General features: G+C 38.8%; 1 protein-coding gene, 1 non-coding gene and 2 pseudogenes across 2 annotated transcripts; 2 read left to right on the top strand and 2 right to left on the bottom strand.

The window, feature by feature from the left end:
- The first annotated feature begins 13,069 nt into the window (after nucleotides 1–13,069).
- On the top strand, nucleotides 13,070–14,086 carry LOC117713370 (vomeronasal type-1 receptor 4-like). The gene has a single exon (XM_034509590.2). It carries the CDS (start codon nucleotides 13,085–13,087, stop codon nucleotides 14,084–14,086), a length of 1,002 nt encoding a protein of 333 aa, XP_034365481.2. The 5' UTR covers nucleotides 13,070–13,084.
- Nucleotides 14,087–14,496: 410 nt separating this feature from the next.
- LOC117713371 (putative vomeronasal receptor-like protein 4) lies at nucleotides 14,497–18,638 on the top strand (annotated as a pseudogene).
- Nucleotides 18,639–40,639: 22,001 nt separating this feature from the next.
- On the bottom strand, nucleotides 40,640–40,766 carry LOC117714455 (small nucleolar RNA SNORA17). The gene has a single exon (XR_004607537.1). It is a non-coding gene; the product is annotated as a small nucleolar RNA SNORA17 (small nucleolar RNA).
- A 3,907-nt stretch (nucleotides 40,767–44,673) lies between these two features.
- LOC117713372 (vomeronasal type-1 receptor 4-like) lies at nucleotides 44,674–45,836 on the bottom strand (annotated as a pseudogene).
- Nucleotides 45,837–72,089: the final 26,253 nt, after the last annotated feature.

Here is a 72,089-nt window from a genome sequence, read left to right on the forward strand (position 1 = left end):
AATCTTCTGCTGTTTTAAAATGAAATGCTAAACAGTATCTCTCCTTATAGAATCTCTGAAGGCAGGTCATAGTGCCTCAGCATATGTGACTCAGAATTGAGGTAGGAAAATGTTTTATTATTTATACAGCAACCCTAAATTTCAAATAAGACTAAGTCTTACCACTGCCAACAATCACCCCGCTCTGCTGCCTCAAGGAGAACCAAGCAAAAAAGAAGACCCACCTGGGCTGGCCTCTGACAGAGAGCACGCATGCTCCAGAAAAGGACCTCACCAGCACACTGATGCTTAAAGACCTCACTAATAGATTGTTAATACTAGAACTTCTACCTCTCAGGATTTGTCACTCACAATGGCTGATACTGAACATCTGGTGTTTGTTAAGACACTTGGCTTGAAATTCCAGGCTCTATCTTTTCTGCTTAGCTGTGGACTAGGAGACCTGGGTACTGAGGATGCACAGAAGATCATCTTGGTGAAATCCAAGGAGTGAGGCCTTGCCAATTGGAAGGATATTGGTGTTGTTGAGAACTCACAGACTTGGGCACAGGAGGACAAAGACAGTCCAGAAAGAGCTATGACCTTGTTTCTTTCAGGATCACTGTGCTCCAGCCTTCCCCTGGAGCCTCTGTCAATATAGTATATGCATTGCATTGGACAATACTGTCCATCAACTCATTACAGCTCCTACTAGAAGAGAAGTGAAAACACCTGAATAGTTCTTGAGGGAACTCCCTGCAGCTGAATAACGAACAAGAAACTGGCAGGAAAGGACAGTCCTTTCCAGGTCTCTTTCAGGTCTAGGAGTTGATATTCTCCAGAGCAAAGCAAGAGAAAGGCCGGGCTGTGTGTCTCTGAAATACTGCTCTTAGCTAAGGTTTTAAATATTCTCTAACTAGGTTAAAGACCACCTTCAGAGTATAACCAAGTAGATGTATGGCTAAAATGGATAGTTATTTTTCCAAAGAATTTTTATGTATAGGATGTATCTATAGTCTTTCTTATGAGTGAACAGTATGAACCAGAATAAGCAATCTCTTCTTCACCTAGCATCTCTATCCAGATCTGTACATTTTTGCACGGGATTCTTTTTTGTGTTAACATGACACAAGCTAGAGTCATCAGAAAGAAAGAAGCCTCAGTTGAGGAAATGCCTTCATGAGATCTAGCTGTAGAACATTTTCTCTATTGGTGATTAATGGAGAAGGGCCAAGCCCACTGAGTGGTGCCATCCTGGTGTAGTGGTCCTGAATTTTATAAGAAAGCAGGCTGAGCAAGCCAGCAGAAGCAAGCCAGTAAGCAGCACCCCTCCATAGCCTCTGTATCAGCACCTGTCTCCAGGTTCCTGTTCTACTTGAGTTCCTGTTCTTATTTCTTCCAATCATGGATTATGGTCTGGAAATATAAGCCAAATAAACCCTTTTCTCTCCAACTTGCTTTTTTGGTCATGGCACTTTGTTGCAACAATAGAAACCCCAACTAAGATCACTGTCTAAATTTTCACATGCATTTTAAAAAGTAAAATTGATACATTTCTAATCTTCAATAAATATACCTTAAACACACATTGTGTAACAGTTCTCATAAGATAAAAAATTAGCATATTCATTTATTCCTGAGGTATCATTTTGTGATTATTATTATGGGGTTTGCTTAAATCCAGTAGAAATACAACAGAACTCTAATACCAGCTCAATGCAGATTAACCAGGGATATAGAACAGACTCAGAGACTGAACTACAACTCTGAAAAAACACTGCCCAGCATATGTAAAGGATTAAACCATGAAACAAGAAGGAGTTAGGTGGGTTGTAGCACTGTCTAATCATATTTTGACATACAGTATTGAACAAGGAAGTTTCCATCAATCAGGATAGGAGTAGGTTCCTGGGCCTGGGAACATAATCTAAGTTTGACCGTAGTGGCAAGGTAAATAAGTTGTCCTTTAGATGTCTGGACTCAGATAACTGTTTCCTTATAATAGAAGCTATTCAGCTATTGAGAAGTTTTCAGCTTCTCTAGGGTCTGGGACTGTGAATTTAGTTTCTCCTCATGATTAAATGGAGCCTGAAAATGAAGTGGTTGGTAGTATTTAAAATGAATTTATTTTTCCAACAGGTATTGTAAGAGCACTTGAATATTCTCTTAGCAAATTCTAGTGTACACTACTGTAGAAACAGTTTTCCCCTTGCTCTGCACTAGGTCTTTTAAAATAAAGAACATGGTTGTCTATGTTTTGATCTCCACAATAGGCTTCAATAATTATGTTAAGTAAGTTACTGGAATACTTCCTACTTGGCCATAGGTTCTCCTAGGAGTCATGAGCATGAGACCAACAGGGAAAGAAGTGTTGGGAGAGCAAATATTTTAAAGAGAAATATGTGTCCCCTCTATTTAACTATCAGAGTACTGATACAAGAAATTCAAGGAATTAACATTTACCTAGGAGTCAGTCCCACACCTTGGGAGGAGAAAGGCTGAAGCCCTGGCACTGTCACAGGAGGAAATCACCTCCCCACAGAAGCATAATGCAGCTCTAATGACATGGACACACCTTTCATGCATTTTCTTTCTTTGTTATAAAACTGTGACATTGCTACAGAGAAGAGGGGAAGGAAGGAGGAGTCTTTCATTCCCTGGTTTAGCCAAACAATAAATAAATCTGTTTTGTCAATTTGCTTCCTAATTTCCTCAAAGAAGTAAAGGAAATTATTTTTTGTTTCAATTTTCATGTGTCTCTATGTTTTGAATCTGTGTGTATCTGCTTGCATGTGGGTAGGCACATGTATATGTGAGGTGGTACACATGCACATTAGTACACATCAGCATGCATAGAAGTAGACGTTAGGAAAAGGCCAAACCTAAGAATAATAGGAATAGAAGAGGAAGATTCTCACATCAAAGGCCCAGAAAACATCTTCAACAACATCCTAAAAGAAAACTTCCCTAACATAAAGAAACAGACACCTATAAATATACAAGAAACTTCAAAAACACAAAACAGATTGGACCAGAAAAGAAAGCTCCTCCACCCACATAATAATCAAAACACTAAATGTACAGAACAAAGAAATATTAAAAGCTTCAAGGAAAAAGGCCAAGTAACACATAAAGGCAGACATATAAGAACTACACTTGACTTCTCAACAAAGATTCTAATAGCTAGAAAGGCCTGGGCAGAGGTCTTGCAGACCCTAAGAGCACACATATATCAGTACAGACTACTAACTATACCCAGTATAGCTTTCAATTACTATAGATGGAGAAACCAAGATATTTCATGACTAAACCAAATTTAAACAATAACTTTCCATTAACTTAGCCCTCCAGAGGATACTGGAAGGCAAATTCCAACACAATGAGACTAACTACACTCAAGAAAACAGAAAAAAATATTTCCACACCATTCAGATCAATAGAAGAGAAACACACACACACACACACACACATACACACACACACACACACACACACACACACACTATTAATTTCAAAATAACAGGAAGTAGCAATGGTTGGTCCTTAATATTTTTCAGTATCAATGGACTCAATTCCTCAATTAAAAGTCACTGGCTAACAGAATGGATAACATAAACAGAATCCATCATTATACAGTATACAAGAAACACATATCAACAACAAACATAAATATTACCTCAGAGTAAAGGACTGGAAAATGGTTTCTAAGCAAACAGACCCAAGAAACAAGTTGAAGTAGCCATTCTAACATCTAAAAACCTAGACTTTCAACCAAAAATCATCAAAAAACATGGATGGGTAAGGACACTTCATACTCTTCAAAGGAAAGTTTCAAGAGGACATCTAAAATCTGAACATCTATCTCCAAATTTAATGGCATCCCCAATCATAAAAGAAACATCACTAAATACTAAATCACATACTAAACACCACACATTAATAGTGTGAGACTTCAACACCTTACTCTCAGCAATGGACAGGTCAACAAGACAAAACTAAACAGGAATAATAAACCTTACATAGGCTATGATTCAAATGGACTTAATATGTATCTACCAAACATTTCACTCAAACACAAAAGAATATACCTTCTTCTCAGAGTCTTACAGAACCTTCTCCAAAACTGACCATATAATTGGTCACAATGCAAACCTCAACAGACAAAAGATGATTGAAATTACTCCTTGCATCTTCTCAGATCACCATAGATTAAAGAGAGACTTCAACAACAGAAAGCCTACATACTCATGGAAAGTGAGCAACTCACTACTCAATGATCATTATGTCAGAGAAGAAATAAAGATAGAAATTAGATACTTTCTAGAATTCAATGAAAATGAGAGGACAACATGCCCAAACTTATGGGACACAATGAAAGCAGTGCTAAGAGGAAGGTTTATAACACTAAGTGCCTCCATAAAGAAATTAAAGGGTTCTCATATAATTTGAAACTGCACCTGAAAGCTCTAGAAAATAAAAGAAGCAACAACTTCCAAGAGGAGTAGATGTCAGGAGATATTCAAACTTCAAGCTGAAATCAATCGGTTAGACACAGAGAACAATACAAAGGAAACCAGGAGCTCATTCTTTGAGAAAACAAATAAACAGACAAACCCTTAACCAAGCTAACTAAAAGGCAGAGAGACACAGTATCCAAATTAACAAAATTAGAAATGGAAAAAAAGAGATAACAAAAGATCAGGAGAAAATTAAAATAACCATTTGGTCTTACTTCAAAAGCCTGCACTACACAAAATTGGAAAATCAAAATGAAACTAATGATTTTCTAGATAGATGCCAATTACCAAAGTTAAATCAAGATCACATAAACTATATAGATGTCCTATAACCCCTAAGGAAATAGAAACACTCATTAAAGTCTCACAACCCCCAAAAAGCCTAGGGCCAGATGGTTTTAGGGCAGAAATATACCAGACTTTCAAAGAAGAGCAAAGATTCCTCAGACTAGTCCACAAAAATAGAAACAGAAGGAATATTGCCAAACTGATTCTATGAGTTTACAGTTACCCTGATACCTAAACCGCACAAAGTCTCAACAGAAAAAGAGGATTTCAGGCCAATTTCCTTATGAACAGTGACGCAAAAATAATAAAGTGCCTGAAAACCAAATCCAAGACCACATCAAAGACATAATCCATCCTGATCAAGTTGGCTTCATTCCAGGGTAGTTCAATATATAATAACCCATCTATGTAATCACAATATAAACAATCTGAAAGAAAAAAAAGATAACACAGGAACATTAGATACTGAAAAAAACATTGACCAAATCCAACACCCCTTTATGTTAAAAGTCTTGGACAGATCAAGGATAAAAAGCACATGCCTAAACACAATATAGGTAATATACAGCAAGTCAATAGCCAACATCAAATTAAATGTAGAGAAACTTAAAGCAATTTCACTAAAACCAGGCACAAGACAAGGCTGCACACTGTCACCCTATGTATTCAATATAGTATTTTAAGTTCTAGGCAGAACAATAAGACATCTAAAGGAGATTGAGAGGATACAAATTGGAACAATTTGGAAAGAAGTCAAAGTATCACTATTTGCAGATGATATGACAGTATACATGAGTGACCCCAAAATTTCTACCAGAAAATTTCTATGACTGATAAACACATTCAGCAAAGTGGCTGCACACAAAATTAACTCAGAAGATCAGTAGTCCTTCTTTATACAAACAATAATTAGGCTGACAAAGAATTTAGGAAGACAACACCCTTCAAAATAGCCATAAATAATATAAAATATTTTGGTGTAACTCTAGCCAAGCAAGTGAAAGACCTGTATGACAAGAACGTCTTATTTCTGCAGAAAGAAACTGAGATAGATATCAGAAAGAAACATCATCCATGCTCATGGGTTGATAGGATTAACATAGTGAAAATGGCCATTTTACAAAGCAATCTACAGATTCAATGAAATTCTCATCAAAATTCCAACACAATTCTTAAAAATCTTGAAAGAATAACTTGCAGTTTCTGTGAAAAAAATGAAAAACCCAGGATAGCTAAACAACTCTGAGCAATAAAAGAACTTTGGGAGATATCAACCATTCCTGACTTCAAGCTATACTACAGAATAATAGTAATAAAAACTACATGGTGTTGGTATAGAAACCAATAGGTTGATCAATGGAATTTAACTGAAGATCCAGAAATGAAGCGCACACCTAATGATACTTGAATTTTGATAAAGAAGCCAAAAGCATACAATGGAAAAGAGAGAGCATCTTCTACAAATGGTCTTGGTGTAACTGACAGTCTGCATGTAGAAGAATTCAAATAGATTCATGTTTATCATCCTGAACAAAACTTAAGGCCAAGAGGATCAAAGACCTCAACATACCACTGGATACATTAAATCTAGTAGAGTAGAAAGTGGGAGATAAAGCCGGGCAGTAGTGGTGCACGCCTTTAACCCAGTACTTGGGAGGGAGAGGCAGGAGGATTTCTGAGTTCGAGGCCAGCCTAGTCTACAGAGTGAGTTCCAGGACAGCCAGGGCTACACAGAGAAATCCTGTCTCAAAAAGCCAAAAAAAAAAAAAAAAGAAAAGAAAGAAAAAAAAAGAAAAAAGAAAAAAAAAGAAAAAAGAAAAAAGAAAGAAAGAAAGAAAGAAAGAGAGAAAGAAAGGAAGAAGGAAAAAAGAAAGAGGGAGATACTCTTGAACTCATTGGTACAGGAGACAACTTCCTGAAGAGAACACCAATGGCTCAGGCTCTATGATAAACAATTAATAGATGGGACTTTATGCAACTGAAAAGCTTCTATAAGACAAAGGGTACTGTCAATAGGACAAAACAACTTACAGGTTGGGAAAAGATCTTCGCCAACTCTACATCTGACAGTGGGAATAATATCCAATATATATAAAGAACTCAAGAATTTAGACACCAGCAACCCCAAACAGAGGAATTTTGAATGGCTAAGAAAAACTTAAAGAAATGTTCAAAGTCCTTAGTCATCAGGGAAATGTAAATCAAAATGACTCAGATTCTATCAATACCCATAAAAATGGCTAACAGCAAGAACTTAAGGGACAGCACATTTTGACAAGGGTAACATTCCTACATTGCTGGTGGGACTGCAAACTTGTACAACTATTCTGGAAATCAATTTGGGAGTTTCTCATAAAATTAGGAATAATTTTACTTCAACTCCCAGCTACAACTTCCTGGGCATATACCCAAAAGATGTTCCATCATACCACAAAGACACTTGCTGAATCATGTTTATAGCAGCTTTATTTGTAATACCAGAAACTGGAAACCTATATGTTCCTTAACTTAAGAATGGATAAAGTAAATGTGGTTCATTCACACATTGAACACTACACAGTTATTAAAAACAATGACGCTATGATTTTTTTCAGGCAAATGGATGGAACTAGAAAACATCATCCTGAATAAGATAACCCAGATCCAAAAATATATTCATGATATGTACTCATTTGTAAGCAGGTATTAGCCTGCTTAATAAATATAGGATAACTGTGCTATATAATCAACAGACCCAATGAAGCCAATTAACAAAGAAGACTGATGGGAGGATAGTTTTTTTTCAGAAGGGGAAATAAAATAGCTATCTGGAGTGGATAGAGGGAGAGAACTGGATTGAAGAAAGGATTGTGAGGAGAGTGGGATGGGGAGACAGGATCAGATGTAGGGATTGTAGAGCAGAGAAAATGGAAATTGGTAGTGGTGGGAGTAATCTCTAGGATGCGGGGAAATGGTCCCAAGGTGTCTATGGGGTGACTCTATCCAAGACTCCGCAGTGTGGAGGATATGTCCACTTTCTTGAATCAGGCAGAATTCTCAGTGAAGGGATAAGGACAGCAACCCACCCATAAAACCTTTAACCCAAAATGTCTCCTGCCTATAAGCTGTGCAGGGATAAAGAGCAGAGATGGATGAAATGGCCAACCAATGACTAGTCCAAATTGAGACCCATCCCACAGGCAAGAACCAATCCCTGAGGCTATTAATGATACTCTGTTATGCTTGCAGGCAGGAGCCTAGCATAGCTGTCCTCTGAGAAGTTTCACCCTGTAGTCAATGGAAAGAGATGTAGAGATCCCACCCCCAGCCAAACATGTGATGAAGCTTATGGAATCTTACGGAAGAGTTGGGGTAGGGATTGAGGGGCCTGAAGAGGACAAGAATTCCATGGAAAGACCAACAGAGTCAACGAATCTGAATCTTGGGGCCTCCCAGAAAGTGAAGCACCAACCAAAGAGTGAGCATGGGGTGGACCTAGACAGTTGACACATATGTAGCAGATGTGAAGCTTAGTCTTCATGTGGGCCTTCCAACAACTGGAGTGGGGTCTACCCATGAATGTGTTGGCTGACTGCCTGTGGGTTCTGTCACCCTAACTGGGCTACCTTGTCTGGCCTAAGTGGGAGAGGAAGCACCTCATCCTGAAGTGACTTGACTGGGGTGATATTCAGAGAGGGATTTCCATTCTCAAAGGAGAAGGGGAAGGATGTATGGGGCAAGATGTGTATGAGGGGGTACTAGGAGGAAAGGGGGAGCTGATATTGAGATGTAAATGAATAAATAAATGAATTAAAATAAATCATGTGACTGCAATCATACAGGTATTTGGCAAACGACTCTATCCTTTATTCTGTGGCGCTTTTGTGGGCTATTCTGTAATCTCATATGTTTTCTAGATTACTACTACTCAAACATCTATTTTCTTTTCAATTCAAAATGTTCATTAGCTTCATGCCACCTAGAGAAATATACTTATTCAAGTCCTCATACAGATAATTGTGAGAGTCATGTCCTTGAACTACAAGCTAAATAATCTTTTTTTTCTTTATGAAATTAACTCTCCTCAAGTGTTGTCATAACAAATGTAGACTAATAAACACCAGGATTATAGACTTTTTCTCTAGCACACTCCTTTTCTTTTTTTGGATCATTGTCTATATTTGTTGATAAAGAAATTAACAAACACATGATTAAGTGAAAAATAGGAGGTTAAAAATTAAAGAGAGTTGTTAAGAGTTTTGGTTTAGAAGAAATGAATGCTCCAGCAAGACAGGGATGAATATGTTAAAAAAATACACCAGTAGTATGAATATATCAAATATTAATAAAAATGAAAATAATTGTGATTTCTATCAGAAAGCTGCATAGTAAAAAACTTTTAGCCAGCCAGTGGTGGTGCATGCCCTTAATCCCAGCCCTTGGGAGGCAGAGGCAGGCAGATTTCTGAGTTCCAGGCCAGCTTGGTCTACAGAATGAGTTCCAGGACAGCCAGGGCTATACAGAGAAACCCTGTCTCAAAAACAAACAAACAAACAAACAAACAACCCTTTATTATAGTGATTCTGAGAGATGCCTGTGGCCCTGTGGCTACATGGTATTTCTGCTCCAAGAATGCTACCAGTGTGTCCTCTGTTTACAGACAACTAATTCTGTCTACAGAACTCAGCCCAAATGGAAGCTGCATGAATGTCTCTCTTTCTGATATGTTCTTCTGTTTTACTCAATAAACCAATCAGAGTACTACAAGCTTTAAACTGTTTTATTGGTTTTTATATTTCAAAGGTAAACAAGATATTTAGAAAATTTCTAAACAAATAAAGACAACAGAGGTTAATCATTGTTACACCAGAGATAATTATTTTATTTTTCAATTTTTATCAACCCTGACATATGTAATCTATAACTTAGTTTCTCTGCACTTGGATTCCCCATTCAGTAGAGAGTATAGAAACCCCGGTTTCCTCAGAAGCTGTCCTCTTGTATACAGAAGAAGCATTTCCAGCTTTTGTCATGTGTTAGTTGCACCTGGATGTATGAAGACACCATCACACAGAGCACAGAGGGAGACAAGTGATCTTGAACTCATCTCTCAAGATAACTAATAGTGCTTTCTCTTCAAGAACAAAATGACAATTTTATCACTTCTAATCTCAGGCCTGCACACTTATTTACATCACTTTGTATCTGGGATAGGAGGAACTTCCTAGGAACCAGAATGAAAAGTACATAGGACCATTCTTTAATACACACAAGTTTTGGAAGTATACTTGATGTTATAATGAGTAAAGATTACTTTAGAAATAAGGCCAAGATGGGGTTGGGGGTGGTGAGAGGACACTGATATTTAGAGCACAAAAAGATACTTAATGTACAGGAATGAAAAATCAGATAAAGCAAAGACCTTCACTACTGATGGGCACAGGTAGAATAAGCTTATCCTGGTCCATGTTTGGGACTTGTGCAGGAAGCAGAATTCCCAGGGCTGCACATCATTTATTCTACTTCTGTCTAACAAGGAATTTAAGAAAGAGAAGGAAGAAACTTAGTCTGTCTGTAAAAAGCTGGTCCCCTGCCAGTTCAGAATCTGTCACTTTGGGAAGGTGAAAATAAGTCAGGAGATGTGAGTAGCTCAGTACACAGAACTTGGTTAGTTGTTCATTTTCTCACTTCACATCTTTCCTCTCAAAATAATTAAACCCCAATTAAGCTGTAAACAACTTCTGAGCAAAACAGATGCTGTAACTGTGGGAGAGAGGGAAGCTATACTTCGGGGACTGAGGTCCTGTAGTGGCCTTCCTTCCCCCTGACACTGTGACAATATGAAACCTGAAGTCTGCAGACAAAATGGATGCTAAGAGTCCCACAGATCCAAAAAGTACAAATATGACCTGGCAAGTGTCACCTTCCCAGAGCTGCTCCAGATCCTGTCTGCACCACAGAGGTCTAGCTGAAAACATGGAGGTAAGGTCTTAGATCCCTTCAGCTATGTCATTCATTGATGTTGAAATCTCTCTCTCTCTCTCTCTCTCTCTCTCTCTCTCTCTCTCTCTCTCTGTCTCTCCTCCCCCTCTCTCTCTGACTAAGCTAAGCCAGACATTGAGTTGAGAGGTTTTGTGAGCCTTGGGTCCTTCACTGTCCTCATCCTGATAAGTCTGGTCCCTTCCCAGAAAGATCAATAGAGTGAGTTCCTAGAGATATGGAAATGGGACAGAAATGCTGAGGCATTGCTGTCCATCCTCAGGCTGGCATAGGATACAGCTCTGGGTGGGCCTTTGCCTGAGGTTATCTCATTACCTGTTTTAAAGCAATCAGTAAGATATAGAAGATTTTTGACATCTATTAAAAATTTGAGACAAGCATAATGATATCAGCTCTAGAGAGACTGAACCAAGATAATTATTCAATGCTAGCCTGGCTTACACAGGGAGACTCTGTCTAAAAAAAAACAATACAAAAATAAACCAACAAAAATACTTATATTTTAGCCTCCATGCCTGCCAGGCTTTTGACTTCAACAGTGTCATTGGTGTTTGTAAAATTTGCAGTTTTTGCTTTTCCTACATTTTCACACTTTATATATTGACATAGGTTTTCTTTATAGTAACATTGAATTTCTAATTTAAAACTTTTCTTTCTGTATCCATCCTAATAGTCTCTGGATTCTATCACATAATATTATGCATACTATGTCAAATTCAGTTACTGCATACCTGCTGGGTATGTAGACATATAAATCACTAGAGTAACAGGTACCATTACCATATTGAGAAGTCCTGCTTTAAGGATCCAGGCTATGAAGTAGTACATCCTGAAATATCTCATCTTAATTTTATCCCACTGCTAAGCAGCAAAGAGCAATAAATTGTTTTTGTTTTTTGTCTGCTTCTTTTTAGTGAACCAGGATAGATGGATGTAACCTTTTCAAGGCTTGGGGACTAAACCCAGACATGGTATCATCCATCTATCAAAACACAAGTCCATCCTATCTTTTAAAATAATTTCCTAGCATTCCTGAAGATAATATGGGAGATGAATCACCTCTGATCCTCTGCTGACAGGCCACTTCAGTAGAAGGAATCAATTATTAAAAGAGAAGAGGCTAGTGTCATATATGATTTAAAGTTAGGAAAAAGGAAGAGGATGCCTAGGAAAGGAAGCATTAGACAAACAAAAAATTAGTATTTGTCATTGGGGTGAGTTGGTTGCAGGGATGTTTACAGATTCCAATCATTGACTGAACATTTAATTTTCATTTTAAATCTGTTAATGAATGCTGATGTGCTTGGTATTAATGTCTGGAGCATCATTCATTGTATTCAGATATTTAGAGTGGTATTGTGATTTCCAGTATCCAGTAGAGAAGCAGATGAAAGGCAGCAACTGATTTTTAGATTCATGAAGCCACCTGGACATAAACCTGGGGGAAAACACAGGTTCACAAATAACAAGTGTGAGCTTATATGGTTGCAACCTGGTGATTACAAGAATTTGTCAGTCTATCTTTTGATGATTCAGCTTTAATTTCTGGGCCATATCTGAAAGGATTATTTTATTTACTTTACACTAAGGACTACCTTAAAAATATATATAGCAAACCATTGTATGGAGTGAAATCACAGAATGATCAATATAAAAATGTTTAAAATCTTAAGATGTAGAAATTGAAGTTATAAAGCTTTGAAGCCAAATGTAATTCTAGAAATTGTTGTACTACTCAAGATTCAAATAAGAAAGGAATATTGTACAAAGGAGAGATGTGGACAGTAAAGTTACTATCTCTAAGAGAAGTTACAGGTGTTGAGCAGCAGGGTTTCCCAGTGTCTGTGTGTGATGTGGGGAAGGCAGACAGGTTCAGCATGAGCCTCAGACTTTGGAAATTGGCTGGAAAAACATGAAGAAATTTTGTTTGGGGAAACTTGGAGTTCAACTCAACTATACTGAGACAAAGGTAATGCATAAATGCAGACAGACAGACAGACAGACAGACAGACACACACACACACACACCACCACCACCACCACCACCACCAAGTTTGTTTTGCTAGTGTTCAGCTATAAAATTAAAATCTCCTTTTAAAAGTTTACATTTTCACCAGTTACCAAACACCTGTCAGCATACAATAACACAGAGTCCACAGGAAGAGGGGCGGGAGTTTCTGATACCTCTTCTGCAACATACATCCATCACTGCCTCTTGAACACCAGAAAATGCTATTATACAAAATGTGTTGCTCAGATCCATGTCTATCATTACTGATGCTTTCTTTAAAATATATTTACCTCCTGTATACAAGGAAGAAATGGTTTTGAAGTCTATTAAGAAAATAATTTTTCTCTTCATCACTGTGCTTGGCATTCTGGGGAACTTGTCAGTTTCTCCTAATTATATATTCAGTTGGTGGGAAGGCCCTGAGAAGAAACCCATAAACCTTATTCTCATCCACTTGGTTTTTACAAACATTCTAATTCTTCTTACAAAAGGATTGCCAAAGACTATTGTAGTTTTTGGTTTGAGAAACTTCCTAGATAACTTAGGCTGTAAGATAATTGTTTACCTGACAAGGGTGGCCCGTGGCCTGTCCATCTGCACCAGCAGTCTCCTCACTGTGGTCCAGGCCATCATCATCAGTCCCAGAGCAACTGGGTGGAGAAGGCTCAGGCCAAAGTCTGCATGGCACATTCTTCCATTCTTCTCATTCTTTTGGATACTCAATGGTTTAATATGTGTGAACCTAATCCATTCCTCTACAAATACAAGACTGAATGTATCACAGCTTAAAACTGATGACAACTATTGTTACTTTATGTTACCAAGTCAGAAAAGAAAATGGATTTTTCTCCCTCTCATGGTCCTAAGAGATGGAGTGTTTCAGGGTGTCATGGGAGGGGCCAGTGGCTACATGGTATTTCTTCTCCGCAAGCATCACCAGCATGTCCTCTACCTTCAGAACTCCAAGCTTCTCTACAGAACTCCCCCTGAGCTGAGAGCTGCTCAAAGTGTCCTCCTTCTGATGCTCTGTTTTGTTTTCTTCTACTGGACAGATTGTGCCTTTTCTCTGTTTCTAAGTCTCTCTTCAAGTGACAATACCATTGTGGAAAATACTCGAGAACTTTTGACCCTTGGTTATGCAACTTTTAGCCCCCTTGTGCTGATTCACAGGGATGGGCTTCAGATTGAATGTTGGCATGTTCAGATGGAGAAACTGAGAAAATATGTGTCTCATTTATATGTTCAGCATGTGAGTAAAAACTCTCTGTTCTGCAATATTGTGGGCAAGACAAAATGTCACACAGCAGTTTAGGTATGTATTTTTCTCAAACAATAATCTTGGTGACTGAAGCCTTGCACTGAGTATAATCTTAACAAATTACAATGATTTACAAATTTCATTCTCCATTGGCTACTCTTTTTACAGGATATTATTTTTAACATTTTGATTTTTGTATTAATTTACTGTATGAATAGTTTGACTACATGAATAGTTTGACTGTGTAGCAGTTGCATGCCTGAGGCCTGTAGTGGCTGGAAGATATCATCAAATTCCCTGTGACAAACTGGATTTGATAGATGGTTCTGAAGCAATATGTGTTTGCTGTGAATTGAACCTGGGTTCCCTGGATGTTCAGCAATGGCTCTTAGCACCTGAGCCATCTGTCCAGCATTGAAAAAATCATTTTAACTGGGCTTTGTAAAATGTGTTTTGCTACCAGCATGTTGGGAAGCATGCAGATGAAGTTTATAAATTTTATCAAAATTCATACCGAGGTAATCATGTTAGTCTAAATTTTTTCTTCTTTTACCTTATGTTATTCTTGCTACTTGTTAGTACCATGGGACTATCTTAGGCTACTTCAAAGTGTCTGTAAGTATCTGTAATTACCAATCCATAGATAATAGTTTTCAAGACTGTGAAAGAATGACATGTGTTTAGTCAATAGAATCTCAATTCACCAGTCACAGTGCTTAAATGCCCTGAAACATTTCATTGGTGTTATATATTTGAAGGTTATCTGTAGAAATAAAGGCTGCAGATATGGGATAAACTACATAACAAGCACACAGTAAAGTTCTATTTTATATCTCTTTGTAGTTTCTAGGTTGATTTTAAAATGTGCATTTGTCTTTTTCAAAATGAATCAATAAGTGTGACTGAAGCCGAGCAGGGCTTGTGTGCAGCTGCCCTTTGTTACTGCCAGGTGCTCTGCACAGCACCATGCAGCTCTGTGTCACCAAAGAACAGCAAAAGGATCTGCCTCTACATTCAGTTCAATGAAGAATTCAGTGCTTAGTTTCTTATATTGGATCCATTCATTGTTATTGAAATGATTCTCATAATTTGATGGACAAATGATAAAAATATTGACATAATTATTGAACATGATATTGTAGTTTAGTTAGTGATAGGGTTATGCTTTATGTTTTAAAAGTTATCTGTCATATCTGACTAGAACCCTTATAAATACTTTAACATGAATAGGCATTTATTTTTGCATGCTTGTCAATATATATACAGAACTTTTAAGTAAGTGATGTGTATTATATTGCTATTAAAATAACTTATTTTTCTAATATATTTCTTTTTATTTATGTGTATGTGTCTGTGTGAATGTATGCCACATTTGTACAGGTGCTCACACAGGCCTGAAGAGAGTTTTAGGACCCAAGGATCTAGAGCTACAAGCTTCCTTGAGTCCTATGATGTGGGTGTGGGGTAAGAAAGTAGAGTTCTCTGCAAGAGGATCAGGTCTTTTACCATCCATCCATCTTCTTGTCTTTCTGATGTAAATGTGACTTGTCTGTAGGTACCATCTATTGTTCATGTTATTCTCATAGCTCTTATGTTAAAGCCCCTTTCTAAGTGTTTGACATAAAGGACCAGATAAATCAACACCTAAGTTAGTCTATGCAATTTGATTCAAAAGAAAATGATGTAAGAACACACAAAAGGAATAAAAAAAGATGTGTTCAACTTGAGTGATGGAGAGGTTGTACAACATTAAGAATAGTCAGGGGGCTGGAGTGATGACTCAGTGAGTAAAAGCACCTGCTGACACCCAGACAGCTTGATTTGTCTCTGAAGAAGAAAACTGACTCGCACATGCTGTCCTCTGACCTCCACATGCATGCTGAGACACACATAGACACATGCAGGTATATACAAAATAAACTTTAAATTTACTGTTAAAAATTAAACAAATGGTAGATAGGAAATGTATACTTTTTAATAGAACATCAAGAAGGATGGTCTAGACTCAGAAGGGTGCATAGAGTTGTTATAGTTTATACTTCTCACTGGACGTCAGAGAAGATTGGATAAAATAAGACAAAATCCTGAGAAAGAAAAACAACAACACACTAAAATGCCACTAAGTTTCTGCAACTAATATTCAGTTTCTCCAGACCCATCCTTCTTCACCTACATTTTTTTTTTTTTTTTTTTTTTTTGGTTTTTTCAAGACAGGGTTTCTCTGTGTAGCCTTGGCTGTCCTGGAACTCACTCTGTAGACCAGGCTGGCCTCGAACTCAGAAATCCACCTGCCTCTGCCTCCCAAGTGCTGGGATTACAGGCGTGTGCCATCACTTCCTGGCTCTTCACCTACAATTTTACATTATAAACCTCCTCAGGGACCCACTTGGGCTTGGGATTCAGCATCTAAAGATGTTAAGAGAGCACTTAGGAAAAAGCGAAGAGAATTTATGAACCAGGAGAGTACTGTTTTTTTTTTTTTTTTTTTTTTTTTTGGTTTGTTTTTTTTTTTGTTTGTTTGTTTTTTTTTTTTTTGTGGTGGATCTATATTCTTCAAGAGGATAGTACAATCATAACATTCAGTGAGTTATGCATAAGCTGTTTTTAAAGCATTCCATAACAGGATGTATTCAAAGTAACTGGCACAATAAAGCATCTCTCAGATCTTCTCAGTACCAGGGTGCTGATATAAGCAGACTAACAGAGAGTACAGTACTGAGGTTTCAGGCGAATTGTAGGAGACACATGTGTGACCTGTTGTCAGTACTGAGATATGAAAGTTCATGGCTGGAATCATATCAGGAAGAGAATATCACATGTACCCTTGTCACACAGTGAGTGCCAGTGTTACACTTGCTCAGGAGAAGCTGAAAGTGATTCAGATAAATTTGGTGAGCAGCAGAGAATGCTAAAAGGTGGAAGAGAATAGACTTAGGTCCTCTGGTAAAACTATTTGTGATTTGTAAAAAGGAAGCAAAATGATTTATACTTTAGTCCTCTTTTTAACTCTAAACAGAATGAGAAGACAAAAAATGGATGGCATGTGAAACGTTACACAACCATGGGATGGTATTTGGATTCTTGTTTTTTATAGTGTGAAACATTACTGACTGATAAAATAACTGTTTGACTAACCTAAAGAATGGTAAGTTGCCTTGTTGGGAGTCTAAAGAAACAATGCCAAAGTTAAAAGTTAAGTTTCCTTGGGTAAAAGTTCTTAGTGAATAGTCAGTAAAAGCACTTAGTAGTGTGAGTGTGTGTGTGTGTGTGTGTGTGTTTTGGGGTTGGGGTACCATTAATATGATCCCATGTATGAGAATATAGGGAACAAAAATTAATCACCTTCCCACTCATGGCAAGGAGAAATGATACCCACTATACTACCTAAATAAATAATGTGTTTCTTACTACCAAGGTCAACTCAGATTGGAGACATAAATTTTCCAGGGTATTAGCCCCATTTGAGCAAGTATTATACTTCTTAGAGGAGCTACAATTTTTGCTAGGTCAATATTTACTTGAAGGATGACTGTGTACAGGATGTAATATACTGTTTTTTCTCTAAAAAATGATTCTCCACAGGTATAAACGATACTTGGTTGTGTTTCTCAAAATGTGAGTCCTAGTTGTGGGGATAAAGGTGATTTGGAATGACATCAACTGGAGAATAATTTTATGTTTTGGACTTAGAGCTTTTAGAGAACATCTTATTTGTGAGGCATGTGTAGACTTTCATCATGGGTCCTGAGAATAAGCACATAGATGTTATTCTCATCCTCTTGCCTTTTAAAAACATAATCGTTATTTATTACATAGGGGTCAGAAATATGACCACGGTTTTTTATTTCAGAAACTCCCTAATTTTAAACTATAATTCATCTAGAAAGGGTTGTCTGTGGCCTCTCCATCTGCACCACCTGTCTTTCAGAGTGGTCTAGGCTGTCACCATCAGTCCCAGGACCACTCTGGGAAGAAAGCTCTAACCACACACTGCAAGATATATTCTTGCCTTTCTCCTCTTTTGGATCTTTAATTCCCTTATAAGCTCCAACTTGCTGCACTATATCACAGCAGGCAGTAGCATGAACAGGTCTGAAGTTGGGATGTTTACTGGGTATTGCTGTATGCTGCCATCCAGACACACAGTTAAGTGGCTGTTTCTCTCTCTCATGGCTTTTCATGATGTCAGTTTCCAGGATCTGATGGTCTGGAGCAGTGGGTCCATGGCTCTCCATCTGTACAAACATCATGTCCATGTTCTCTACCTTCACAGCTCCAGATCTGCAATCAATTGCAGGCCAGAAATCTGAGCTATCCAGAGGGTTCTCACTCTCATGAACTGTTTTCTCATCTTTTATTTGGCAGATTTTATTTTCTCTTTATATATATATATATATAGGTTCCACAGTGACAAATGATTTCACAACACCAAATATTAAAGGATTGTTAGTATTTAATTTTGCTGTTATATATAGGTTCCACAGTGACAAATGATTTCACAACACCAAATATTAAAGGATTGTTAGTATTTAATTTTGCTGTTCTCAACATCCTGGTCCTGATCATAAGGGATACCTGTGTTGCTCAGCCCTGCTGTATCCCCTGAGAAATAGGATTTTTCACACCACTGTATTTATGATATAATGCTATATACAGAGAAATGGCTATGCTTTACTATTCTAATGTATCACAATGTGATGGTTTGTATACGCTTGGCCTAGCATGTCACTATTAGGGGGTGTGGCATTGTTCTAGTAGGTGTGTCATTGTGGGTATGGGCTTAAGACCCTCACCCTAGCTGCTTGGAATGTATCTTCCATTAATAGCCTTTAGATGAAGATGTAGAACTCTCAGCTCTGATTGTATCATGCCTGCCTAGTGCTGCCGTGCTCCCACCTTGATGATAATGGACTGAACCTGTAAGCCAGCCCCAATTAAATGTTGTCTTTTATAAGACTTGCCTTGCTCATGGTATCTGTTCACAGCAGTAAGATCATAAGTAAGACACATAGCAATGAATTTGATAAGATAATAGATTTAATTTTTGCAGAAAACTGGTGCTAAATAATTGAAGACAGGCTCTAGGAAGTGGTCAGGGATGCTCACACTCCCACCATTTCACCATTCCTATCATGCAGTTTAGCTTGCTGCATGCTTCATCAGGAAACACGGGAGGGCATGCAGTCACTTGAAATTAGGAATTTTTTCCATGTGCTAGAGTTTTACTCCTGTAAGAATCCCTGGAACTTTTCCTGTCTTTTTATTCCTTCTACTGTATTTTCATGATCACTGACTCCTCTTCCTATTTCAAAGCACTTACTATGTGCAACAGGCTATTCTAAGCCAATGATCAAGTGAACTAGAAGGATTGCAGGAAGCATACTTTATCTGAAGGTTGTTTACAAAGTGGAGATGAGCAGGAAGAAAAGCCAGTTCATTACAGCTAGTAAATGCTAGGCATTGCTGGGTACCAATCACTTAATAACAGGTAAGAAAACACTGTATGACAATTCCAAACACATTCAAGACATTGATTGTGGTCAGAAAATAAATAAGAAAACACAGGCAAAATGTTATCTTTCAGAGATTGCCATTTTGGTTTAGAAAACCAGCTCCAATCAGGAGTGACAGTTCTGAGCCATGTAGTCTGTAAATAGCTCAAGAACAGTGTAACACAGTACCTGGCTCCTACATCAATCAGTTCACTCATTAGCTCATACACAGAAAAGGTGGCATTTGCTAGGTCATCTTGTACCTGTGTCACTGCCATGTTCTCAGGTTTTAGGGCTCCATCCTTAAGACTGCTGTTTAAGCACATGGTATTTGATGTGTTTATAAAAAGATAAAGAGAGGGGTGATATGTTCTATGGAGGTGTGGTGAGGTATGGAGGATGGGAGTGCCTCAGTGAGCCTATGATGAGGCATCCCTTCTCCTTATAGAATAGAGTTTATTCAGGGCATGGGGAGGGGAGTCAAGAGGGTAGTAGAGGCAGACAAAGGCAGAAGGGGAAGGGGGAGAGATAGAGGGAGAGAGAGAGAGAAAAGAGAAGTAGAGGCGGGCCATGAGCATGTGGAGAGAGTGGGGAGGGGAATGCGGAGGGAGTGGGAGCAGGAAGGCAAGAGCAAGAGAGCAAGAGAGATAGGATGGGGCAAGCAGCCCTTTTTATAATGAGTCAGGCATACCTGGCTGTTGCCAGGTAACTGTGGGGCGGAGCTTAGACAAAATGCTATAAGTAACCACATGAAGACATAGAGAAAAGGAGTTAGAAGCAGGGAGGTGAGGTGTTTGCTGAAGCCCATATACTGCAGCTTTGTCATGTTATAGGGTATTGGGTCTCGAGTGCTCCACAGCCTCTGGACCCAGAGGACACAGAGAGTACAAAAAACACACTAACCACAAGTCTTCCAGTCATCTTTGCTGCAGAATTTTCAGGGAGGCTCCTGTGTTTTCTGTGTGTGCAGTTCTCTGGTAGCCAAGAGGTGGCAAAGAGCTATCCAAAGCTATCCAATAGGTCACTGCCCATCCCACCTGAGGAGAAATGCAAAGATCTCAACAGTCATTGAAGGAGTACCAAAGAGCACCTGGCAGTTGAGCCAAAACAGGAATACAAAATAGTACCCTGGTCAAGAGTTGAAACTCTCACAAAACAAAGAAACAAACAACCCTGTATCAGCCCTTTTGGGCTTTGGAGATACTCGTGTATTTGAAACATTTTAACAATGTCCAGTTCTGTTAATGGCATCCTTGTAAAGAAGGGCCATTTTTTTCCAGAGACCGCAAGAATGTTCACAGAGTTTCCAGTCTTTATGGAAAGACTGGGTAAGGGACAAGAATGAGGAATTTTAAGACTCTAGCGAGCAGAGCCTAAGTTTACCAGAGACACCCTGAGAGAACCACATGGACATGAGAGATAGCTGCAAAATGCAAGAGGAATTTTATTTCGATGCGTTGGGGTCACTTCATTCTCGCAGGAGGAAGGACCCCGAATTTCTGAAGCAAATACCTTTTATACTTTCATATAGGTAGACTTTAGCAACAGCAAAACTTGTTTAAATCTAATTGGACACTTTGCTTAGCCTTTAAACTTATTGTCCACACTCATTCAGGCAGTTATTACTGGTGGGCTATGTTTATCTAGGGCTGTAGAGGACACAGCTAGTTACTAATCAGTACATTCTGCGTTTTTTCTCTGAATTGTTTTTGTTTGTTTGTTTGTTTGTTTGTTTGTTTTTTCTCCCTGTTATTAGCCTGACCAGTGGTGTGGTTGTATCTTTAATTCATCCTTGGTCTCACAGAATCAGTTCCTCAACTGACATTTCTATTCAGAGTGTTTATTGCCTATATTTTTCTCTTGAATTTTTTAAAATAAAAGATATACATAATTAACATTAGTGTATACAGCTTTGATATAAACTATGCATTCCCACAGAAAAGCAGTGTCTGAGAGGAATTAAAGAGACTAAAATAACAAACTGATACTTACATCTCTAGACAGGGTGTGGAGAACATGAATAGGTTAATTAGATGAAGGAAATCTTATGAAACAAATAAATTCAGAGAACAAATTCTTATGGAAATTTGGGTTCAATTCAGCCATGCTGGTTATCAATATGGATGAGAAGAATAATGATTCTTGCTACTGGGGCTGGAGATATGGTTTAGCAAAGAAAAGCACTTGATAATCTGGTAGAAGACTCATGTCAGGTCCCTAGCACCTAGCACGTTTCTTAACCTCTTGTAACTCTGGTTTTAAAAGATCCTATGCTTTCTCACAGCCTCCATGCACCAGGCACCCATATGGTACATATATGGTGAATATACATGAATATATATATATATATATATATATATATATATATATATATATTCAGGAAAACATTTATAAAATGTAAAAAAAAAAAAGTAACAAAACAAAACCACCTAATTCTTTGGTCTGGAAATATGCTAATCCAGGCTTAAGAAAGAGTAACTTGGGAACCAACCCAGGTGCAAAGCCTTGACCTACAATGTACTGCCTGGAACTTACAAGGGTGGCAGGAACTTATGGGCATGGGCAAAATGTGTCTGATTTTTTTTAAAGCCAGATTTTTTTTTTTCCCGCTAGATTCACTAGAGAGTTCACAGACCTAGGGTCACACGAAATAATATTGGTCATTAAGTTGCTCTCTAATTGATTAATGTTGCCAGATTCCAGATCTGCTAAGAAACTAGTGGGGACAATGTGGGACAATTCTAACCGTGTTAGATCTTAATTTATTACCATGAGAAACTCTGGCAAACAGGCTCTCTCAAATGATGCATGACAGATCTGGAGAGTCAGGTCCAAAATAGGGCCTCATGGGCACACTGATGATTAAGTACCTCACTAACAAATTGTTAACACTGAACAGGGATGGTCCAGAAAGTGCCATGACCCAGTGTCCTCCAGGATCCCTGTGCTGAAGACTTCCTCTGGAGTCTTCTATCAGTATAGTGTGTGCATCCCATTCAGCAAAGCTGTCCATCAACTCACTATAGTTCCTACAGGAATAGAAATGGAAACACCTGAACAGTTCTTGAGGGAATTCTATGCAGCTAAGTAACAAACAAGCACCTGGCAAGAAGGAAGCACAGTACTTCCCAGGTCTCTCCCAGGTCCAGCAGTTAAAAATCTCCAGAGCAAAGCATTAAAAAGGCTGGGCTGTGGGTCTCTGAAATACTGCTCTTTGCTAAGGCAAAGTAGGCTTTTAATAAGGTCTAACTTATTAAAGACCACCTTCAGAGTATTACCAAGTAGATACATGGCTGGGTTGTTTCTCCAAAGAATTCGTATTGAAAGGGTGTATCCACAGTCTTTCTTTTGAATGGACAGCATGAACCAGAATGAGAGACCTGTTCTTCAGGAAGCATTTCTATCAATATTGTATATCATCTCTATTTTCTCATGCATCTTTAAAAGGAAAAGTGATATCTAACCTTCAAAATTTCTTTAATGCAGTGTGTACTGGTTTTTACAGAAAATAAAAGTTAACAAATCCATTTACTCCTAAGCTATCATTTGGTGTGTATTGTGAGAGTACTTGGAGTTCTCTTAGCAAACTTGCAGTGTACACTACAGTAGACACAATTTTCCCCTTGCTGTGATCTAGGTGTCTTTAAATAAAGAATGAATAGCCAATGTTTGTATCCCCACAATAGGCTTCAGTAGTTATGTCAGAGAAGTTACCAAGTACTTCCTATTTGCCATAGGCTCTTCCAGGAGCCATGAGCATGAGACCAACAAGGAAAGAGGTGCCAGGAGAGCAGTCATTTTAAAGAGAGACATTTGTCCTCTCTATTTAACTATCAGAGTATTGATACAATAAACCCAAAGAATTAACTTTTGCCCAGGAGTCAGTCTCACGTATGGAAAGGAAAGGCTGAAGCCCTGGCACTGTAAGAGGAGGAACTTGCCTCTCCAGAGGCTTCACACAGCTCTGATGACATGCACTTTCCTTAATTTTTTTGGAAGTTATAGTGAATGCAATCATGCAGATATTTGACAAATGATTCTATCCTTTATTCTGGAGTCTTGTATGTTTTCTAGATTACTACAACTCAAAATCTATTTTTTTTTCAATTCAAAACGTTCACTAGTTTCCTGTCATCAAGAGCAATGTACTTAAGTCCTTATGCAGATAATGATGAGAACCATGTCCTTGAACTACTAGCTAGATAATCTTCTTGTCTTTATGAAATCAGCACTCCTCAAGTGTTGTTATAACAAAAGTAGACTAATAAACACTAGAGTCATAGACGTATTCTCTAGCACATTGTTTTCCCTTTGTTGGCTGCGGGGAATGATAGCTCATGTGTGGGCATGGGCATGGATATCTGTTGTGCAGTGTTGTGTGGTGTTGTCATCCCCATATGTCTGTCATGGCTCAGAGTGGCAGAAGTGCTAGAATTTAACTGAGTTCCCTCCATGCTGTGGGATGTTGTGGGGCTCAGTCCAGGGCATGAGAGAATCTCAGTCTGAAGTTCCAGGGGGGTGGGCAGGGCTTGTGAGTGGGCCCAGAGGCTGGTGGTCTCTATCCAGGGCTCCCAGATGCCGCTGACAAACATAGACTGTAGGTGTGCAGGTAGAACCAGTTGCACACCGAGAGAAAAGAGGGAGAGAGGGAAGGGGTGCCCCGACTGTGCCTGGCAGGAAGTGCTCACTTGGCTAAGAGGCTCAGCTAGCTTATTTGAAAAGGCAGGCCTCTGTGGTGGAACACAGAGAAGCTCTCCATGGGAGATTAGACACAGCTTTGTAGTTGAGACCTTCTCTGCGGTTCCCCTATGGCGGGCCCCCAAAAGACACTTGGAAATCTGTGGGTTTTACAGGCTTTATTTTCATGATTGATGGTAGTTGAATCTGGATGCACCCCACTTAGGTCAGGGCAGACCTGACTTAAATAGGGAGGGAAGAGGATCTGGGACAGGAATACACAATTGGCTACACCCTCTGGCTTTTAGGTATCTCATTAATGTGGAAATCTCTCTAGGGCCTGAGGCCTATAGTCACACCCTCTACCTGTGGAGGGGTTGGTAGGGGCATTGCCCTAGGTTACTGCAAGGCACTGTTCAATGGAGGTCTTTGCCACGTGTTAGGTGCCTGGATTCTAGGAGCATGATGAAACAGATGCCCATCCCTCACAGGTATGGACACCTGTTGGGTCTCTGGGCTATTTCCAGCCAGAGCTTCTACCAAAACCCAAGCTATCTTTTCATGGCCCCACAGTTGACCATTATCTATGTTTGTTGATGAAGACATTGACAAACACATGAATAAATAAAATGTATGTTAAAAAATAATGGAGTTGGTAAGAGTCTCTGTTTAGAAGAAATGAATGCTCCAGCAATATAGGGACTTAAATGTGAAAAGAAAATACACAAGTAATATGAATACACCAGAGATTAATAAAAGTGATAATGATTATTATTTTTTGTATCAAAAACCTGCATAATAAACCTGATTTTTTAAAATTATAATGAATTTGAGAAATGCCCTGTTTTAGAATATTGTAGATGGCCCTTTGGCTGCATGGTATTTTTACTCCAAGAATGCCACCACTGTGCCCTCTGTCTACAGATGACCAAATCTCTTTACAGAAGTCCTCCCAGATGGAAGCTGCATAAAGGGCTCTCTTCCTAATATTTTCTTCTTTTCTATTGAATAAACCAGTTAGAGTGCTACAAGCTTTAAACTGTTTTTCTTTCTTTATATTTCAAAGATGAAATATATTTTGAAAATATCTAACTAGATAACAAAGACAACAGAGGTCAATAATTGTTACACAGTAGTCAATTATTTTATTTTCAACTTTTGCCTATCCTGCCATAGGTAACATACAGGTTAGTTTCTCTGTGCTTGAATTCCCCATTCAATAGAGAATATGAAAATCCTGGTTTTTCTCAAAAGATGCTTTTTCATACACAGAGAAGCATTTTTAGTTTCTGTCATGTGTCAGCTGCATGTATGGAGAGACCATCAAGCAGAACACAGAGCAAGACAAGTGACCTTGAACTCATCTCCCAAGGCAAACCAGTGTTACTTTCTATTCAAGAACAAAACAATGATTTCATAACTACGAATCTCATGCCTACAATTTTTTTTACATAGTTTTGCATTTGGCATAGGAAGGTCCTCTAGGAACTGGAATGAAAACTACATAAGACAATTCTTGGGCACACAGAAGTTTTAGAAGTATCCTTGAAATTTTACAGTGAGTAAAGATTTCTTTTGGAATAAGGCCAGAGATGGGAGAGGAACATTGATATTTCAAGTCCCATAAGATAATTAATGCACAGGAAAGAAAAAAAATCAGTGACAGCAAAGTCCTTCACTATTGATAGACACAGGTAAAATAAGGGATCACAAATATATCCTGTTTGTGACATGCGTGAGGAGCAGAATCCCAAGTGCTGAGCATCATTTATTCTACTCCTCTCTAACAAGAGGTTTAAGAAAGAGAAGAAAGAGACTGGGCCTATGAGAAGCTGCTCCCCTGCCAGTTCAGAACCTGACACGTTGGGAAGGTAAAACTCAGACTGGAGATATGGGAAGCTCAGTACACAAAAACTTGGTTAGTTGTTTATTTTCTCACCTCTCATCCTTCCTCTCAAGATAATTAAACCCTAATTAACCTGGAAATAACTTCTGAGCAAAACAAATGTAGTAACTGTAGGAGAGAAGGAAGCTGTACTTCAGGGACTGAGGCCTTGCAGTAGTCTTCCTTCCCCCTGACACTGTGACAACGTGAAACCTGAAGTGAGCTGAACCTGATGGCAGCCAAGAGTCCCACAAACCTTCCCAGAGCTGTTTCAGAGCCTGACTGCACCACAGAGGTCCAGATGAGTACAAGGACATTAGATCTTCATCCCCTCAGTGGTGCCAGAAAAGAGTCATTAAAGCTGAAGTCTCTCTCTAACCAGTGGAGTAGTTAAGAAGCCCTGTGAGCCTTGAGTCCTTCACTTTCCTTCTAACCCTGACAGGTCTGGTCCCTGGGTCCAGGAAGATGAAAGGAAATAAATTCTTAAAGACACAAAAATGAGACAGAAGTGCCGAGGAAATGCTGTCAATCCTCATGCTGGAGTCATGACAGAGCTCTTGGTAGGTCTTTGCCAAAGGTTATCATCTTGCTTTTTTTTTTTTTTTTTTTTTTTTTTTTTTTTTTTTTTTTTTTTTTTTAAAAGGTTATCAATATACAGAAAAAATTTAAGAGTGTATCAAAACTTTGAGTTAGGGTCTAGAGACTCAACTCAATGGTTAAGAGCACTTGATACTCTACCACATTCACACTATAACTCACAATCATTTAAATTTATAGTTCTACAAGATCTGATGTCTTCTTCTAGCCTTCATAGACACCAGACATGTGTGTGGTACACAGACATACATGTATACAAAATGCACATGCACATGAAATTAGTGAAGCAAGCAAAGACCTTTTGAGACAGGCAGGATAATGCATTTCTGTGATATCAGCACTAGGGAAATGGGTCAGGAAGATTTCATGTTGAAGGCCAACCTGGGTTCCATAGGCCAACCTGCAACCTTGTCCCAGAAACAGCAAGATGAAATAAAAACAAAATACTAGGTTTTCAGTCTCCAAATACATCTACGTTTGACTCTGACTAATCATTATCATTAGTGATTATAATATTTGTAATTTTCTCTTTTGGTACATTTCAAATACTGGCAAGTGTTTTCTTTAACAGCTCATTGGTGAAAGAACTGATATTGACACAAGACAAAGTTCTTAGCTCAAAGGAAATGTATTTGTCCCAGAAGGACAAAGGTTTGGTGATAAAAAACAAAACCAGGAGACAGAAGACCAGAGAAAAAGGGAAGGGAACAAAGGAGAGGAAAGTGGAAAGGGATATTTGACCTGGAGTTACAAAGATCTGCCTCTGGTTAGAGAGGAGACAGACTTCATCAATAGTCAAATGACTGTTTATAAAGATAAAAAGGGAAATCCTTTGTTGGGATGAGGTGTTTAATTTTGATTGGGAAGGTTAATTAGAGTGGCAAAGGGAGGCAATGATTGCTGGACTTCAATATTTTGATAGCTGGACCTTGGTAGTCAGCCTCAGTAGGAGGAAGTGGCCAAATAAAAGAATGGACCTTGGTGGCCAGCTTTAGAATTGTAATCTAATGTTTTGATTTGTTTTTTTTGTTTGTTTGTTTTTTTAACAAGAAAGAGAGAATAGGGAAAGGACAAAGTCATGTTTGCCATTCTCAGTCTACTAGACCCCCTTCAGATGCTGCATCCTATGCACGTTTATGATGAGCTGGACAGTTTTTTGTTAAAGTTTTCTGATTCTAAAACATAATGTTATAGACACTTGTAAGTAAAAATTAATCATTGTGTTTAAGGGGACATATAAACAATGAAGGCTAACAATTGTCATTTCTGTCTTGAAAAAATCCTTCTGTGAAGGATTCAAGTTGTGAACATGAAACAGCTCATCTTAATTTTATCCCAATACTATAAGCAACAAAGAGCAATAATCTTATTTTTAATTGGTATGGAAAATATCACTAATGTACCTTGGCTCCTAGGATGATAAAACCCATGTGTTATTCTTGTCTGTATAAATAGAAATCATGTCTTTTAAACTAGTTTTCTAAAGCATTTCACAAGAATGAGTTATCTCTACCTCCCTGTGATTCTTCACTTCAGTTAGAAAAAAGAAACCACTTATGAGATGTCCTAGAAGCTGACCTCAAATAGGACTCAGATCTTTAATGTTTGGAGAAAAGAAGAGAGTTAGAAAGATAGGAATTCCTAGACAAACACTTAGCAAACAAATTCAATGTTTTCTATTAGGAATGGAGGTTAAAAGATTATAGGGATTTCTATAGATTCTGACCTCTAAGTAAATATTTAATGATTATTCCAAACCTAGTAATGATTATGGATTTGCTATTAATCTCTGTAGCATGTTTCATTATATGTAGACATATATGATGCTATAATGATTTCTAGGGTACAATAGTAGAAGACACAATTACCCTTTTGTCAGAGGAGAAGTTGAAATGCAGTAATTGTCATCTCTAGAGTGAGAAAGCCACCTGGACACAAACCTGGTAACAAGGCTAGGTTCATTTCGACCACATTTCATCATGGCAGGAAGCATGGCAGTGTCCAGGCAAGTATGGTGCTGGAGGAACTGAGAGTTCTACATCTTGCTCCAAAGATAAACAACAGAAGACTGGCTCCTACATGGCTAGGAGCAGGGTCTCAAAGTCCATCTCTACAATGACATACTTCCTTCAACAAGATCATACCTACTCCAACAAGGCCACACCTCCTAAGTGTGCCACTCCCTGGGCCAAGCATATTCAAACCACTACATTCCCTTAGATGCCCTAAGTCACTGGGGTCACAGATGCCCTAAAGTTGTCCAGTGGGATCCCATTTCTCTCTTACCCACTCTCCTAGAAGCACCCAGTGTTCTGCTAGATACTCTAATTGACTACAAGCTGGCAGTTATATAAAATTTTCACACAGGAGTCCTACTCAAGATAACTTTTTGATGATTCAGCTTTAATTGTAGGGTCCTGTCCGGAAAGGTTATTCAACTTGACTTGATGAAATTTTTTCAGTAGTGTCATGAGACAAAATCCCGCCAAAGAAATTTAAGCATGTGTTTATTCTTAGATAGTAATACTAATGACTCACAGTCTTGGTGTGTGTGTGTGTGTGTGTGTGTGTGTGTGTGTGAGAGAGAGAGAGAGAGAGAGAGAGACAGAGAGACAGAGAGACAGAGAGACAGAGAGAGAGAGACAGAGAGAGAGACAGAGAGAGAGAGAGAGAGAGAGAGAGAGAGAGAGAGAGAGAGAGAGAGAGAGAGAACAAAACCTCTTTCTCCAGTGAGGCACCCTGGAGCAGTGGTTTTAACTGCAGATTGTATAACTGCAGTACTGTGATGCTAGGTGGAGGATGTGTGAAGATAAATTTGGTAAAGTTTATCAGAAGAACTAGTGTGTAGCAGGATATTTATTCTGCTACATTGTATTCACAGTGGAGCTTGGTGATTAGGCAGTAGAAGAGGAGGTGGAGCTGGGAGAAGAAGAGAGAGGAAGGGGAAGGGAGAGGGAACAGCCAGGGAAAACCACAGATGGGTCAAAAGTTGTAGCAACTTCTATCAAAAGGTTAGATATTGGGTAACAACTCTAATTGTGTGGGCAACATGTTAATTGAGCATTTCTAAATATATAAATCCTTCAGATAATCATTAAGCTTTAAGAGTCTCATTTTTACTGGGTACTCTGAGGATGGCAGATATTGTCCGCGGTTCAGCTGAGCTTTGTGGGTGCATGAGCTGGCATCTCATGGGTGCCAAAGCCTTCACATCTAGCTAGCTGGAGCCCCATTCAGAGCCGAGGAGCAGTGGGAACATCGTGGCTGCCTGGGAACAAGCCGGACAGGGCACCAATTTCTAAATATCATCTCTACACTAGCTTATTTCTCTTTTTTAATGGAGAATTCTTATTTTAGATCTTTTGCCACAGGTAGACTTGTTTGAAAATTTCATCAGTGTTATACATTTTAAGATATTTCCTAAACACAATAATGTAAGTACAAAAAGCCTATTTCAGGCTGCCTGAAAGCATTGTAGTCATACATATACAGAAAAGAATTCATGTAATTGTGAAAGAATGGTAAAGAATCAAAATGCCTTTCTCTGAAATGATATGTCTCATGCAATTTCAGTCTATAGAACCCATTGATACTAGTTACAAATATTAGATGCATGAAGATTCTCTGCAGAGATATCGATTGTAGACTCTGTGGTAATCAGATAATGAATGTACAGTATAGTTTCATTTTACATCATTCTATAGTTACCATGTAGATAAAAGTGAGGATTCCTCTTTTTTCATTATAGATAAATGACTGAGCTTGAAACATGCAAGGCTTGTTTGTAGTTGCCCATTGTTGGTATTCTGGCTCTGTCTACAACATCCATCTCTCTGTCACCAAAGAACTACAAAAGGATCTGATTCTACCTTAATTGAAAATTTCTTCAATAAGGTCACACAATAAGATGCTAGGTAGAAAATATGGCTCTAATTATCAGATACTGAAAAATACTTACTGAGATTTAACTTATAATCTTTGAACATAACATTCTAGAATTATTACAGACATATTTGTATCTTATTTTAAAATAACATTTCTATCACATCTGGCAAAGACTCCTGCAAATAGATGGGTATGTCATATTTCTACTTTATAATAGTAAATATTTATTTTTGTTTGGTTGCAAAATATTATCAATCAATTTGTATAATAATTTTATGTAGGCTTATATTTTTCAAAAAATACTTTAATACGGGTTCTTAAATGTTTCAACCTCTCTTATAGCCCACTGACCAAAGGTAGGGGAAGAAGATAGTTAACAGAACAAGGAGGATGTGAACCTGTTTAGAAGTAGTTCTTTGGGGTGATTCTAATCTTTGTTGCCAGCAGTTCAGTTTACTAGCAAAACATCAAATACAAATCATCATCAGCGGTTCAATCCAGAAGAATTCCAAGGCTCCACTGATTAGTAGGAGTCTGCTGAAGTGGCAAGAAGCAGCTAGAATATTTATCTTTTTAATGTCATAACGAATGAAGATCAGGAAAGAAAGCAAGGTGAACCAATGCCAAAGTATCATCTGTAGGCTTAGATTTGGATGTTTTCTGACTAGTCTGTATGTCATCGGTCCATTTTATATGTTGTCTGTCAAGTCTATGTGTTGTTCAGTCTTTTTGTGATCAATCATTTAGGTAGTCTTTCTGAAGATGTTGTGCATACTTATTTTGGAGAAATCAGTAACTGAGACAGTCTGTGAGAATCACCTGAGCTTATTTGCTTTGTGAAGATATTCATGTCTCATCTGATAAGAGATTTTCCCTGGTAAGATCTAATATTTAAAGGTTTTCTTGGTAACCATATTTTCTCATTCCTTGTAAATATATAAGCATAACCACATTCCTATCTTAAAACTACTGCAGGTTTCCAGTATAATGTAAATATATTCTTATAGTATATTCATTGGCATAGTTCTTCAGCTTTATTGATAACCCAGTGTCTCAGATCTGCTATTATTCCCTTTTCACCAACATTAAGAAAATTTAGTTAATAAGGCATTATTTAATCTGTTCTTGTTTTTTCTCTCTATTTTTGTTTAATAAGCATCTCTTTTAAGGTAAAATTGGCTCTTTCTGTAGCTGCTTGTCCTGTGGGATTGTGTGATATACCAGTAACATGCTTTATATTGTAGTATGTAAAGGACTCTTTCATTTTATTGAGTACACATGAGGAAACATTGTTGGTTTTAATTTGTACAGGTATCTCCATAATTTCCAGTATTTCCAATAAGTGTGTAATAACACTATCACTCTATTCAGAACTTATAGCAGTTGTCTATTGAAACCCTGAGTATGGGTTAATGGTATGGGTTTCCAAATATCCCCAAATGAGAAACATCCATCTGCCAGATGTCATTTCTTTTTGTACCCCTATGGTTACTACCAGCAGGTACAGAATTTGGTTGTACAAAGAACATGTAAGACAGTTTTAAAAATTATTTTTTGCCTTGTTGCCAAGTGATGGAATTTTTATTTTTTATGTCTCTCTTATTAGTATGATGTTTTTTATAAAATTTCGAGGCTTCTAACACATTTTCTCTTAGTAATCGGTTAATTTTATCATTTCCTTTAGCTAATGGACCTGGAAAATCTCTATAAGATCAAATATGAGTAATATATAATGGATGGCTTCTAATTCTGATGGCCTATTGCACTGATATAAAAAATAAGGTTAATTCTGAGTTATCAGGCACAAATTCAGCAGTCTCTATAAGAAAAACAATTTTTTCTGTATATGAAGACTCAGTAATTATGTTAAGAGATTTAGGATAGTCTACTAATACCATAAGGATTGCAAATAACTTTGATTTTTGATGTATTTTTGACCACCTAGTTTATTTTGTTTGATTTATAATCTGCCATATCCATCTTATTTGTATTTGTTTAGAATGTTATTGCCTCTAGAATTGGTGTCCTCCTTATGATACATGGAAGAATCTAATTAGTTCTTTTTATAAACTGTATATGTTTGCTTTTCAGATATTTGTTGTTAATTATAACAAGTAGTTACTACAAGCTATTTCAATCTTCATTGATCACCCTAGATGACATAATCTCAGCATTTGTAGGAGATACTATAATTTCGGCTGGATCTGTTCCTGACAATTGACATAATCTTATACTACCTTTTATAATTAACTCAGAAATTAAATCCATTCCACAATACTATCTTTTCTTTGCATAAAGATCCCAGTAAGGGTATAAATTGAAAGCAAAATGACCAAATTAAAAGCAAGTTTAGGATCAATTTGATCTACATATGAATCTTAGAGGCTTTGTTTTATAAGAATTAACTCTTTTTTTCTGCTTCAATTCTTAGACATTTTGGACTTAATTTGAATCGCCTTGTAATGTTTGAAAGAAATTACTTAACTTATATATACTTAATCCAATTGTAGGCCTCAGCTAGCTAATATCTCCCATTAATTTTTGATAATCATTAAGTGGTTTGAATTGGTCTGTATAGATCTGTACATTTTGTGGTTCATTTTTAAATTTATTTTATAACCCAAATAACTAAGTGAATCTCCTCTTTGATTTTTTTTCTGGAGGAATCTGTAACTCCCACCATGGCAGAATTCTTTGTGTTACCTTAAAAATATTTGTCAGAATCAGCCAACAGAATGTCATCTATATAATGATAAATGATAGAAAGAGGGAATTGCTTATGAATTATTTCAATGGTTATTGCACAAAATACTGGTTTAAAGTTGGACTATTTAATATTCCTTGTGGAAGTACTGTCCAATGGTATCTCTTTATTAGATGACTATTATTCAAAGTAGGTACAGAGAAAGCAAACCTTTTCCTATCCTGTTCATGAAAGGATATTGTGAAAAAGCAGTCTTTCAAGTCAATTATTATTATCAGCCATGATCTCAGTAACAAAAATTCCATGGACTAGTAGACTCTTCTATATTTTCGACCTCCAGCTGCTCCTTTACCAATAGTTCAAGTGCCTGCAATTTTTCTTTTATTATAGGCCACTACTCTTACCATCCAGGTCTGTTTGATTACCCTTTTAGAAGCCAGGCTATTGGTATGTCAGTGGTTGCCCCTTTTATAAATTTGGAAAGTCAGCTCCTGTAATGGTCTGTGTTTAGACAATGGGCACAGCTTGTGATTGTTCTCAATCACCTATATCTGTCAGGAGCCATCTAGGAAAGTCTAAAGGCATACAAGTGATGTTCTGGACGTAACACATCATATTGCACGGTCTGTGATGAATAACTATAAACTGCAAGGCTTTCAGAAAACTCAACTCAGGATCGATGCTTGCAGCTAATATGCATTTCTTGTCATTATTAAATTAATATAATAATCCTTGGGCATTAATCCACCCTATTTGGCAGATTTTCTGCAGATAAGTGAAAATGTAGTCTCTTGAAGCAATGCTATGTAGACGAATTGATGATTTCATAATTCCTAGTAATGATTCTATAGAATTCCTAGTATTATACAAGTAGATTTTGAGCCATCTATAATCCAATGCTCCAATTAGGGCTCTGCAAACCTTCCTGTGTCACGGGCTAATTGCACTAAGATAGAAAGCAGGCTTGAGACAGACTTTTGATCAGGGAAAACATTCTTTCTGGACTGGCTGTGGATATTATCCAATAACTAAATGTTATAAACTTAAACAAAAAACAATTTATTGTAGGTGCAAGGACAGGAGATGAAATATTATCTGGTTTATCTTTATAAAACTTCAATACTAATGAGACACAAGGCAGATGATTTGTCTCTTGACAAAACCATAGTAATTTATGACAAAAAAATTATTGTATCAAATGCTTAATGAACCTGAGCAGTGTCTGTGTTAATCTCCAGAGGGCTGTGGCTTCTGGGCTCAAAATAACTTAGAGTCACAAAAGGTAAACATTATTAATAATAAGCAACTTTTATTTTGTAAAATCAAGTTTTGCACTCACACAAAAAATTCACAAATACTGCTCCCTCTACCTTTACCACATCACTGCCTATCCAGAGAAAGCTGGTGCTCAAGCAGGCTCCCCAGGAACATCTACCATATCTCTTCTAATTTTCTCATTTGCTATCTCTGGAATTGCAGCAATATTAATTTGAGTAGTCAATTGTAAAAGATCCTTTCCCAATAAATTTATGGGCATGTCAGCCACATAAGGTCTCAATTACTCTGTTTGCCCTTCTGGTTCCACACAGGTAAAATCCATTAGACATTTTGTCTTATTCATGATAGTTTACCAGTTCCTATAGTTGTGTGTAAACCTTCTGAAGTGGCCAATCTGTATTCCAAGACTTTGGGAAAGTATACTAACATCAACTCCTGTATCCACCAAACTTTCTATGTTAACACTATTCATTGGTACCTTAATTGTCTCTGATTATGAACCCATGTTTGTCAGAATATACATTTTCTGATATTCCCCCCAAAACACTGTTCCTTTTAGGGAAGTGGTCTTGCCCTTGATGTAAAAAAAAAGCACAACAGTTGAGAAACTCTATTACCTGCATCAATTTGCATCTCCTTTTTCACATATGCCATGATTTTTATTTCTGGGTTATCATCATTACCTACTACTATACTTGGATGCACAATAAATCCTCGAGAAGTTAGTTCACTTCTGTCCCTACTGTCCCTGCAGATAAATGACTATAAATACCAGGGGTTAACTTATAACATTCAACTTTTGGGAATAATGTAAAAGGGGTATATGTGGTTAGTTCTAGAGCTGTGCTTCCTTCTGCAGCATGTATAAGATCAGAAATGATTACTTTCACTTTTCTTACCTGCTTCATACCACCTGGCTGACCAAAGGAAAATGACTTCTGTTGTTTGCTGTGGGGCCTCAAGCTGATAGCCTCTCTGTTCATTTCTCTGTGGTAAGAGATTACCTTGTATGTTTCTCTTTGACTGACAATTTTTAGGCCAATGTTTGCCCTTTCCACAATTGCTACAATACCCATGGAAACCTTTGTGAGTTTTAGTAACCAGATCCTACTTATTGTCTTCTATGAATATCATATTTGTTAGAGTCAATATACCTTCTATTTTGAGCTCCGAGTCTTCTAGCCTTACAAATATATTGAAAATGATCAAATTCACAATTATAGCTTTGGGCATTTTGATTTTGGGACATCTAGCTATGACTTGTCCTATGATATTGATGTTATGCTCCTAAGGTCCAATACCAGTTGTTTCTGTCTCTCATCTGTTCATCTATAGGGGCCCCTTGTACTTTCAATGGTCTGATTGCTGTCTTACATTCAGTATTTGCATTTTCAAATGCCAAGATTTCTACCAAAGGCTGTGTGGTTTCAGGTTCTGCTATAGTTCTAATTACAGTTGAACCCAATTATTACAGAACTCTGTATTACTTTAGAAAATGAGGTAGATTTTCCCCCCATGTTCCTCAATAATATTTCAAACTCTTAAAGCTGCAGCAAGACATTGTTCAATTACAACATCATCAGATCACACTAGTTCTTGTAAGTCAGCATAATCCCCTTCATCAAGCAGCTGGTCTTCAGTAACATTTATCCCCCTCACTAAATTACCTTGTTCTATTTTGGGGACTTCATGCCTCCACCATGACAACCAGTAAAAATGTTCACCAGCTTCTAGTACAGCTGACACCAATCCTTTTTCTTCTCATCAACTGAAAGGAGAAGCTTCTCTGATGAAAGTCGAAGCAAACACTGATCTATGGGTATAACAATATTTCACTAGGCGGCAATTTCTTTTTTTTTCCTTAAGTAGACTAATAGTAAATTTTTTTTTGTTAGGCAGATGGCCTATATAGTCTCAGATATCTAGCCACTTTAGTAGTGTCAAGTATGGGTTTAATCTTTTGAACTAGTCCTTAAATTCAAATGAAAAGTGATTGGTGACTCCTATAACGTTTGTGTCGCTATTGTAGATATATCTATTGCAGGCAGGTCACTGTTGTAGAGAGCAGTGTTTGTCACTGCATGTTACTGATGATTACCCTTCTCTTCCCGTGATTTGCAGACTACCTTTAAGTACTCTGAATGCTAGGCAGTAGAGGTGAAGCTTATAGTTGAAAACCATCTTGACTTCTCTTCTTTGATGACATACATATCTCCCTCAGCAAGGGCCTTATCATTGAGTCATAGAATACACAAAATAGCTTTGGCAGTATCCTGTGACATTTGGAAGAAAATCCATAGCACACCTTTGGTCACTGACTCAAGAAGATGTTATCCATTCTTGGTCCTGGAAGTTTAACTTAGCGGTATAAAATGTCTACTTGGGACATTTCTTCCCCATTACATGCTGACTTACTTCCATTCATATACATGTATATTTCAGGAAACTTTTATGGTAGTAGGAGTCTATATGGCTTTCCAAAAAATTTTTTACTATTAGTTGTCCCTCTCTCCGTTGTTTCCTTTATCCTTCATTCCCACCTCGCTCTTGTTCCATTCTAGTAACATTGTATTCTAATTCCCTTTCCTTGGTAAATCCCATTCTTTCTCCTGATCCCTCACTAGGAACCTGACATCTGTAGTTATGTAGATTATAGCACATGGAGTGAAAGCTTAAGAGCTAACATCCATATATAAGAGAAAGCATGTATTAATTTTCCTTTTTGGTCTGGGTTATCTCACTCAAAATTATTGTTTTCCACTCCATCTAATTCTGCGCAATTTCCGTTTTTTAAAGAGTTGAATAACATCCCATTCTAACATCACATTTTCATTATGCATTCATCAGCTGATAGACATTTAGACAGTTTCCAATTTCTGGCTATTATGAGTAGAGCAGCGATGAGCACAGATAAGCAAGTGCCTTTTTAGTAACTTGAACTTTGGATATATTTTCATGCTTGAGTTACCTGGATCTTAAGGATGATTGATTCTGAATTTCCTGAGGACGTTCCACAATGATCTCTGTAGTGACTCTGTAAGTGTGGACTCACATTAACCATGAACATTTGTTTCCCTTTCTGGGAATCCTCACTAGCACACACTTTTTTCATTGTTCTTGGTCATTCTGACTGGAGTAAAGTGAAATTACATAGTAATTTTAATTCACATGTCCACAATGGCTAGGGGTGTTCAACATTTCAAGTGTTTCTTGTCCATTTGTTTTACCTTTTAAGAAGTCTGTTCAGATCTATATCCCATTTTTAAATTGAGTTATTTGTTTTCTTGATGTTCAGGTTTTTTGTTTGTTTATTTGTTTTTATTCTATGTATAATCTATAATTAACCCACTGTTAGAGGTATAATTGGTAATGAACTTTTGCTACTCTATAGCTTGCCACTTTGACTGAATGGTAGCGTCCTTTGCTGTACAGAGCCTTTTAGTTTTATGAGGTTCCATTTATTAATTGTTAGTCTTAAAGTCTGTCCTATGTGTTTCCTGTTTAGAAAGACTTTTCCTGTGCCATCGGTTTAAACCTATTTCTTGCATTCTCTGCATTCTCTCCTATTAGGTTCAATGTATCAGATCTGATTTTGAGATCCTTTATCATTTGAGTTGAGGTTTTTAAAAACTGTTTATTAGTTCTTTGTGAGCTTCCAATCATGCACCCTGATCTCAGTCATCTCCCCTCCCTTTGTACCCATTCTCTATGCTTGCAATCTCCTCGGATACAGATAAAAATTTAATTTTGTTGTGGAAGCTGTAGAGTGTCACAGTGTGTCCTGTAGTATTCCCTGTTGTCTATACTTCTTTGCTTGCAAATGTTCATTGCAATGACTTGTTGCTCTGGTATGAGGCCTCTGGCTTTTGCTATTCTATCAATGCTGGAACCTCACTGGGACCCCTGAATATCCTATTGTTGCCCTGTGTCATAAAGAGCCTATAGTTTTAGATATGTAGAATAAGGCCCTTCCTGCACTCCAGCAGTTAACTGATGGGGTAGGTGTTGGCGTGGGCCAATTCAAAGCCTTGGATCTGGGTCTGAGATGTATCTGAGCTGGTGAGCACTCTGGCTCTCCATCTCTAATGACCTCGAGGCTGGCTTACTTGCAACCTCCACAACCAACTCTACTCTGCTTCCTAACTGACGTGCAGGTGAAGAGAGAAAAAGCAGCAGAAGAACATATTCCATCTTGCCCTCTCTATCCTTGGGAAATCTTGAGAAAGTCTGCTATTGTTTTCCCTTGGAGGAAACAGAAGGCTGCTGTCTCCTGTCCTTGGAGTGATACGGCCTCCACCCTTGAGCTCTAGGAAAGAGACCACTGAGTATATGCAACAGTTGAAAATAGACATAACAGCTGTGGCCAGCTTATAACAACAAGAAAAAACTGGTCATGATAACAAGGTGAGTTATTCCTTCCCTGGTCAAAAATGTTCCTTTCCAGATGTATAGTCTCTGCTGTCTGAACAAACATTATCAGTTTGAAAGTTAACACTCCTTTACCCATCAATCATGTAACGCCAAGACTTGAAAGCCTCACCTCGCCCATTTTCCTTATATAAGCCCTAAGCCCCTAGACCCAAAGGTCACATTCCTAGCCGGTTGTGCAGGAAGAATTATGGCCTTAGTCTGAACTCAAATAAAAGACTCTTGTGTGCTTGCATCAGAGTTGTGGTTCCTGGTGGTCTTTTGGGGGTCTCTCTAACTGGGCATAATACAGGGCCTGCTCTCCTGTGTGCTGCAGCATGTGAGGTGCAGGGACAGCTCTTCTGCTCTTATGACCCTGTTATGGCCAACTCTCTCCTGCCTCTGGTGGCCAGGACAAAAGGGAGGGGAAGGGATCTTTCCTTTGTTGATACCACCACTCAACAGACAAGAGACATGTCCAGCTGTCCCACACTCCTGCCTTCTGGGCCAGCTCACCCATAACCTCCACATCCCAGTAGAGCTCTACTGTGCTGCCCAGATGAGGTGCAGGGACTGCTTTTCCTAGTGTTGCAGCTGGTGAAGGGCTGAGCCAGTTCTCATGCTCTCATGACCCCAGGGCAAGGTCTTCCATGTGCCCAGGTGGAGAGGGGAGAGGGGAGGAAGAGGCTGTTTCTCCCTTGTCCATGCCACCACAGGGAGATGAGAGGTAGGACCAGCTCTCCTACACGTGCATCCTTGGAGCTGGCTCACTAATAACTTCCAAAGCGTGCAGGGCCCTCTCCCTGAGTACTGCTGCTAGAGGCCAGGTCATCTCTCTGGCTCCCACACCACTAGGCCTGCTCTCCCACGATGCCCAGGTGAGGGGTGGGGCCAGTTCTGCACAGCCCTCAGACATCAACATGTCTCCAGTAGCAGCTCAGACAAGGGACATCAGCCAGACTGTTGGTGGTAACAGCCCCTGCAACTGCAAGTCAATGGATTTAGACTTAGTTGCAAGTACCAGCACTGAACTCCACCATGGTCCCAGGTGGCATCACTGGCTACTAACATCAGGCTGCTCCTCACTACACTCAAGTCTCTAGTTCTGCTGTTGTTGTTGTTGTTGCTGTTGCTGTTGCTGCTGCTGCTGCTGCTGCTGCTGCTGCTGCTGCTGCTGCTGCTGCTGCTGAGCCCACAGGCTTCTGTTTGTCTTTCTCCTCTTTTTCTCTGCCTCTTACTTGCTCCTCCTGGTGGCACCCAGAGTTCAGGGTCTCTGACTATAGGTTGTTTTAAAAGTGCTTTCAGGAGTGCTATGCTCCGCTCATGCATTATGGTGCCAGAGGGGTCATCTCAACTATGGTTTGCCCTGCACCCCCAGGCCTGGGCAGTGCTGGACTGGTATTCATCTCAGGCTAGCTCCCTGTCCTGGCCCATGGTGCCATTCTGGTGATTGTCTTAGGCCCAGTTCTCTCTCATCCAGCCCAAGTTGCTGTCTGTCGTGAACTCACACCTACCCAAGGCTAGGGGTCCAGGAAGGGATTCTTCTAGTATCTGACTTGCTTCCCATCCTGGGAGCCCATCAGAGGTTGCCTGGCACTGGAGTGGTGGTTGTCTCATGCTAGCTTCTGGTTTGGGTCCCTGGCACCAGACTGGTGATGGTCTCAGGCTTACTTCTTTCAACAAATATTGGGTTACTAATCATTCAGATGTCATACATAGTTCAGAACACCAAGCTTAGACATAGTCTCTCTCCTCTCTGCCACCTACTGGTGAACAAGGAGCCACATCTGCAATTTCTTTAGGGACAGGTGGAATTGAAGTTTTGCAGGGCAATGTGTGTGTGTGTGTGTGTGTGTGTGTGTGTGTATCTGAAACATATATTTTCATTGTTCTACATGCAGCAGTACAGTTAGACTAGCATCATTTTTTGAAGATGCTATCTTATCTCCAGTCTGTATTTTTTTGTTCCCTTTACAAAAAAAAAAAAAAAAACAAAAAAAAAAAAAAAAAAAAAAACAGTTACCCATAGATGTGTAGACTTATGTCTGAGACTTCAGTTCAGTTTTATAAATCACCATGTCTGTTTTTTTTTACAGCAATTCCACTTTCATTTTATGGCTATAGCTCTGCAATATAACTTGAAATTTGGGAAGGTGATATGTCCTTCTGTGTTTTTATTACTCAGGATTGGTATTTAAAAAAAAAATTCATATAAAAATTGAAGATTATTCTTTTCTATTTCCGTAAAGAATTGTATTGCATGTGTTGGGGGTGAGGACTGCACTGAGTCTGTAAACTGGTTTTGGCGAGATACCCATTGTTCACAATAAAGCTCTCCTGCACAGCTATGAGCACAGCAGAGACTTTTCATCTTCTGCTGTCTGCTTCAATTTATTTCTTCAATCTTAATGTTTTGTTTACTTACTTAGAGTTATCCAAAGACTTTTAAAAAGGCTATTGTGAAAGGTACTGTTTCTTTTATTTCTTTCTCAGTAGGTTTGTCTTTTATATACAGGAAGGCTCCTAATTTTTGTATGTTAGTTTTGGATCTGGCTACTTTGCTGAATGTGTTTGTCAGATGCAAACATTTCCTGGGTAGAATGTTAAGGTTTGTTATGTACTAAATCGTTAGAGCTATTGATCTACAATTTTCTTTTTTGTTAGGTCTTTGTGTGATTTTGGCATTAGGGCTATAGCTGTTTCACAAAGAAAATTAAGAAGCATACCTGAGAGTTACATCCCGATCTGAAGAGACACAGAAAAAGTGAGGGAGAGAGGGGGGGAGGGAGGGAGGGAGGAAAGGAGAGAGAGAGAGAGAGAGAGAGAGAGAGAGAGAGAGAGAGAGAGAGAGAGAGAGGAGAATGAGAAAGGAATGGGAGGGAGGGAGAGAGAGAGGGAGGAAGAGAGAGAGAGGAAAGAGAGAGAGAGAGAGAGAGAGAGAGAGAGAGAGAGAGAGAGAGAGGACTGGGCCAAGTGTAGGCTTTTGAAACCTCCAAGAGCACCTTTGGTGACATAGTTCCTCCAATGAGGCCCTAATACTGCTTTCCTCTGGTCCCTCTTTGATGACTAACCATTCAAATATAAGCCTATGGAGACCATTCTCATTCAAACCAACACATTACCATTGCAGAACAAATATCTAAATTCTATAACCATATATTTTGGGCTCCAAATTTGGAAAATCATAGTTTATCCTGACAATGGTCATTCAGAGCATTGTTGAATAGAATTGTTTTCTAGTTTCTTCCTTCCTTTCTTATTTCAATCTGCCATATTCCCATCTTATAATTCCAAACACCAGGGGCTAAACTGATGTATTTTGCCCACGTCCTATGCACAGACACTTAGAAATGCATGTCTCTTACCCATGACACATACAGTAACACTTTAGGAACCTGCTGCTTCAAGTGTTTCAAGAAAGCAGAGGTGTTTCAAATTTCATTCTGTCTCTAATATTATATCTTTAAAAATTTTACTCATTTTATATGCATGTATGTATATATGTTTGGGCATACACATTTGCCATGGTGTGAATGTGGAGGCTGGAGGACAATTCCCAGGAACCGGTTCTGACTTTCTCCCATATGGTTCCAGGATGGAAGTTAGGTTGCCAGGCTAGGCAGCAAGTGCTTTCCTTGCTGAGGCATCTCATTGGACCACTACACTGATTCAGTTTTTCCTGCTGTCTTCTCCTTTGGTGAACAAAATGACTTCTAGGGTTGCCTTTTCCCTTCCAATTTGTGTGTCTGTGTTTCAAAACCTTAATATTTCCTGGATTATATTTGAGCCTCAAACTGATTTTATGCTTTAATATTAAATGTCATTTTAGGCTTTAATATTACATTAAACTGCATATTTTCCCACTTATGTTCCAATAATTGAAGCTGAACCACCCAGAGGTGTCTAAAATAGTCTCTTGTTGAAACACAGTCAAATTATCTCATAGGTATAGCCTAGAGTGTATCTTTGAGATGCTGGGTTGCACTCAACCAAGAGGTCGGAGTTTCAATACTTTACATCTAAGGGAAACCTGAATTTGTTCTGTATGTATGGATGCTTTCTAATATGGGTTGCAGGGAGGAGACTAATTTTCTGCTCTGTATTGTCATGGGATTAGGGAAATCTGTGAACATGGAATCTGTAGTAACCTCTTTCAGCAAAGAAATTTGATCATGGACTGAAATGAAATAATTTAGATTCTGGTTATCATGGATACTGCAATGTTTCAGGAATTCTGCAATCACTTCTTAAGTTTTCTCTAGCTTCAAACATATCTTCAACCTTGTTAATAACTGGGTCACTGATCTTTGTGAGATTAAGTTGATTTTCAAATTCAAGATAGGGCAGGAGTTTACTGTTATTGTTTCACATCTAAGAGCTCCAACATTACATCTCTCATATATGTACATGTCTATGTGAATGTATACATGTATATGTACATATACATGCATACACACATGTATGTATACACATATACACATGTACATAATATAATATATATGCACACATTTAAAAATAGACATAAAAACTATAGAAATATTAAAGGCAATTTTACTGTGTACCTTGTGGTACTAATGTTTAGCAAACACAAGTTAGGTACGAGATACGGAATTTCTTGAACTAACATGACTATATCTCCATGAAATTGTCAAAGTTACCCCACTCTTCTTCATGGTTCCAGTTATGGTAGTAGTAAAAAAAAGTTTTAAAAAACACAATTATGACTATTTTCTTAGTGCTGGAGAGATGACTTAGTAGTTAAGAGAATTAGTTGATCTTCCAGAGGACCCAGGTTCAATTCACAGCAACCACATTTTGGTTTAGAACAATTCTAATTTCAGTCAGTCACAGGGCATGTGATGCTATCTTCCAGACTCTACAGGCATCAGGAATGGATGTGCTACCCAGACATAATGCAGAAAAACTATGCATAGACTATAAATTAATACCAACATAAAAACCTTAAAAGTTGTTTTCAAAATAGTAGCAAAACGGAGAATGAGGTTTCTATATTACTGTAATTTGCTAAGATTACAGAGTTTATTTATTTTTTGATAAAAGTTTATTTGGGTGCTAAATATGAACAAAGCACAGCCCTTAGAATACAGATTTTGGTTATCCTAAATGCCATCCTCCAATATGATAATAATTTATGAAGATTTTATACTAACAGAACAAAGAAGGCCATTAACCAAAGCACTTCTTGAATACATTAGTGGAAGCACTAAGTAGGGGGCTCAGCTACAGGTATCAAATGCGATCCTACTATCCTATCATTGAAGTTCCAATAAATTAGTCAGCTTGGCAGTGGCAAGTGTCTCTACAGGAACTTTGAAGTACTTATAAATATCTAGCAAACAGTAACACTATCAAACACTTGTTAACTGCAACAAGCACTTATGATTTTGAGCTTTGCTGGTTTTGAGAGGATCTCGTTGTATTGCTTGTGTTGTACTTTAACTTGTGATCCTTCTGAATCAATGACCTGAGTGCTGTGATAACAGGCATGAGTCACTATATTTAGGAGGACCATACTTAGGTATCTATGGAGTACAAATGTCTACAAATGGGGAGGTATATCTCTGTACACCACAAATTTATTTAAATCATGTTCTTTTTCATTTTTTTTAAAATTTGGATGCCAAGAAACTTTCTGATGAATGTCTATGGCACTCTACTACTAGTCATACTTGTGCCCAGGTGAAAGGGAAGGATCTACTTACTGGCATATGGCATGATCCTGGTCAAGAATTTAATATGGGGAAGAGGGCATGTTTGTGTTTTTTCTTCAGAGTTAATTTATAATTAATTCTCAGTTCAAGACTTGAGTCACCAAAATAGTGTCTGAGAATAAATTGAAGCTTAACCTTCTTTGTGGGATTTGATCTTACCCACAATATTGAAGAACTGAGAGTTTTCTCTCACACTTATTGAACAATAAGTGAGAGAGATTTTCTCAGTTTTTTTTCACTGCCCATGCCAAAATCCAGTCAAAAGTCCATCCCTGTGAATCAGCACAAGGGGGCTAAAAGTTGCATAACCAAGGGTCAGAAACTCTTGAATGTTTATTATCAAGAAATTTTCCACTAAAGATATACTTAAAATTAGAGAAAAGGCACAATCTGTCCAATAGAAGAAAACAAAACAGAGCATCAGAAGGAGGACACTTTGAGCAGCTCTCAGCTCAGGGGGAGTTCTGTAGAGAAGCTTGGAGTTCTGAAGGTAGAGGACATGCTGGTGATGCTTGTGGAGAAGAAATACCATGTAGCCACTGGCCCCTCCCATGGTACCTTGGAACACTGCATCTCTTAGTACCATGAGAGGAAGAAAAATCCATTTTATTTTCTGATTTGGTAACATAAAATAACAATAAGTCCCATCACCCCTAAGCTGTGATACATTCAGTCTTGTATTTGTAGTCGAATGGATTAGGTTCACACATATTAAACCATTGAGTATCCAAAAGAATGAGAAGAATGGAAGAATGTGCCATGCAGACTTTGGCCTGAGTCTCTGCCAACCAGATGCTCTGGGAGTGATGATGATGGCCTGGACCACAGTGAGGAGACTGCTGGTGCAGATGGAGAGGCCACGGGCCAACCTCTCCAGGTAAAGGAGGATCTTACAGCCTATGTCACCTAGGAAGTTTCTCAAACCAAAAGCTGCTTTTGTCTTTGGCAATCTTTTTGCAAGAAGAAGTATGATGTTTGTAAAAGCCAAGTGGATGAGAATAAGGTGTATGGGTTTCTTCTCAGGCCTTCCCCACCAACTGAACATATAGTTCACAGAAAAGGACATGTTCCCCAGAATGCCAAGCACAGTCATGGAGGGGAAAATAATTTTGTTAATGAACTTTAAAACCATTTTTACTTCCTAGGTTAAAACAAATGTATCCAGGATGCACAGACTTTTATACAAAAGCATTAGTAATTCTAGACATGGATATGAACAGCATATTTGCATACTGGCATTTTCTGCTACTCAAGAGGCTGTGGTAGACACATGCAATGTTGCAGGTGAGGTCCCCGAATCTCCCCCTCTTTTTCTGCAGACTCTGGGTTGTTGCGTGTGCTTTGAATTTGTTAACAGTTTTTCAAAACCTAAAGTTTTAAAGAAGATATATTTTATCATTACACTAGAAAAATTGACTTGTTCAAGTGTGTGTGTGTGTGTTTCTGTTTGTCTGTCTATGTACCTGAACTATCCTTGTTAACTCTCAGCATAGCTGAATTGCACTCCAAGTGTCTCCAACAAAAATTTTCTTCCCTGTTTCTTACTCTATTTTATCATGTTGCCCTTCCAATTCTCAAAGTCCCAGGCTTCCTTTTATTTTCATTTTGTCACTACAACAATTTCTAGATTTGAATTTGGATACAAAGCTTTATAACTCCAATTTCTACATCATAATATTTAAAGTTTTTATACTGACCATTCTGTGATTTCACTGTATATAAATTTTCACTGGCTATTTTTTAAACATATTGCTCAGTGTTAAGTCAAATTGAATAACCATTCCAGACAGGGACCTGCAGTTAAAGCTGAATCTTCAAAACTATGCTGAAAAAAAATCTCTATTACCCCAGGTGGCAGCCAGGGTGGGTGTCTAGCAGAACCCCATGGTACTTTCTAGAAGAAGGGGCAGCATAGAGCTGTGTTTCCAGTGGATGACTTCAGGGCATCTGTGACTCCAGTGAGTGACCTCAGGTCATCTAAGGGAGTAAGGAGCAGCTCTGGATGAGGAGACCATGATAAGGTGAACAGGAGAAATATTGGACTAATGATGTGTTATGTGCTGCCATGAGATGAGTGAAGGTTTTGAGTTATGAGTCCTCAGTGTCAGCTACAGGCAATACAGTAACTTGGACCTTATTGTTGTGAACAGGGATTCCAACATCTAAGAGGTCATGCTGGCATTTGACTCTGTGGGGCTTTTTGAACAGCAATTATGACATTTGGCTCTCAGCCTGCTTTTCCTCTGAACTTTTTTTTTTTTTTTTTTTTTTTTTTTTGTCAGGCAGGCTGCATTGTTCTACATCAGTCCCAGGTAAATCCAGAGCTTAGATCTTGGCAGGATGTTATTCTTCATGTTATGGAGCTCCATTTTCATTTCTTAGAGGTTTATAGTAATCTTTGAGCACCTTTTCTAAAATAAGAGGAGTCCAGATGCTTCAGTGGCTCCATGGATTTGTGTGTTCTGAGTACTAGAGTGCCTCTGTTCCCTGCTCTCCTTCCTGCTAAACTCACAGGATTATTTAAATGTCTGGGTCCTGATGCTCTCACAGGTGACCTACAGGAAGTTAACTTTGTTTATAGTTTCGAGTCCAGGTGGCCTCTTCACTCTGGAAATGTCAGTCATTGCCTTTCAACTGCTCCTCTGACAAAGAAGTAAGCATTGCCTGTTTCAGTGCTTCCTAAAAATCACAATACTGTCCTAAATATCTGCACATAATGAAATATGCTCCAGATATTAATACCAAGCACATCAGCATTCATCAACAGATTTAAGATAAAAATTGTTCAGTCAGTGATTGAACTCTGTAAAATCCCTGCTATCAATTCACTTCAGATTCTGATATAAAACATCGACTTATTCTGTTTGTTTAATGCTTGCTTTTCTGGGGATTCCTACTTTTCTAGTTCTCTCTTCCTTTTTCCAAACTTCAAATCATATTTGAGAACAGGTTCTGATCTTCTAATAGGTGATTATTAAAGGTGACTGTCATAGGACCGGTGACTCATCTTTCACATTGTCTTGGGAACTGCTATAGGAAATTAATTTAAAAGACAGGATGTATTTCTGTTTAAACAGCTGGATGATCCTTGTTTGGGTCTAATCTTCGAGAGGCTGAAGTAGGTTACAACCATCCACCCTGGTTTTCTAAAAATGAAACAAGCAAACAAAACAAAATGCTTGCTACCTTTGGCTGCTTAGTGCTGGGATAAAGTTAAGATGAACTGCTTCGGGATGTAGAGTTCACAGGGTGGGTCTTGTAGAGGATGGTTTCTCAGGATGACTACTGTATTCTTATAGGTTTTTATTTCTCCATTCCAGCTAGACATACAATGTGTGTAGTTAAGATGAGTATGTATATCACATGATAGAATCAATAAATCTTAAGGATGGATACAGTAGGAAATCCTTTACATTGGGAGTTATGATGTTATTGTAAAAGAAAAAAGTGCCAATATTTGAAGACTAGAAATGCACCAAAGTAAAAAGTACAGACTTTATGAACACTCATGACACTATTAAAGTCATGATGCTGGCAAACTTGGAGGTAAAGAAAAAGGGAGAGTTTTTATTTGTGTTTTGTTTTGCCTTATTATTTCTGAGAAAATCTGCCTATGTAAACCAGGGTAGCTCTAACAGTAATTATATTGCCTCTGACTCTACAGTACTGAAATTATAGGGGCATATTATTGTCTCAAATTTCTGATAGACATCTGAAAATCTTCTCTATCATCTTGATTTCTTTAAAAAAAATAACTTAGGCAAAGACCCACATAGACCTCTGTCATGACACCAGTCTGAGGATGAATAGCAATCCCTCGGCATTTCTGTCCCATTTCTGTATCTTGAGGAATTCATCTCCTATAATCTTTCTGGATTCATGGTTCAGCCTTGTCAGGATCAGAAGGAAACTGGAGGACTCAAGAGTCACAGAGCCTCTCAGTTACTCCCTGGCTTAGTCAGAGAGAGACTTCAGCTTTAGCAAATCTCCCCATGGCACAGCTGAGGGGATCTAAGATCTTACCTCCATGTACTCACCTGGACCTCTGTGGTGCAGACAGGCTCTGGAGCAGCTCTGGGAAGGTGACACTTGCCAGGTCATATTTGTACTGTCTGGTTCTGTGGGCTCTTGGCTGACATCAGGTACTGCAGACTTCACGTTTCATGTTGTCACAGTGTCAGAGGCAAGGAAGGCCACTGCAGGGCCTCAGTCCCTGAAGTACAGCTTTCCTCTTTCCCACAGTTACAACATCTGTTTTGCTCAGAAGTTATTTCCAGCTTAATTAAAGTTTAATTATTTCGAGAAGAAGGATGTGAGGTGAGAAAATGAACAACTAACCAAGTTCTGTGTACTGAGCTTCCCACATCTCCTGACTTGTTTTCACTGTCTGAAAGTTCCAAGCTGTGGCCTGGCTGGGGACTAACTTCTGACACACAGTCCTTAAATTTTCTTCTCAAATCCCTCATTAGACAGGAGTGAAATACGTGATGCTCAGCACCCTGGGATTCTGTTTCCTGAGCAAGTCCCAGACATGAATAAAGACATGTTTAGAGTCTCTTGTCTACGTGTATCTATCAGTAGTGAATGTCTTTACTGTAACTGATTGTTGATTTCTAAAGTTAAATACATTAAATATCATGTGGAACTTGAAATATCAATGCCACCCTAACTTTGACCTTCTTCTAAAAACAATTCTTATAAATACTTCACAACACTTCTAAAACTTGCGTTCTTCCATATATTTTTCATTCTGGTGCCTAGGAAGCCCTGCCTATGCTGGATGCAAACTAATGTAAATAAATGTGGGAGCAGAGCTGAGGTTCTTGAAGAGAAAGCAGCACTGGCTTGTCTGGGAGATGAGTTTGAGGTCGCTTGTCTCCTCTGTGCCCTGTGTGATGGTGTCTCCATACATGTAAGTGCAGCTGAAACAACATAGAAGCTGAAGATGCTTCTTCTGTGTATGAAAGGGCAGCTGTTGAGGAAAGCAGGATTTCCACCTCTATTGGTTATGGAATCTATGTGCAGAGAAACTTAGCTGTACATTATATATATAAGGGTAGATAGAACTTGAAAAATCAAATAATTATCTTTGGTCAAATAAGAAGTGCTTTCCCATGCTTGCTTTGTTATTTTGGTGAGAATATTTCTAAATTTTGTCTTTATCTTTGATATATAAAGAAAAATAAAATAGTTTAAAGCTTACAGTGCAGTGACTAGGTTGTTCAATAAAAAAAAAAAGAAAATATCACAAGGGGAGCCCTTCAAGCAATTTTCAATCTGGAGGAGTTCTGCAGGAAAACTTTTTTACCAGCAGACAAAGGACGTACTGTTGTGTTCATGGAGCAGAAACACCATGTAGCCCATGGAACAACCACAATTTCCTAAAACAAAGCACCTTTTAGAGCCATAGGAATGAGAACATTTTATTTTATTACTCAGCTTTATGTATTTAGTGTTTTGCCTGCATGTATGTTTATGCAGCACATGTGTGTATTTCCGATAAGGGCAGAAGAGGGATTCGAATCTCCTGGAAGTGGAATAACAGATGGTAGTCAGGTCCTATATGGGTGCTGGGTAATAACCCTTAGCCCTCTGAATGAGCAGCAAGTGTTCTTAACCCAGTAACCATATCTCCAGCCTCTATTATAGAGGTTTTAATTACATAGTCTTTGGTTCATGGGGGATGAATTATTTCCCCAATTTACATAACTTTATTTAAATATATATGTATATATCCATATATATAAATACATATGCATGTGTGTGTGTATGAGTTTCTGTCTTATGTGTCTATGTGTGTATTTGTGTGTGTGTAGGGGATAGGGAGTAGTTGATCATTGATGCCAGAGGTAGACCATTGGAGTGTTTAGAACTTGAGTTGCAGTAGGTTGTGACCTATCTGTCATGGTTGCTAAGAACCAAATTTAGGTTCTCCACAAGAGTAATGAGTACTCTTAACCACTTAACCACTGGTCAACCTCACCAGCATTCTTTTTTTTTCTCTGTGTGTTTTTGAGGGTTATTCTGGAGGGTTTTTTTCTTTTTGATGACTACTATTTAAAAGTTATTTTATCAGTCCAGAATATATTTGGGTTTCATGCCATCAAATTAACATTCTTATTATGTTCTTATACAACCAGTGTTGAGAAACATGACCCTGACCAATGAGCAAAATAAACTTATTTTCTTTATAGTTAGCCTGTATCAAGTGTTTAATTATAGTAACTGAAATAGACCAAAAGACATTATGATCACAGGCCTATTATCAAGCACATTCTTGTCCTTTGGTGACTACTCTGTATTTTTGTTGATAAAGAAATTAACACTTATATATTTCACTCTTCAAGTAATTTTTTGACTCTTTAAAGATTTATTTATTTAATGTGTGTGTCTGTGTGCTTGAGTAGGTGATTATAAGGAAGTTAAGAAAAATATAGATTGCTTAGAACCCAGTTAAGAGAAATGAATGCTCCAGGAAGTAAGCTATCTTTGGTATTTATTCAGGTTTTTCATTTGGAACCTCTGAAATGCTTCCTGTCACAAGGAACTTGCTAATAACTATTTGTGGAATGAGTAAATGGTTGATCCAGAGATAAAGTCTTGACCTCAGAAGGAGAGGTTGCTTGACAGTTACAGTCCTTCATCTCTGACACTTCTGCTGACTAAGGACCATCTATTAACCTCTAGGATTACTTTGTATTTAGATTTTTCATCAGCACTAGAAGTTTTGTTTGCTAGTCAGTTTTGCTTCTTAAAATAATTCATATTTTTTCCATCCCAGGGAGATTCATGCATCCACATTACAGCCCTCCTTTTTATGTAGCGTCTCTGGACCTCTGATTAGCAGTTTAATTATCCTTAACAGCTAATATCCATTTATAACTGACTATGTATCCTGTTTGTTTTTCTGTGTCTGGGCTATCTCAGTCAGGATTATTGTCTTCTAGTTCTATCCGTTTGTCTGCAAATCTCATCATCTCATTTTTTTTTCTACCAGCTTGAAGAGGAGGAAGAAGAATTGTAGGAGCCAGTGAAGTCAAGGACACCAAGAAAGAACATGAGGCCAACAGAAATAAGTGGGGCTCATAGGATCTTGTAGAAACTGAAGCAGCAGTCATAGATCCTGCATGGATCCATGGTAAGTCCTCTGCAAACATGCTATGGTTGTTTAATGTGGGACATTCAAGGGACTCCTTGCAGTGGCAGTGAGGATGTCTCTGACTCTTGCCTGCTCTTGGGACCCTTTTACTTCTACTGGGTTGCATCAGTTAGCCTTCATATAAGGGTTTGTGCCTAGTCTTACTGCATCTTTTATGTTAGGTTTGGTTGGTATCACTGGGATGCCTGCTCTTTCCTGAAGGGAAATGGAGGTGGAATGGATTTGTGGATGACAGGATGTAGAAGGGAGTAGAAGGAGTGAAGGAGGGGAGGCTGGGGTCAGGATGTATTGCATGAGAGCAGAAAAAAATGTACTTTTAAAAATGTGCATAGATGCATATTTTGCCTACATAAATGTCTGTGCACTACTTGCATGTAGTACCTGCAGATCCCTGGATCTGGAGTTAGAGACAATAACAGTTAGCTGCTATGTGGATGCTGGGAGAAAAACCAGGGTTCTCTGCAAGAGCTACAAGTCTTCTTTACTCCTTAATCATCTCTCTAGCAGTTCCAGCTAGAAGGTCACTTGATAATGTCATTGAATAAGGAGGAAAGATTATCCATGGCAGGAAATTGGAGGTAATTAAACAAGGTTCATATTGCTCTTATGCCAATGTCCACATGAAACAGCCCAGAGAGTGAAGGAGAGATACTGGGAGGAAGTTGCACTAGGGTTCAAGATTACCAAGTAATTTTCTAGAAGAACTTGTACTTTCTCCTGAGCTTTGGAGTCCTCAGGAAAACACACCAGAAACACAGATATCTTTTTTTATAGAAGAGGAATAAAAATAGGTAAATATATTTAGAAGGCAATTTGTTCAGTGTCAATACTGTCTATGTAATTCTTTTTCTTATGTACATCTCACTCCATATGTTAAAATGCAATAAGTTATCCACATTCACATTATTATTATAGTGATAATTATTTTTCACTATAGTGGTTTGAAAACAGATATGAATTAGACCAAATTGGAGCCAGAGATACTGGATTCAAATTTCACCTCTGCACTTTCTATTTGTCTGAGTTGTTTGTGTGTGTGTGTGTGTGTGTGTGTGTGTGTGTGTGTGTATCTATGTCTGTGTGTGGTGTGTACATGTGATGCTTAGGTAAATGCAGAGTCTCATACATGCTAAATACAAAATTATATAGGATAGTTTTCAGTTGTCAGTTTTCTCCTAACATGTGGGTTCCAGGCATCAGGTGCCTCTACCCTCAGAGCCTTCTTGCTGGACCTCATGTCCTTTCTTATACTGAAAAGCTTATTGGAAATTATGTCAAAAATTTAATAGTACTGAATTTATGTTAATAAAATAAGATGATGCTGTATAAAATGATAATTCTTAATTATAAGATATACAAATTTGAAATCTTAAAGTGAAATGGATTTTATTTTAAATTATACCAATTACACCATAACCAACATCACAGGAAGATCTGAAATATGATTGACAAATGTGGATGTGTGATTATAAAACTGTGTATGTCCAATTTGCCTAGTGAAGTTTTGAAGCAACCATTGCCCACTGCAAAGAGAAGATCCTGTTACTAAAACTTATAGCAGGTTTTTAAAACTTATTTTGTAATTTGACATGTGCATCATTGTGCACTTAATGTAAATTTCTGATTTCCACCTGACTTCTCATCACCTACTCTTTACTGTAACACACCAGTGCCTTTCCCTACCACACACCTTTCCTTTCAGTAAGAGAGTCTCATATTTTATTTCAGAATTCTGGAGATACCAGCAAGAGCTGAGTGTTTCCATTCTACCATCTTCCCCAGGATCTATGTTACCCTCATGACCAGTGAAGCCTTTGCTGTCCTAGCATCACACAGAGAGAGAACTCCACCCAGCACACTGAGGAGGAACGGCGGCAGAGGTAGTGTTTTCTTGCAGATTCTCTGCTCTTTTGTATAGATGCTTTCCTGGCATCTGCATTTGGGAAGCAATCAATATTTGATGTTCCTTCAGTAACATGCTAGAGTACATCTAAGAGAATCTAACTAAAGATGGAATAAAGACAAAGAATGTTTTTAGTAAGTAGACAGCTGTATTATTCCTGAGACCTGGCTATCACTGGAGGGTTCCACTGAAGATGTCATGTCAGGGTATGCTGTAAGTAATCATAGCAATTCTGCTTCAAGACTGTTAGGAGCCGCGGATTCCAAGACTGTTAGGAGCCGCGGATTCGCCATTACAAGATGGCGCGGGCATCCTGTGCTCCCACAAGTAAACAACTAACTGCGCAGGTGCAAAAGTAAAAAGCGCACCAAAGTCACTGCCCATCCTGGGGCGTAATAGGGGGTGATGAGTGAACAGCCAATCAGAAGTGAACACGCCACTCTAGGGTACATATAGCAGTGCCTTTCCCGGGCTTGGGGTCTTCCGCTTCTACTGATACAAGAATAAAACCTCGCTGTAGTAACCACCCGAACACTGCCTCACGTGTCTCTTTTGCAGGTGAAGGGGACTCGGAGGGGCGTGGAACACAAGATGATAAATGGTAGAGACTGGAGAGGATGCACAGTGGTTAAGAGACATGGTTATACTTGCAGAGGACCTGGGCTAGTTCTCTGCAATCACTATTGACTCACAATCATCTGCAACTTCAATTCTAGGGTATCTGATGCTCTCTTCTGGCCTCTTCGGGCACTGCATACATGTGGTACACTGACAAACATTTGGAGACACACATATACATAAACATAAAATAAATAAATGAGTAGATATTTTAAAGAAGGTAAGAGGTAATGCCATGTAGAGGAAGTAGCTGTATAGGATCACTATGAAAATAGCAAACAAAGGTCATTTTGTAAATCATCTAAGGCTCCTTCAGGACTTCAAGGCCAGTCATGTCCAGTATTGCATAAGAGATACTGGGTCTCATGCAGCAGAATTTAGAGGTCAGCTATGTCATTAAGTGTTGGTCACTGTGAATCTCTGGATCTAAAATGACTGAGGAATCATGTGCACCAAAGTGTGGCAGTTCAAATGGTGACTTTGGGGTGAGCCCAGCAGGAGCATGGACACAAGTGTTCAAGCTTTCTCCTCAACCTTAGCCTGGTTTTCATGTTCTTGGCAGGATTTAATGTGAAAAACAGAGGCTTGTTGAGAATGGGGTGTGTCTAACTATCAGTTTCTCTGCATTGAGTCAAGTACTCACTTATGGACATTACATTGCTCAGAAAGGCTATCTTAAAAAGCACAGTTGGGTCTATTGTGAGTGAAGGGACTCTAGACTTGAGCATAGTAAACAGGGGCTCTGGCAGCTCTTTCCCTTCTCCCATATTCTATCTGCCTTGGTAAAAAACCATTAGGTTACAGTCTTAATGCTAGTACTCAAAGTCTATTCTCTTATTCATCCACTTCCTCTTTCTGAGGCTGACCACCCTGGACCACCTATCAAAGTATTCAAAAGTACCCTTTGGTTCACCTAATTGACAAGCTCAATTAAAACAAAACACCTCATCCCAACACTGGGATGTTAATCTTTACAAACTGCCATTTGCCTGTGTGCTATATCTCTATCCAAAAGCAGTCTTTTGTCCCTGTGATATAAACACTCTTTCCCCCTCTTCCATACATCTTTTCTCCCATCTCTCTTGTTCCTTTCCCCCCACTTTCCTGCTATGTCCTGTCTTTGTCCATTATCCCTACCCTTTGTTCTTCTAGGACAAAAAATATCTCTTTGCTGAGAAGTTGGTCTTGGGGTGTTGTGAGCTGACTCTGAGGCTCCCTACAGTAAGTAAAAATTCAGAGGATGGATATCTATGTACTTCATTGTATATGTGGACACTACATGGCCCTTCTAGAATCACTCTACATACTTAAAGCCAAGAATGTAATTATCTATCTATCTATCTATCTATCTATCTATCTATCTATCTATCTATCATCTATCTATTGAGAGATTAGAACCGTATGGTCATCATTAAAAAATATTCAGAAAACAGATTGAGACCTTATTAAATACACCAACCTAAAGTACAAACTACTCAACTGGACCCTATAAAGAGGAAGATAGAAAATACTGTGATAGCAGTGGTCTACACCAACCTGTCATTTGACTACTTGCTTAGGGACAAACATATTGAGAACACTTCACTAACACTGGACTTCAGTCAGTTTGGTCACTGCTGCAGCCCTCCAAGCATTCATGTTTGGAGCCCTTGTCTTGCACCTTGCCTCTGCAGCACTTTTGGTCATATATCTTGCCTCTCTACAACTCACTTTAACCCTAAGGTCAGTCATGATCCTGAAGCTCCTCTAGGCTGGCACTTAATTCTTATATTAGTCAGGGCTCTTTAGAGTAACAGCACTTACAGAATCAATGAATCTCTCTCTCTCTCTTTCTCTCTCTCTCTCTCTCTCTCTCTCTATATATATATATATATATATATATATATATATATTCCACTATATAAAGTGGATTTATTAAAATGATATAAGTCTGGAGTACACCTCATCCAACAATGGTTGACTGTGAGCAGAAAGTCCAAGAATCTTTTAGTTTCTCAGTCCACAAGGCTGGATGTCTCAGGTAGTCTTGAGTGTATCCTGAAATACCAAAGTAGGCTTTAATTCCAGGAATGAATGGTCTTGCTAGCCAGATTAGAGCAAGTAGGCAAGAACCAAAGGTTTCTTCTTCCTTCTTACATGCTTTCAGCAGAAAGTGTGGCCCAGATTAAAGGTGGGTTTTCCCAGCTCAAATTATCTGGATTAAAGGTATGTTTTGCAATTCCACATGTTATGTAGGAGTTTTCCTTTCTCTACATCCTCTACAGCATGTGTGTCACTTGAGTTTTTGATCTTAGCCATTATGATTGGCAGAAAGTGGAAGGTGGGATCTCAGGTTCATTTTGACTTATAATTCCCTTATGGCTAGAGATATTGAACATTTCTTTAACTGCTTCTCTGCCATTCGAAACTCTTTTGTTGAGAATTCTCTGTTTAGAATTCTTTACCCCATTTTTTAAAATTGGGCTATTTGTTTTTTGTTTTTTATACTCTAATTCCTTTTGTTCTTTATATATTTTGAATATTAGCTTTCTATCACGAGTAGGGTTAGTGAAGATCTTTTCTCTACCTGTACGTTGCCGTTTTTGTCCTATTGACAATGTCCTTTGTCTTACAGAAGCTTTTCAGTTTTATGAAGTCCTATTTATCATTTTTTTGGTCTTAATCTTAGAGCCTGAGCCACTGATGTTCTGTTCAGAAAAGTTTACCCTATGCCAATGTGTTCGATGCTATTTCCCACTTTCTCTTCTATTAGATTCAGTTTGTCTTGTTTTATGTTAAAGTCTTTGATCCACTTGGACTTTAACTTTGTGAAGTATAATAAATATTGATCAATTTGCATTCTCTTACATGTAGACTGCCAGTTAGACCAACACATTTGTTGAAGATACATTCTTTTTTCACTTTATGGTTTTGGCTTCTTTGTCAAAGGTCACATATCTGTAGGTATGTGGGTTTATTTCTGGGTCTTCAATTCTATTTCATTGATTAACCTGTCTGTTTTAGTACCAATACTGGTGCCTCAGAAAATTGGAAATAGTTCTTCCTGAAAATCCAGCTATACCATTCCTGGACATATACCCAAAAGATGCTCTGCCATACCACAAGGACACATGCTCCACTATGTTCATAGCTGACTAATTTGTGATAGCCAAAAACTGGAAGCAACCCAGATGTCCCTCAATCAAAGAATGGATACAGAAAATGCAGTTCATTTATGCAATTGAATACTATTTGGCTATTAAAAACAAGGACATAAAAAAACAAAACAACTACAACAAAAAACAAGGACATCAAAAACAAACAAACAGGCCGGGCGGTGGTGGCGCACGCCTTTAATCCCAGCACTTGGGAGGCAGAAGCAGGCGGATTTCTGAGTTCAAGGCCAGCCTGGTCTACAGAGTGAGCTCCAGGACAGCCAGGGCTATACAGAGAAACCCTGTCTCGAAAAAACAAAAACAAAAAATAAAAAACAACAACAACAACCAAAAAACCAACCAACCAACCAACCAACCAACCCAAAAACAAAAACAAAACCCCCAAAACAACAACAACAACGACATCATGAACTTTGCAGGCAAATGTGTAAAGCTAAAAAATATCATACTGAGTGAGGTAGACCAGACCCCAAAGGACATGCACAGTATGTACTGACCAATAAGTGGATACTAGCCAAACTGTACAGAATATTCATAATACACCCCACAGACCCTAAGAAGTTAAACAAGAAGGAAGGCCCAAGACAGAATGCCCCAATCTCACTAAAAAGGGGGAACAAAATCATCATGGGAGGCAGAGAGAGGGAGAAATATGGGTGGAAGAGGAATTGGGGAAGGGAAAAGGGGGACAGGACCAGGTATAGGAGGAGACAAAAGAGAAACCCAAAGGGCCAGGAGAATGAATGGAAATATTCAGCTGTGGGAGGTGAGGGTAAAGGGGTAGGGGACCCTCTAGAAAATCCCAGAGGCCTGGCATGTGGGAGGCTCCTAGGACAAAATGTGGGTTACCTTCGCCAAAATGCCCAACAGTGGGGAGATAGAACCTGAAGAAACCACCTCCAGTAGTTACTGAGGGTCCCAGTGGAGGAATGGGGATACTAACACACCTTCAAATTTTTGACCCAGAATTGTTCCTGTCTAAAAGAAATTCAGGACAAAAATTGACCAAAGATTGAAGGAATGGCTGATCAGTGACCTACTCAAGTTGGGATCCATCCTATGGACAGGTACCAAACCCTGACACTATCACTGATGCTATGATGTTCTTGCAGCCTAGCATGGCTGTCTTCTGATATGCTCTATAAGCAGCTGACTGAGACAAATGTGCATACTCAAAACCAATCATTGGACGGAGGTCCAGTGCCCTTATGAAGGTGTTAGAGAAACTGAAAGGGACGGCAACCCCAAAGGAAGGCCAACAGTGTCAACTATCCTAGACCCCTGGGAGATCCCAGACACTAAGCCACCAACCAAAGTGCATACATGGGCAGGCACAGGGCTCCCAGCACACAAGTAGCAGAGGATTGTGTTGAGGTTTTGTCTTTTACTATCTATTATAATGCTAAGTGTGGAAGGCAGGAGGCAGAGGGCAAGACCTGGAGTCTGCACTGCATGTAACCCCTGCCCCTAAGTTAATTCTGATTGGAAAACAAAGATGCCAACAGCCAATAGGTGGGCAGAAGAGACACAAATGGGATTTAGGGGGGAGAGGAGGACCACAAAAAAGAAGGTGCAGGGAGGAGGAAGGAGAAGCTGCCATGGGTTAAAGGTCAAGAGAGCATGGCCCTGAGTGCTGCCCAATTGGAGCTAAGAGCAGCCCAGATGGAACATAGTAAATAGTAATAACTCAGGATTATTGATAGGAAGTTGATTTATTTTGGATATTTTATTTATTTACATTTCAAATGTTATCCACTTTCTCAGTTTGGGGGCCTTGCCTAATCTCTGGATATGATCACTTCATGTTCTCCCTTCCCTTTGTTGGGATTTTATCTAATTTCATCCCTATTAGGTCCTGGGAGACTCTTGCTTTCCTGGCATCATGAACTTTCTGGTAACTACCCACAGTTCCCCTTTTCCCATTGCTACACACCTTTGTTCAAATTCCTGACCCTCTGTATATCATCCCAGTCTTCCCTTATTCCTGATCCTGCCCTCATTTTTCACCCTCACCCTCCTTTCTTCCCTCCAAGTCCCTCCCACTTTCTACCCCATGAGTATTTTACTCTCCCTTTTAAAAAATTTTAAAAAATCTCCACATTTCAGTTTTTCCTCTTCTTGAGTTTCATATGGTCAGTGAATTGTATCTTGGGTAATCTGAGCTTTGGGGTTAATATCCTCTTATCAGTGAGTATTTACCATGTGTGTTCTTTTGTGACTGGGTTACCTCACTCTGGATGATATTTTCTAGTTCCAGCCATTTGCCTAAGAATTTCATGAATTCATTGTTTTTTAATAGCTGAGTAGTACTCCATTGTGTAAATGTGCCACATTTTTTGTATCCATTCCTCTGTTGAAGGACATCTGGGTTCTATCCACCTTCTGGCTATTATAAATAAGGCTGCTATGAACATAATGGAGAATGTGTCCTTATTACATGTTGGAGAAAGTTCTGGGTATATGCCCAGGAGTGGTATAGCTGGGTCCTCAGGTAGTACTATGTCCAGTTTTCTGAGAAATCACCAGATTGATTTTCAGAGTAATACCAGCTTGCAATCCCACCAACAATGAAGGAGTGTTCCTCTTTCTCCACATCCTAGCCAGCATCAGCTATCACCTGAGTTTTTGATCTTAGCCAGTCTGACTGGTGTGAGGTGGAATCTCAGGGTTGTTTTGGTTTGTATTTTTCTGATTACTAATGATGATGAACATTTCTTTAGGTGCTTCTCAGCCATTTGATATTCGTCAGTTGAGAATTTTTTATTTAGCTGAGTACCTCAATTTTTAATAGGGTTATTTGGTTCTCTGGAGTCTAACATCTTGAGTTCTTTATATATATATTGGATATTAGCCCTCTATGAGATGCAAAATTTGTAAAGATTTGTTTCCAATCTGTTGGTTGCCATTTTGTTTTATTGACAATGTCTTTTGCCTTACAGAAGCTTTGCAATTTTATGAGGTCCCATTTGTCTATTGTTGATTTTAGAGCATAAGCCATTGGTGTTCTCTTCAGGAAATTTTTCACTGTGCCTGTGTGTTCAAGGCTCTTCCCCATTTTCCTTTTATTAGTTTCAGTATATCTGGTTTTATGTGGAGGTCCTTGATTCACTTGAACTTGAGCTTTGTACAAGGAGATAAGAATGAATCAATGTGCGTTCTTCTAGATGTTGACTGCCAGTTGAACCAGCACCATTTGTTAAAAATGTTCTTTTTTCCACTGAATGGTTTTACCTCCTTTGTCAAAGATCAAGTGACCATAGGTGTGTGGATTCATTTCTGGGTCTTCAGTGCTATTCCATTGATCTATTTCCCTGTCACTGCACCAATACCATGCAGTTATTATCACTATTGCTCTGTAATACAGCTTGAGGTCAGTTCAGATTTTCTGGCATGTTGAGACCTGCACTGGCCCACGTTCAGGCACCAAAAATGTTGAGGCCCAAGCTGAGTCCCTGTTCGGGTACCAAAAATGTTGGGGCCCTCTCCACTCCACGATTGGCGGCCATTGTATCCTAGTGTCTGAATCTCTGTTACTCCAAATTGTTCTGAGTTGTACTGTCCTAATTGTTCTCTCTAAAGTGTCTGATTCTCTGCTTTTCTTCTGTCTGCCTCTTGCCTTTATATGTCTCACTTCTAAGCCATGCCTCGAAGTCACACCTTTAATCATGCCCTTAGGTCTTGTCTCTAGATCTGATCTCTAAGTCACACACTTTTAATCTCACACACCCAAGGAAAGTCCTGAGTATCTAAAGCAAGATGTTATCAGAGTGTGTTCAGTGGTTGTAGGCTATTGTAATCCAAGTCTCATGTCAGGGTATATGGCTCAAGATGGCTGCAAAGCTGATAGCCGCTTTCTGCTAAAAGTGGGCTCCCAACACTTTTATTGTTGAGAATAGTTTTCACAATTCTGCATTTTTGATTATTCCAAATGAATTTTCAAATTGCTCTTTCTAACTCTATGAAGAATTGAGTTGGAGCCCTTCTGCCCCTCACTTGGGCCTGCTGCCTTCGGCAGACACCCGCCAGGTCTGCTCCTGTGTGGACACTGGACCCAGAGACATCCTAGAGGGATCACCAAACCCAGAGCGGCAGGTAAGAACACTCACACACTGCCCTAAGCCCGTCCCAGACCCATAACTGGGTGCAGGCAGCTCAGGTTCCAGCAGACACCCAAACCCCATCCCTGTGGAATACGACTCCCCTTCCGCCCGTCGCCTGGGCCTGCTGCTTTGAACAGACACCTGCCTGGTCTGTTCCTGTGTGGACACTGGATACCCTAGAGGAGACACTGCACCCAGAGAAGCAGACACCTACCTGGTCTGCCACCTTGGAGACACCATATCCTGAGACATCCTCGAGGAGCCACTGTACTCAGAGCAACTGGAGCTCAGGATTAAAAGATCATAGAGACATCTGGACCCTGAGGAGTACAGACACAAGCAAGAAAACTGGAAAGGCAGGCTCCAGTCAGAGACAGTGAGTGCAGGCAGCACTAGAGTTAACCAGATGGTGAAAGGCAAGCGCAAGAACGTAAGCAAAAGAATCCAAAGTTACATGGCATCATCAGAACTCAGTTTTCCCATCATAGCAAGCCCTGAACACCCCATCACACTGAAAAAGCAAGATTCAAAATTAAAATCACTTCTCATGATGATGATAGAGGACTTTAAGAAGGACATAAATAACACTCTCACAGAATTTAAGGAGAACACAGGTAGACAGGTAGAAGCCATGAAAGAGAAAACACAAAAATCCCTTAAATAATTGCAAGAAAACACAACCAAACAGGTGAAGGAATGAAACAAAACCACCCAAAATCTAAAAATGGAAGTAGAAATAATAAAAAAAAAAATCACAAAGAGTGACTACCCTGGAGATAGAAAACCTAGGAAAAAGATCAGGAGTCATAGACACAAGTATCACCAACAGAATACAAGAGATAGAAGAGAGAATCTTATGTGCAGAAGATACCATGGAAAACATTGACACAGCTGTCAAAGAAAATGAAAAATGCAAAAAGCTACTAACCCAAAATATCTAGGAAATCCAGGACACAATGAGAAGGCCAAATCTAAGGATAATAGGTATAGATGAGGGTGAAGACTCCCAACTTAAAGGACCAGTAAATATCTTCCACAAAATTATAGAGGAAAACTTTCCTAACCTACAGAAAGAGATGTCCATAAATATACAAGAAGCCTACAGAACTCCAAATAGCCTAGAGCAGAAAAGAAATACCTCCCACCACATAATAATCAAAACATCAAATGTACAAAACAAAGAAAAAATACTAAAAGCAGTAAAGGAAAAGGTAAAGTAACATATAAAGGCGACTTATAACAATTACACCAGAATTCTCACCAGAGTCTATAAAAGCCAGAAGATCCTGGACTGATACCATACAGACACTAAGAGAACATAAGTGCCAGCCCAGACTACTATACCCAGCAAAACTCTCAATCAATATTGAGGGAGAAACCAAGATATTCCATGACAAAACCAAATTTACACAATATCTTACCACTAATACAGCACTTCAAAGGATAATTGGCAGAAAACTCGAATACAAGGAGGAAAATTATAACCTAGAAAAATCAAGAAAGTAATCTTCCAAAAAACCCAAAAGAAGATAACTACACAAACATAATTCCACCTTCAATAACAAAAATAACAGGAAACAACATTCATTTTTCCTTAATATCTCTTAATATCAATGGATTCAACTCTCCAATAAAAAGACATAGACTATCAGACTGGATACATGAACACAACCCAGCATTTTGCTGCATACCGGAAATGTACCTCTGTGAAAAAGACAGACACTACCTCAGAGTGAAAGGTTGGAAAACAATCTTCCAAGTGAATGGTCTCAAGAAACAAGCTGGAGTAGCAATTCTAATATCAAATAAAATCGATTTTCAACCAAAAGTACTCAAAAAAGATGAGGAAGGACACTTCATATTCATGAAAGGAAAAATGTACCAAGATAAACTTTCAATTCTGAACATCTATGCAGTACTAAGAGGAAAACTCATAGCTCTAAGTGCCCACAAAAAGAAACTGGAAAGAGCATACACTAACAACTTGACAGCACACCTGAAAGCTTTAGAACAAAAAGAAGCTAATATATCCAAGAGGAGTAGATAGCAGGAAATAATCAAACTCAGGGCTGAAATCAACCAAGTAGAAGCAGAAAGAACTATACAAAATATCAACAAAACCAGGAGGTGGTTCTTTGAGAAAATCAACAAAATAGATAAACTCTGAGCCAGACCAAACAAAGGGCACAGAGACAGTATTCACATTAATAAAATCAGAATTGAAAAGGGAGACATAACAACAGAAACTGAGTAAATTAAAAAAATCATCAGATCACACTACAAAGGCCTATACTCAACAAAATTGGAAAATCTGGATGAAATGGGAAATTTCCTAGACAGATACCAAGTATCAAAATTAAATCAGGAGCAGATAAACCATCTAAACAGTCCCATAACCCCTAAAGAAATAGAAGCAGTCATTAAAAGTCTCCCCACCAAAAAAGGTCCAGGACCAGATGGTTTTAGTGCAGAATTCTATCAGACCTTCCAGGAAGACCCAATACCAATTCTCTTCAAACTATTCGACAGAATAGAAACAGAAGGAACACTATCCAATTCATTCTATGAAGCTACAATTACACTCATACCTAAAACTTACAAAGACCCAACAAAGAAACAGAACAACAGACTAATCTCTCTTATGAATATTGATGCAAAAATACTCAATAAAATTTTCGCAAACTGAATCCAAGAACACATCAAAACATTCATCCATCATGATCAAGTAGGTTTATCCCAGGAATGCAGGGATGGTTCAATATTCAAAAATCCATCAATGTAATCCACTATATAAATAAACTCAAAGAAAAAAACCATATGATCATCTCACTAGATGCTGAGAAAGCATTTGACAAAATTCAACATCCCTTTATGTTAAAAGTCTTGGAAAGATCAGGAATTCAAGGCCCATACCTAAACATAGTAAAAGCAATATACAGCAAGCCATTAGCCAACATCAAACTAAAAGGAGAGAAACCTGAAGCAATCCCACTAACATCAGGGACTAGACAAGGCTGCCCACTCTCACCCTATGTATTCAATATAGTACTGGAAGTCCTAGCCAGAGCAATTAGACAACAAAAGGAAGTCAAAGGGATACAAATAGGAAAGGAAGAAATCAAAATTTCACTATCTGCAGATGATATGATAGTATACTTAAGTGATCCTAAACCTTTCACCAGAGAACTCCTAAAGCTGATAAACAACTTCAGCAAAGTGGCTGGATATAAAATCAACTCAAACAAATCAGTAGCCTTCCTCTACTCAAAGGATAAACAGGCTGAGAAAAAAATTAGGGAAATGACACCCTTCATAATAGTCACAAATAATATAAAATACCTTGGAGTGAATCTAACCAAGCAAGTAAAAGATCTGTATGACAAGAACTTCAAATCTCTGAAGAAAGAAATCGAAGATCTCAGAAGATGGAAATATCTCCCATGCTCCTGGATTGGCAGGATTAACTTAGTAAAAATGGCCATCTTGCCCAAAGCAGTGTACCGATTCAATGCAATCCCCATCAAAATTCCAAATCAATTCTTCATAGAGATAGAAAGAGCAATTTGCAAATTCATTTGGAATAACAAAAAACCCAGGATAGCCAGAACTATTCTCAACAATAAAAGGACTTCTGGGGGAATCACCATTCCTGACCTCAAACTATACTACAGAGCAATAGTGATAAAAACTGCATGGTATTGGAACAGAGACAGGCAGGAAGATCGATGGAATAGAATTGAAGATCCAGAAATGAACCCACACACCTATGATCATTTGATCTTTGACAAGAAGCTAAAACCATCCAGTGGAAAAAGGACAGCATTTTCAACAAATGGTGCTGGTTCAATTGGAGGTCAGCATGTAGAAGGATGCAAATCAATCCAATCTTATCTCCTTGTACAAAGCTCAAGTCCAAGTGGATAAAGTACCTTCACATAAAACCAGATACACTGAAACTAATAGAAGAGAAGGTGGGGAAGACCCTCAAATACTTAGTCAGAGGGGAAAAGTTTCTGAACAAAACACCAATGGCTTATGCTCTACGATCAAGAATTGACAAATGGGACCTCATAAAATTGCAAAGCTTCTGTAAGGCAAAAGACATTGTCAATAAAACAAAATGGCAATCAACAGTTTGGGAACAAATCTTTACCAATTCTGCATCTGATATAGGGCTAATATCCAATATATACAAAGAACTCAAGAAATTATACTCCAGACAACCAAATAACCCTATTAAACAATGGGGTACAGAGCTAAACAAAAAAATTTTCAACTGAAGAAACTTGAATGGCTGAGAAGCACCTTAAGAAATGCTCAACATCCTTAGTCATCAATTAAATGCAAATCAAAACAACCCTGAGATACCACCTCACACCAGTCAGAATGGCTAAGATCAAAAACTCAGGTGATAGTAGATGCTGGCAAGTATGTAGAGAAAGAGGAACACTCCTCCATTGTTGGTGGGATTGCAAGCTGGTGTAATCACTCTGGAAATCAGTCTGGTGGTTCCTCAGAAAATTGGACATAGCATTACCTGAGGACCCAGCTTTACCACTCCTGGGCATATACCCAGAAGATGCTTCAAGAGATAACAAGGACATATGCTCCACTATGCTCATAGCAGCCTTATTTATAATAGCCAGAAGCTGGAAAGAACCCAGATGTCCTTCAACAGAGGAATGGATACAAAAAAATGTGGTACATTTACACAATGGATTATTACTCAGCTATTAAAAATAATGAATTCAAGAAATTATTAGGTAAATGGATGGAACTAGAAATTATTATCCTGAGTGAGTAAATCCAATCACAAAAGAACACACATGGTATTTACTCACTGATAAGCAGATGTTAGCCCAAAAGCTTGGAATAGCCGAGACTCAACACACAGACCACAGGAAGCTCATGAAGAAGAAAGACCAAGTGTGGATGTCTCAGTCCTACTTAGAAAGAGTAACAAAAATACTCAAGGGAGCAAATATGGAAACAAAGTGTGGAACAGAAACTGAAGGAGGGGCCATCTGGAGACTATTTCACCTGGGTCTCCATCCCAGGTACAGTCACCAAAGGTAGAAACTGATGTGGATGTCAGGAAGTGCATGCTGACAAGAGCCTGATATAGCTGTCTCCTTAGAGGTCTGCCGAGGCTGACACATTCAGAGGACGATGCTCACAGCTAACCACTGATCTGATCAAGGATTTCCCAATGGAGAAGTTAGAGAGAAGACTGAAGGAGCAGAAAGGGTGTGTGGCCCCATGAGAAGAGCACCAATACCATCCAACCAGAGCTCCCCAGGGTCTACACCACCAGCCTGGGAGCACATAGGGAAGGACCCATGACTCCAGCTGTATATATAGGGGAGGATGGCCTTTTCAGGCATACGTGGCAGAGAAGATTCTTGGTCCCATGAAGGCTGAACACAGAGTGGGGGGAATGTAAGGGTGGGGAGGGGGCAGTGGGGGTAGGTAGTAGGTGGGGGCACATCCTCATAGAAGCATGAGGAGGGGGGATGGGATAGGAGGTTCCTGGGTGGTGGGGGGAAGGGAGGCTAGGGGATAAAATCTGAAATATAATATCCAATAAAAAAAGAAAAAAAAAGAAGTGAGTTGGAATTTTGATGGGGATTGCATTACATCTGTAGATCACTTTCAGCAAGATGTCCATTTTTACTAAATTAATCCTGACAATTCATGAGCATGGAAGACTTTTTCATCTTCTGAGATCTTTAATTTTTTTTCTTTACACACTTAAAATTCTTGTCATACAGATCTTTCACTTGCTTGGTTAGGTTCACTCCAAGGTATTTTATATTATTTGTTTCTATTGTGCAGGGTGTTGTTTCCCTAATTTTTTTTCCTCAGGCTGTTTATCCTTTGCATAGAGGAAATCTACTATTTTGTTTCAGTTAATTTTATATCCAGCCACTTTGCTGAAGTTGTTTATCAGGTTTGGAAGTTCTCTGGTGGAATTTTTGGGGTCACTTAAGTATACTATCATATCATCTGCAAATAGTGAAATTTTGACTTCTTCCTTTCCAATTTGTATCCCTTTGACTGCCTTTTGTTGCCTAATTGCTCTGGCTAGGACTTTGCATACTATATTGAATAGGTAGGGAGAGTAGGCATCCTTGGGTAGTCCTTGATTTTAGTGGGATTGCTTCAAGTTTCTCTCCATTTAGTTTGATGTTGGCTAATGGCTTGCTGTATATTACTTTTTTTTATGTTAGGTATGGGCCTTGAATTCCTGATCCTTCTAAGACTTTTACCATAAAGAGGTGTTGAATTTTCTCAAATGCTTTCTCAGCATCTAATGAGATGATTATTTTTTTCTTTGAGTTTGTTTATATAGTGGATCATGTTGATGGATTTCTTTATATTGAACCATCCGTTCATCCCTGGAATGAAGCCTACTTGATCATGGTGAATACTCATCAAAGGAAATATCTACCAAGATGAACTCTCAGTTCTGAACATCTGTGCTACAAATGTAAGGGGACCCACATTCATAAAAGAAATTTTAGTCAAGCTTAAAGTACACATTGTATCTCACACATAATTGGTGCCATGACTCAGACTCACAAACGCTACAACTTTGCATCCCACCTCAGCTGCCACAAGAGATCCACACTCTCTAGCCCAGAACTCCCAAGTAAGCCCCAATCTTCCACTGGTCAGAGTAACCTGATCCTGGTTCTAGGACTTATTCCCTTGGGTGAGACTTTTCCTCTTTCCCTTTGAGACAGTTTCTTTCTCATGGCTGAGAACCCCGGGCCAGGCCTGGACCAACTGCTCTCTCAGAAGTACCAGCTTTGAGCTTTAGTCCCTAGCCCCTACCTGTCTTGCCCATGGGTCAGTCTTTTTTGTGCCACCTGCTATCAACCTTTAGCATAGGTCTCTCCCCCTCCTCCCTCATTTGCTGCCTGCTGCATCCACTAGTTCAGTCGGTTTGTCTGAAAAAGGGGGGTGGGTGGCCCCATGCTGTGCCAGGGACCCTGCTTGCTCCCCTCCCCCCTCTGTTTCTTAGCTCTGCTCTGGGTCTGGCCCTACTCCCTGTGTCTTTTTAGGGACCCTGTCTAAGACTTACTTTCCCATTGCCCAACCACCCTCGTGAAGGGCTTGGCTGTGCACGCATGTGAGGCACACGTGAGGGAGGCCCTCTCTCTCTCTTTGCCCAGGACTTATAAAGTGAGTGCTAGTAGTGTTGTCACCCACAAGAATAACTAGCCTGCATGTTGCTGTGATATGGAACATGCTTCCTTTTCTCTGCCCACCACGGACTCCTGCAGCAGGAGGCACTGGGCCATGACTTCTGACTACTAGTGGGAAGCCATGTCCTGCAGTGGTGCAGACTCAACCTGGGCCACCTGATCCATGGTGCCTCTGCCTCATCTACCATTAGCAATGCCCCATCCAGACCCTCGGGTGACTTCCCTTCTCAAAAGCAGTTCATATATTGCTCAAGCTCTTGCAGCCACTCTAAATTCCTGGTAGTAGGTTGAACTGTTTTCTGGCAATTTCCAGGAAATCCACCACCATATCCCTTAGTTTATTCACATGATGACCTGAATTTTTTTTAAATTTTATTTAATATTTTATTTACATTTAAGATGCCATCCCCTTTCCCCATTTCCCCTCCCTAGAAAACCCCTGTCCCATGCCCCCCTTTCCTTTTTGCTTTTATACAATTTTTTAAAATGTTAATCAAAGGATTTATAAGTTTGGTAATGCTCAGTCAGAAGTGTAACCAAATACCCAACCTAGATATAAAAACTATCTTTGACTGGTGGAGACATGTGAACATCTGCCTCCATGCCCCCTCTCTTTTTCTCTCTCTCATCACCTAGCTTCTCCTCTCCTTCATCTTCTCTCCTTACTCTATCTCTTCCTCTCAATACTCCTTCCCACTTAGCTCCTCCTACATATCACTCTTCCTGTTAAAGTAAAACTTTTCTCTCAAAATACAATTAGAGCATACTTATTCCTAATTGTACCAGTGAGGTACAAGATAGTCCTAATACCCAGTCCATCATTTTGTTGACTAACCAGAACCTCTGTCATCTCTTCTAACTAAAACACTTACTTTTGATCCTGGCTTTTTTTTTTTCCTTTTCTCTCAAAGTAAATAGCCAGGATTGGCTATGAGACTATAGGTCTTCAACCCCGTCAGAAATCCAGAATGACTGAGTTAACTGAAGTTATGGGAAGCACTAAACATAGCTTCTAAAACTTAGCCAATTTATAGAGACCGCTGAACACCTGAAAAGCCCCTATACTACCGAATGTTGGGGCATCAAATCTTCAGCATTCTGGCCCAGAGATGACCTAAATTTTTAGCGTGGCTGTACACTGACCTGTTACTGAACTATTCTCAGGACACAGGACACCTGTACACATAGTTCAGGAACATCCCCATCACACAATGGTTGCTAAGTTGTCTTTGAATGTCTGGATTCAATTCCCATTTGATAATTATTTTAAGAGATCTTCAAGTATACTGCTAGGGGTTGGATAAACGGAAAAAGTCTTTCTATGCCCACAGGCTTACCTATCCATGCTCCCACACCCCTGGCCTGTTCTCACAGCCTGGATGCTTGCAGTTTGTGTCACAGGCCTGAACCAGCCTGGACAAACTCATTTTCTGTTATCATGATATTATGCCACTGCTGCCAGCTTCTTATTCTGGTCCCAGCCAAACATTTCTTTACTAATGCAAAAATGTGTTTCTCTCTACTTAAACAACCTGTCAAAGTTACTTAAGATTCTTTCCTATCCTGTCTTGAGGGATTTTTACTACTGCTATTAAATTCTATTCAGTTACAACCAATTCACATAGCTCTCAATCTTGTCAGAAGTTTTCTAATTATTAAATTTATGACAGACAGAATTCCCAAAGCCTTTAACAATTGACCCAAAATGGTCTCAGAAGATGTGGACACACCTACAAAGTACAGCCCAGATTGTGATATGATAATCACTGAAAAACACAGTGGATAAAACCGGATACACTGAGTCAAATGACTTGGCTAAACCAAGTTAAGTCATTCCTCATGTCATGTGTATTCATTCCACAGAAAAAGCCCAGTGTCTTCTGAGCTTAAAAGCCAGACTGACTCTGCTCAAGAGACAATAGAAACCACAAGAACTGTTGACTAGTGGACTCTGTCATTTTTTAAATAGTAACTGGTAGATTATTGCTTACTTTTTCTCAGACTTCTGACTACATTGACAACTAGGCTTTCTCAGATATAATCTGTTACCTCATTGCACAAACTCAGTTTCTATTGATTAAATGCTTCATATTTCCTCTTCTTGCTATGACACCGTCTTAATATTAACTCTAATAAAACATTCCAGTATGTGATCCAACAAAGATTCATCTTAAAGACTGTTGATGTTGTTAACTCATGCTGTGATCTTTTTTGTAAACTTATAAGCCACAGGAAACCCATTCAGATCTACCTCTCATGGACCCAATAGACTCCAACCAGATAAATACATCTGCCTAAAGTTCACGCTTGCTATATATTCCAGAGGGTGGGATTCCTCTGGGTTTTAATTGTACATCTTAAGAAAAAAAATTCTTTTTCCCAAACATACTTATTCTTATTCCCTACATCTTGTGAAGTCCAGGTACATCCAGAACAGCTCTAGAGTAGCAACATCCAGATGCTCCATCTCTTGTTACAGACACAGAAGCTTCTACTGTACCTGTTCTTTCTGACCTGTCCTCAGATGGCTCCACAGACTCTGGATAGCAGGAAACAGCCAACTCTTTTAAAACTGGACAAACATCCCCCATACCTATTATTCTATGTTCCCATGAGACACATCATCCCGAATGCCAGCAGAAAATAGCCAGATATCATGATGACCCTATTCTTGCTTCACCATCCTCTCTTTCTAATTCTTTTCTTTTTTAATTAAACCAAAAAGGTAGAATGTTAGAATTCTGTTTAAACTCACTCCCAGAGTTACCTGGCAACAGCCAGATATGCTCCTCCCCACAGTTACCTGGCAATAGCCAGGTAGGCATGACCTACTATAAAAGGGGCAAGAAATTAGACTTCTCACAACAAACCTAAAAGAAGAGAACCACACAAAAATAATTCAACCTCTAATAACCAAAATAACAGGAAGTAACAATCATTGGCCCTTATGATCTCTCAACATCAATGGACTCAACTCCACAATGAAGACATAAGTTAACTGACTGGATACCTAAACAAGACCCAGCATTTTACTGAATACAGTAAACACACTTCAGTGACAAAGACAGCCAGTACCTCAAAGCAATAGGCTGGAAAAACAATTTCCAAGCAAATAATCACAAGAAATAAGTAGGAGTAGGAGTTCTAGTATCCAATAAAATAGACTTTCAACCATAAGTTATCAAAAAAGATCAAAAAGAAAAATACATACTCATCAAAGAAAGAATCCATTAAGATGAACTCTCAATTCTGAA

Source organism: Arvicanthis niloticus, chromosome 8 (assembly GCF_011762505.2).
Source record: "Arvicanthis niloticus isolate mArvNil1 chromosome 8, mArvNil1.pat.X, whole genome shotgun sequence".
Taxonomy (NCBI): Eukaryota; Metazoa; Chordata; class Mammalia; order Rodentia; family Muridae; genus Arvicanthis; species Arvicanthis niloticus.

Coding starts and splice junctions, on each gene's coding strand:
- LOC117713370 (XM_034509590.2), top strand. CDS start 13,085: ATGGTTTTGAAGTCTATTAAGAAAATAATTTTTCTCTTCATCACTGTG.